Genomic DNA, 72,089 nt, shown 5'->3' with positions numbered 1-72,089 from the left:
TTTGCTGGTGCCTAGAGTCGCCCCTGCCTCCACCCATCCTGCACCCCCACCCTGTGCCCCAGCCTGGAGCCTGCACCCAGCACCCAAACTCCATTCCAGAGCCCAACCTCTCAACCATCCCACACCCCAAACCCCTGCCCCAACCCAGGGCCTGCACCCCAGACCTCCTCGCCTGACCCAAACTCCCTTGCAGAGCCTGAGGCAGGTGAGGGGCAGAGTTCGTCGGGGAGGGCTCTGTGCAGTAATATAGTGACTCCTTGGGTCTTTGAATGAGGCTTTATACTTGGGGTGGGGGTGAGGAGGCAAGCAGCAGTCGGTGGATGGAGAGGGCAAATCTCCCAGATTCAAAATCTGTGACTGTGTCTGCTGGTCCTTCTAGCTGCTTTTCTCTGGGCTGGGGGTTGTTCCCACAGGAAGGTGTTTGCTTCTTATCCCCGAGGCCATCAGTATGTCTGCTCTTCTCTAGTCAGCCCACTTGCCAAGCTTGATTGTCCTTGGTTGGGCTGCCAGCCCCTCTCCAAGGATTGCAGCTGTCTGGAGGTACTGCCCTCCACGCCTTGCTCAGTCACACCTCATTCATGCAACAGGGCAGTTGATTACCAAGTGGGGGGGGGAGATCTTATTCTACTTCTAGCAAAAAGACACTTTTCTTTTACCTTAATTACACTACCTTAGGGGCCCGCTATAACATATTACCAAGATTCAATACAAAGTCATATACAAGTTATACAAAAATGCATAATGCAGAGATTTATCTACAACCGCATTGATTGACTGCATTGATTGACTGTGCAGTAATATAGTGACCCCTGGTCTTTGAATGAGGCTTCATACTTGCCTCATTAATGCAGAGAAGCAGCAAAATCCATCAAACATATAAGTGGTTATGACTTATTTACTTGGTCTTAAAAAAGAGAACAAAAAGGCCTTGAGTCTCCTCCCTGTCATTAACCCCCTGCTCAGACAATCAGGATAGAGACTGAGGAGGGGAGGCTGAGGGGTCTCACCAGAGAGCTCAAAGGATGGCCCAGGTCACTGGCGGGGATCACTGCCCCAGCACTACTGCAGCTCCACAGTTTGGGGTGGACCTCCCACAGTGAGAGCTGCCGAGCACTCCCCCGCAACACACACACACACACACACACACACACACACACACACACACACACACCTCTCCTGGTGTTAGGAGGGGAACAGGAGAAAGGAGAAAAGAAGCAAGAGAGGAAGAGAAAGGAGGGATGGATGGAGGAAAGGTGAAACAAAAAGGACAAACCCTAATGTCCCCAGAGATTCTAAGGGACAAGATCCCAGCTTTGGAATAAAATTCTGCCTCCTTAAGATCAATTTTTCCATGAATTCAACTGTCACCAGATGGATCAGACTGAACAGTTTCAAACCTCGAGGAGGCTCTTACCTTCTAAATAGGGTCGGCTGTTTTCAAGTAAAATCACTAAAAGGGAAGGAGAAAACTCGAAAGAGGTTCCTCCTGGCGCTCAGGTACGTGAACCCCAATATTCCCCCAGTCCTCAAAGAGAGACCTGGAGAAGGAGACTTGCTGAAGCAAAGCCACAGGGTCTCTGAGGTTTCCCTGGCCCCTCGCCCCTGTCCTGCCTGGCTGATGTCAGCATCTCTCTGTGAGGTCACCACCTCCCCACCACCTTTGGCCAATAGTCTGAGGTCCTGCAAAAGGCCTTTGTGATGTCACTGCCACACCCCTCCTTGCTGGGCTAATGTCCTGCCCTGGCCAGGCACTTTGGAGGTTTGAGCTACTCCCTGTGGATCACCCCACTCAAGGAGCATTCGTTCTAGGAAGCAAGCCGGCTAGACAGGAAAACATCAGATGCTGCTGCTCCCAATGCTACACTCAGTTCTAAAGAAATTAGTCGACTTTATTGCCAGAAGAGACCATTAGAGCATCTAATCTGACACCTGCATATCACAGGCCTCCTGTATGACACACTAGCTACTTTTGGGGTAAATACATTCCAGAAAGGCCTCTAGTCTTCATGAAATGACGTCACGAGACGGAGAATCCACCACTTTCCTTGGTAGCTTGTTCCTGTGGAGAATCATCCTCGCTGTTGAATATTTGTGCATTAATTGTAATATGAATTTGTCTCTTTTCACCTTCCAGCCATTCGGTTTTTTTATGTCTTTCTCTGCTACATTAAAGAGCCCTTTAATAGCCAATCTTTTCTCTCCAGTAAGGCACTTCAACGTTTCAATGAAGTCACCTTTCAATCTTCTTTTGAGAAGCTAAACAGGTTGAGCTCTTTCAATACCTCACTAGAAGGCATTTTCTCCAGCCCTCAGAACATTTGGTGGCTCTTTGCTGCCTCAACTCCAATTTCACACCATCTTTTTCAAATGAGGACACCAAAACTGGAGGCAGTATTCCAGTATCAGTCTGACTGATACCATGTCACCTCCTGCGACGTTCTTGACATAATCTGTAACTGTATAGATCACCGTTGCCACCACTGTTCTATATTTGCAGCCAATATTGTATAAAAGTGGTCACATAAAGGGTCTATGGAGAGGTTATGATTGGCTGATTATAATTATGCTATCTCTAGATATGTATCATTTTGTAGTTGACATTATGAATATTGGCTCTATGCTGCCTGTATTTCAAACTTGTGCTATGCTTCTGGGGAACACACCAGCCAGACAAATTGGTGTCAGCTCTGCCTAGCCTGCTTGATGGCCCATTAAGGACCATCAGCTATACAATTGACCCATTGAGAGAAGGCAGATATGCCTTGTGGCTCAACAAGGTGGGCAGGGACCTGCCTATGGACAGAAATCTAAGGTTTTCGATGTCACGTGCTGGATAGAATGTCCTTGGGACAAAGAAAGCAAAGACCACATGGCAAGAGACTATAAAGACTGACGCCTCATCTCCATCTTGTCTTCAGTCCTGCTTCCTACCTCTGGAGGACTTGGCTACAAACTGAAGCTCTGTACAAAGGACTGAATGGCCCATCCCAGTTGTGGATGTACTCCAGAGACTTGATTTGAACCTGTAGTTTATTCCATCACTGCTACAAGCCTGAACCAAGAACAAATTACAGCATGGTTTTACAAAAGGTAGATCGTGCCAAACCAACCTGATCTCCTTCTTTGAGAAAGTAACATATTTTTAGACAAGGGAAATGCGGTTCTATCTAATATATCTTGATTTCAGTAAGGCGTTTGATACGGTACCGCATGGGAATTACTGGTTAAATTGGAAAAGATGGGTATCGAAATGAGAATCCAGAGGTGGATAAGGAGCTGGTTAAAGGGAGACTGCAGAGGGTCGTATTGATGGGTGAACTGTCGGGTTGGTGTGTGGTTACCAGTGGAGTTCCTCAAGGTTCGGTTTTGGGTCCGATTTTATTCAATCTATTTATTGCTGACCTCGGAACCAAAGTAGGAGTGGGCTGATAAAGTTTGCGGATGACACAAAGTTGGGAGGTATTGCCAATTCGGAAAAGGATCGGGATATCCTCCAGGGAGATTTGGATGACCTTGTAAACTGGAGTATTAGTAACAGGATGAAATTCAATAGTGAGAAGTGTAAGGTTATGCATTTAGGGATGACTAACAAGAACTTTAGTTATAAGCTGGGGACGCACCAGTTGGAAGTAACGGAGGAGGAGAAGGACCTAGGAGTCCTGGTTGATCGTAGAATGACTATGAGTAGGCAATGTGATGTGGCCGTTAAAAAAGCTAATGCGGTCTTGGGATGCATTAGGCGAGGTATTTCTAGTAGAGATAAGGAGGTGCTAGTCCCATTATATAAGGCGTTGGTGAGACCTCATTTGGAGTATTGTGTGCAGTTTTGGTCTCCCATGTTTAAGAAGGATGAATTCAAACTGGAACGGGTACAAAGAAGGGCCACTAGAATGATCCGAGGAATGGAAAGCCTGTCGTACAAAAGGAGACTTGAGGAGCTCGGTTGATTTTCCTTAACCAAAAGAAGGATAAGAGGAGATATGATTGCACTCTTTAAATATATCAGAGGGATAAATACCAGGGAAGGAGAGGAATTAATTCAACTCAGTGCTAATGTGGACACGAGGACAAACGGATATAAATTGTCAGTCAGGAAATTTAGGCTTGAAATTAGATGAAGGTTTCTAACCATGAGAGGAGTGCAATTCTGGAACAGCCTGCCGAAGGAAACAGTGGGGGCGAAGGACCTCCATGACTTTAAGATTAAGCTAGATAAGTTTATGGAGGAGATGGTATGATAGGATAACGGGCTTAGTCAATAGGTCAATTAAGTGACACGCTGGTAATTAGTACAATGGGTCAATGATAGGATATTGTTAGCCTTTTTCCAGAGGGTATGGCTGGAGAGTCTTGGCCGCATGCTCGGGGTTGAGCTGACCGCCATATTTGGGGTTGGGAAGGAATTTTCCTCCAGGGTAGATTGGCAGTGGCCCTGGAGGTTTTCACCTTCCTCCGAAGCATGGGGCAGGGTCGCTTGCTTAAGGAGTGGGTGGATCGGCTTCTGTGGCCTGCATCTTGCAGGAGGTCAGACTAGATGATCATAATGGTCCCTTCTGATCTTGAATTCTATGATTCTATGATTCTATGAACTTTGCCAAAGTACAAGTCTTGCCCAGGGCACCATTTCCTCTAACGCTGGTCCTTGGTAACATTTCTTGATGGGGAGGGGGGGAGGAGAGAAATGAGGCGTTTTCTCTCTGTTTCTTTCCTCTCCATTTTCTGCTCCTTCCTTCAATTCCAGAAACCTCCCTTGTGTTTCAGACTGTGCAGTGACACCCTCCCACCCCAGGACTATGGAGCCTTTGGAGCAGAAAGATCCTAGGAGCTAAGGATGAAGCCAGGGTGAGTAGCTGGCAGGAAGGAGTCCTAGCAACTCTCCTGGGAGTGCAGGGAGGAATGACTCTACATTCTCCCCATGGGGCTCTGGGAGCAGGGAGGGTTGTGTGATAAATTCCATCCAACATTCCCCTTTGATCCAAGCCGAGAGACATCTCAGCTATGCACGATCCCCTTGGCAGCACCAAACAAGGGATGTTTTCCACTGCCCAGGAGACCCAGCCAGGGACTGATGTGCTGGAGATATGTTGGGAAAAGGGACTGTCTGAATTGCCAAAGCAGGAAGCCAACAATCTACAGCAACATCATTAACCACAAACACACTCTAACCATGCTCCAGCCAGAAGGGAAATGGGCAGGAATTCTTGCTGTTCAGCCATGGCCACACATCCAGAGCTGCACAGCAGTGAGGGTGCTGGGCAAGCTGGTCTGAGCGAACAATTGGAAATGATCCTTCAGTGAGAACAGAACCAGAGTGTAGACAGGCCCCAGTGTTAAGTGGTTGAGGCTGAGGCTTTAGGAAGCTGGCCTACAATACCATAGGGATCTTTCTCTGGAGGTTTGATTCTTGCCAGCTAGGGGAAGCTGGTGTGTGGTGTCTTTGTGGCTGCACTTTCAGTGATGCAGGTTTCTCTATCCCATTGTTCCAGGGTCATCCTACTAGATTGCCAGCTGCTTTTCAGCTGCAGTGTGGAGACTGTTTGTGTGTGGGGAGAGACAGTGTGTGTGTGTGCTGGGGAAGAGTGAGTGGGTTGAGGTAGGTAGGAGCGGATCATAATTATCCCTACTTGAAAGAGGAGACGCTCAGGCTGAGAAAGGAAAATTGACTTGTCTTAGGTCACACAGCCAGTCAATGGCTGAATTGGGAATAGGACCCCAGAGCCCTGATTTTCATATTAACCATCAGATCTTGAATTTCATACATTGAATGACCTCAACAAAGTGCTCTCAGATGAGCTCCAGACCAACAAGTATGCACAGTAATTATTCAGCCAGTGTTTTAGGAGAACTGCAATGTTAGAGAGAATCATGAACTGCTCAGAGACAATTAATGCAGAGAAGCAGCAAAATCCATCAAACATATAAGTGGTTATGACTTATTTACTTGGTCTTAAAAGAGAACAAAAAGGCCTTGAGTCTGCTCCCTGTCATTAACGCCCTGCTCAGACAATCAGGATAGAGACTGAGGAGGGGAGGCTGAGGGGTCTCACCAGAGAGCTCAAAGGATGGCCCAGGTCACTGGCGGGGATCACTGCCCCAGCACTACTGCAGCTCCACAGTTTGGGGTGGACCTCCCACAGTGAGAGCTGCCGAGCACTCTCCATAACACACACACACACACACACACCCTCTCCTGGTGTTAGGAGGGGAACAGGAGAAAGGAGAAAAGAAGCAAGAGAGGAAGAGAAAGGAGGGATGGATGGATGGAGGAAAAGGTGAAACAAAAAGGACAAACCCTAATGTCCTCAGTGATTCTAAGGGACAAGATGCCAGGTTTGGAATAAAATTCTGCCTCCTTAAGATCATGTTTCCCATGAATTCAACTGTCACCAGATGGATCAGACTGAACAGTTTCAAACCTCGAGGAGGCTCTTACCTTCTAAACAGGGTCGGCTGTTTTCAAGTAAAATCACTAAAAGGGAAGGAGAAAACTCGAAAGAGGTTCCTCCTGGCGCTCAGGTACGTGAACCCCAATATTCCCCCAGTCCTCAAAGAGAGACCTGGAGAAGGAGACTTGCTGAAGCAAAGCCACAGGGTCTCTGAGGTTTCCCTGGCCCCTCGCCCCTGTCCTGCCTGGCTGATGTCAGCATCTCTCTGTGAGGTCACCACCTCCCCACCACCTTTGACCAATAGTCTGAGGTCCTGCCAAAGGCCTTTGTGATGTCACTGCCACACCCCTCCCTTGCTGGGCTAATGTCCTGCCCCTGGCCAGGCACTTTGGAGGTTTGAGCTACTCCCTGTGGATCACCCCACTCAAGGAGCATTCGTTCTAGGAAGCAAGCCGGCTAGACAGAAAAACATCAGACGCTGCTGCTCCCAATGCTACATTCAGTTCTAAAGAAATTAGTCGACTTTATTGCCAGAAGAGACCATTAGAGCATCTAATCTGACCCCTGCATATCACAGGCCTCCTGTATGACACACTAGCTACTTTTGGGGTAAACACATTCCAGAAAGGCATCTAGTCTTCATGAAATGACGTCACGAGACGGAGAATCCACCACTTTCCTTGGTAGCTTGTTCCTGTGGTGAATCATCCTCGCTGTTGAATATTTGTGCCTTAATTGTAATATGAATTTGTCTCTTTTCACCTTAGGACCCTGGGAGGTGGGAGTGTGCCAGACCTTGGGCTGCAGCCCAAGCCGGAACTTCTACATGACAATTAAACAACCCCACAGCCTGAGCCGTGTGGGCCCAAGTCAGTGGTGCGGGCCAGCCACCGGTGTCTAACAAGTTTGCGTGGAGAATTTGCGGCCAAACTGGGAATTGAACCCAGATTGTTTCAATTCTTGCCTCCCCCCTTAACCGCAAGCCCAGCGTGTGTGTGTACAGCGTTGTTTTGGTCTGTGTTTGCCTTGTATTGGCTTCCAAGGGAGGCTGTGGAATTTCCTTCATTGGAGGTTTTTATGACCAGGTTAGAGATCGCCAGTCTGCGAATGTCTAGGGATACTTGGTCCTGCCTCAACACAGATGGAAATTCCACAGCCTCCCTTGGAATTTGATTGGATCTGTTGTCTCTGAACCTTTGTTAATTGGTACTAATTATATTACCCTCCTTTACCTCTTTATTAATTAAATCCATATTCGCTGCTCTATTATCTTGCCCAGTATCGGACTAACACTCTTGTAATTAGCTGGGTCATCTCTTTTACACTTTTTAAATATTGGCACAGCATTAGCTTTATTCCATTCTTCTGGAATTTCCCCATTGGTCCAAGTCCTAATTAAAATCAACATTAACAGTCCTCCACCAGGTCTTTCAAAACTCTTAATACAAGTTATCTGGACCTGCTTATTTAAATATGTCTAACTGTAATAGCTGCTCTTAACATCCTCGTGAGTTATTGTTGGGATGGAAAGACTGTCGTTGTCAACGTCTTATATGATTAAATCATCTGTTTTCTCCAACTCCAGGAGTGAAATATTTATTGAACACTTTTACCTCTTCTGTATTATTTTTGATAATACTGCCATTTCCATCTAGTAATTTACCACTACCAGTGTTAGGGATTAATTTTGTACTTAATATACTTTTTTTAAACTTCCTTCTTATTTTCATTAAGTGGTCATTGATTTCTGATAGCTTCCCTTACCAATTTTCTACAATTCTGACTTTCTAACTTATATTCTTTACTGTTGACTTCCCTTTCTTCCATATATTTTATTTGGAGATTCCTATCAGGAGCCACCAGCAGGGTCAGAGACAGCCCCATCTCCTATATCAAGCCCTGGCTAGTAGCTATGTGATAAATGTGATGACTCTGCCTCTGTCTGTCAGCTGGGAGACACAAAGGTTCTCTCTTTCCACCCTCTGATGCCTCCTGGCTGCTCTAAGCAAGGTGGGGTGGGACTCTGTTAACATGTGCCTCCTGGAGCTCCCATTTACCTGGTGCTGCTATTCCGTGAATAGTGGGGTTGTGAGTGGGGCAGCAGGTACTGAGTGTTGGACTCTTGCTCTTTCAGGGGCCGGTGACCTTCGAGGAGGTGGCTGTGTATTTCACCAGGGAAGAGAGGGTTCTGCTGGACCCCACTCAGAGAGCCCTCTACAGGGATGTCATGCAGGAGAACTATGAGACAGTGGTCTTGCTGGGTAAGGAGTCCTGTCGCCTGGGTTATTAGAAGCTGTGGGGTCTCTAAAGAACCTGAGTAGTAATAACTGTATACCTTTATTCATCATACAAGTTTTGCAGGTTTTCTTGCCCCCTTTTTGCCTTATCTCCCACGCTAGTATCATTTTTGGACATGTGCCTTTTTGGTGCCGTCAGTCATTTTAAAATTGGATTTAATATATCCTTATTGGCTATATTAATCACTGTAGCTTTCATGCCTTTTCCCTCATTTTAAGAGGAAAATATGCCTCCTGTAGAATTCTAAATTGAGTAAATATGTGTATGACTCATGCATGGTTTGTGTGACAGTGAGATGAGCTCTTTTAGGAGAGCGTGTAATGTTGCCATTCAGGATCCCATGGGTGAAGGGATAAGAGAGCCATGGGAGGGGCGGAGAAGAGGGGGGAGTAGATAATTCTGGGGTGCCAGGACATGGGGAGGGTGTGTGCAGGGTTAGAGCTAAGAAGCAGCAGGGAGGTAGGAGGTAGTGAGAGATGAGGAGAAAATACAAGAAGCTCCCAAGGTGCCGGGAAGTGGTGCCGGCTGAGAGTAATGGGAAGAAGGGAGGAGTGTGGAGGAAGGGCACCCGGGAAGTGGGCTGGGTGGGTCATTGGGAGGAGGAGAGGTTTGAAAATCTAGTTGTTTGTGGGATCCCAGACCTTTAACCCTCAATCCCTACTGAAGCCTTGTTGCTTTAGAGCCTACACTCCAGTTTTATTTCTGTTCAGTTTCACTTCTTTTACATTTTCCCCCAAATATCATTATTTTAACATTTGACCTCCCTCTCCCACTCATAACCCCTCTCCCCATATAACCTCCCCATGTCTATGCTCAGTGACCCTGGCCACTGATCCTGAGTCCTTGCTGCATTCCTCCCTGTGACGATGCGGTTCTGGCGGGACCCAACTGAGAGTGTCAAATCAGGACCAATTGCTCAAACAGGGCAGTCACAGCCCTAGGCTGGGGTTTTCCACCTCTAAGGCAAACCAAACCAGCCAGACAAAGAGGACTTTGGTTTCACCCCAGTGGCTAACCACAAGTCACACAAGCAATTCCCTTAGACACTCCAGTCTCCCAGTATCACCACCAGTGCCACTCGTCCTGGGGATGAATGGTTATGAAAACCAACACCCCAATAAAAGAAAACGGTTCTCTCGATCCCAAAGGACCAAGCCCCAGACCCAGGTCAATATACACATCAGATCTTACCCACAAATCACACTGTTGCCAATCCTTTAGAATCTAAAATCTAAAGGTTTATTCATAAAGGAAAAAGGTAGAGATGAGAGCTAGAATTGGTTAAATGGAATCAATTACATTCAGTAATGGCAAAGTTCTTAGTTCAGGCTTGTAGCAGTGATGGCATAAACTGCAGGTTCAAATCAAGTCTCTGGAGTACATCCCCCGCTGGGATGGGTCATCAGTCCTTTGTGCAGAGCTTCAGTTTGTAGCAAAGTCCCTCCAGAGGTAAGAAGCAGGATTGTAGACCAGATGGAGATGAGGCATCAGCCTTAGATAGGCTTTTCAAGGTGTAAGAACCTCTTTGTCCTTACTGTGGAAAATTACAGCAAAATGGAGTCTGGAGTCACATGGGCCAGTCCTGCATACTTTGCTGAGTCACAAGGCGTGTCTGCCTTCTCTCCATGGGTCAATTGTGTAGCTGATGGTCCTTAATGGGCCATCAAGCAAGCTGGGCAGAGCTAACACCAACTTGTCTGGGATGTTTCCCAGAAGCACAGCACCAACTTGAAATACAGACAGTATAGAGCCAATATACATAACTTCAACTAAAAATGACACATGCACACAGACAGCATAGTCATAACCAGCAACCCATAACCTGGTCTTAGACACCTTATTTGACCCCCTTTACCTAAGATTTGGTGCCACTACAGGACCTTGGTTGCAAACCATGTTCTATATGGTCCCAGTTTATACCAATAACGTCACACTCCCTCCCATAGCAGGGCCGCTACCCAGACACAAATGGGCACTTTGTTGATGATGTCACTGGGTGGTTGTGTAGCCCATACAATTGTTACACCTATAAGATTACATATTCGAAGCCCTTCACACCACTCGGGCTTATCTCTATACACCCATACAGTCTGTTCCCCAGTGTTCCCTTCCCAGCTCTGATGCTGCAGAGCATTTACCCCCGTCCTCCTTCCCAGCCTTGCCTGTGTCCCTGTTCCTGTTCCCCACTTAATAAACATGATTCCAATTTCCCTTCCCCTCCTGTTTGACCCCAGTTTATATAGTCATATTCTCAGCTACACCTAGCACGATTGATTGTACAGAAGAGAGAAACAATTAGAGAACCAGACAGATAAACAACAGAAAAGTGAGGGCCATAAAGATAGAACAATACAGAAATGAGAGTTTCGCAGTCAGAGCCATTGATAAGTGATTTCTTGCCAGACAGGAAGCTGTCAAACTAAGTTTCTTTTATCCATCTTAAGATCTGTTTCTTTATCTGGTGGTGATGGGCATCATACAGACAAGATCGTCTTCCTAACAGCCTAATAGCACCTTATTTCAGTGTGACTGGTTTGGGATGAGAGGATGTGACCCTTCACTTCCCAGCTAATGGCTGCCCCTGCTGCTTAGCCAAAGTCCTTAGCCTAAGAAAAAGGCCTCAGACTATCCTAGTGAGAGAAGACCCATACACAGGCAGACTGAGATTTTAAAGTGCTCTCAGATGAGCTCCAGACCAACAAGTATGCACAGTAATTATTCAGCCAGTATTTTAGGAGAACTGCAATGTTAGAGAGAATCATGAACTGCTCAGAGACAATTAATGCAGAGAAGCAGCAAAATCCATCAAACATATAAGTGGTTATGACTTATTTACTTGGTCTTCAAAGAGAACAAAAAGGCCTTGAGTCTCCTCCCTGTCATTAACCTCCTGCTCAGCCAATCAGGATAGAGACTGAGGATGGGAGGCTGAGGGTCTCACCAGAAAGCTCAAAGGATGGCCCAGGTCACTGGCGGGGATCACTGCCCCAGCACTCCTGCAGCTCCACAGTTTTGGGTGGACCTCCCACAGTGAGAGCTGCCGAGCACTCCCCACACACACACACACACACACACACACACACACACCTCTCCTGGTGGGGTCGGGCAGGGCAGCGTCTGTGGTTTACATTCTGCATTGCCTGGTGCTGAGCCATTGCACAATCCCCAGTCACGCCGCACAGCACACCTCAAGAGGCGGTGGGGCCAAGCAGATGATCCAGCACGAGGGGAGAGGAAATGTGGCTGGGGAGGAAAGGTCTTGGGCTGCACTGGGGAGTGCAGAGCAGGGTGACCCCAGAAACCTGCAGCAAAGGGATGGACAGGTGGGCTGGGTGGATAGAGGAGGCAGTGAGCCTAAAGGGAGTGGGGTCTAATGGTCAGAGCAGGGTGGGGTTGTGTTCTATCCCTAGCTCTGGGAGCTGAGTGGGGTCTAGAGGTGAGAGCGGGGACTGGGAGCCAGGACTCCTGGGTTCCATAGTGGCAACTGTTTTTCCTGTGTCTCCCTCCCTAGAGATCCCTGCCCAGCCCCCTAGCAGAATCTGACTGGGGGAGGGGGTTGCCCTGCCACTCCAGACTCGTGATTAGAACCCCTCCTCCCACGGGCTCTGCCATCACGGAATCTCCCTCCCACGTCAGAAAGTAGGAGCCCTTCCCCACATGAGGAGGAAGCTAGTGAGTTTCTTGGGAGTCTCTGGCAGAGGTGACAGCACCCACCAGACACCTACTGAGGGCAGCAAGGAGACCCCCCTACACACCCCCTGCTACGAGGGGCTGCGGGGTGCCCAGCCAGGGTCAGGAGGTGAGATGGGGTCGCAGTGGCAGGACGGGGCAGAGCTGGGGTGGTGCCAGGTCGTTGCTGGCTACACAGGAAAAACCACACTGCTCCATTACGTATTTCCCAAGGTTATGGCTGAATACAGGGTTTGGAATGACTTCAGGAAATATTTTGTTTCCAAACAGACTCCATATACCAAATGATGGTGCTAATATGCTCCCCCTGAAGCCTCCCCCATGACTCCAGGATCCCAGCATCTTCCTAATTTGTAGGGTAGTTCTCCTCCCAGGCTCGTGCGAAGGCGGGAAGCACCACCAGCCCCATTTCCTGCATGGGAGAACTGAGGCCCAGAGAGGCTGAGTGATGTGCCCAAGGACACTCAGAAGTCTGTGGCAGAGCAAAGCATGTTTATGCCTCCCCCGTCCCGGGTCTGGCCTGCTCCTGGGTCACTGGGTGGTGCAGGGGCGGGAGCTTGGGGAAGGGGCAATGTGAGGGCAGAGGAGGGGTGTATTGGGGAGGGCAGTGCGGGAGTGGGGATTCGGGAAGGGGCAGAGTGAGGGTGGGGCATTGGAGGAAGGGACAGGTGATGTGAGGCAGGGACCTCGGGGCAGGGGCAGCGTGAGGGCAGGACCTCGAGGGCAGGGGCAGGGCTTTGGGGAACAGGCAGAGCGAGGGGGGGCTCGGGGATGAGGAGGGTTAATTCAGTTCAGTGGCAGCTTTGTCTGTGGGTGACACTGTTACTGCAGGGGGTGTTCAAAGCCGGGCTCGCCCGAGGGAGGAGGAAGGGGGGGTGGCTGGGGAGGGACAGCGGGAGTGAGGGGCGCTGACCAGTAGCCGGGTACAAGGCTCCTCAGACACGCACAGAAACCAGCTCACCCCGGGGGGGGGGGGGTTAAAGCCCCAGCAAACAAGGGGCGCTGGGACCATCCCCGCGGTGCAGACACAGGTGTAAAGTCACCGGACGGAGACAGACCCGGCACTCACCTGCCCCGCACAGACCTGCCCCCCCCCCCGCCAGGTTTGGGGGGCGGGAGCTTCGGCGGCCCCGGTCCTCGCCCCTCCCCCTGCCCGCTCAGCTGCTCTGTGCAGGGGGCGAAGCAGCGCGGCACGTTCCTACGCGGGGCAGGTCAATACACTGCACGGGGGTGGGGGGGGAGAGGTGTCAGGTTGACCCAGGGACCCGCCCTTCCCTGGGCTCGAGAGGACGGGGCGCCCGGGGCAGGCTGGGAGTTGTAGTTCCTGGCTCTTCTCAGAGCGGCAGGGACGGCCTGGTTGCTCAGACAACGCGCCCCTCCCAGTGCACACTGGGTAGTGTAGTTCTCCCTCTGGCAGGCGGCCTCTAGTGGAGGAGGGGCCCTATCCCGTCACTTCGCGCACCCCTCCCGCTCCTGATTGGCGGAGAGGCGCGGGACAGAGACTCGGCGCGAGGGGTAATGCCCGCTTCCCTCGCCCGAGCCGCGCCCGCCCCGCCCGCCCGGGCGCTGCGGCCGTTGGGATTCGAATCCCGCTCGCGGCCAGGGCGGCCCCAGCCCGAGGAGCCGCGGGGTTGCGGCTCAGTCCCGCGGGCGGCACCAGTGGGACTCCGCCCGGCGCTGCTGGGGGCTCAGCGGGGCGCGGGGCAGCCGGCGGCCGGGGCGGGGCAGGTCCGAGGCGCTGAGGCGGGGCGGTGAGTGGCGGCTCCGCACGGGCTGGGGCTCAGACCCCAGTGCCAGGCGTCAGGCCCAGCCCCTGCCGCGCCCCTGCCCGGGGCCGGGCTGGGGCGGGGGCATAGGGCAGAGGCAGCGCGGAGTGAAAGGGCTTCACCCCCGCGGGGCCTGGGGGCAGCAGCAGGTGGGGCAGGGGCTGAGCTGCCGGGGAGCAGCCCACGAGCGGCGGCCTGGGGCGCGGGGCGGCGAGTCCCGTCCCATGTGCGCAGGGACCGAGGGGCAGAGTCAAGCTGTGCGTTGTCCGGCAGTTCGGGGCTGCAGCCTCTTCGCGCCCACGGGCACTTTGTGACCCTCAGAGCAGCCCGGATCTGCCGTGGCCCCTCCCGAGGCCCTGCCCTGCTCACGCCGGCCCCTCCCTCCCCACCCTCACTCACTGTCACCAGGCGGGGGCAGGCTCTGGGCTGGGTTAACATGGGGGCAAATAAAATCAGGACATGTCCCTATGGGGAGGGTTTCAGTTGTTGCTAAAGGTGGGGGAAGCCCTCAGTCTCTGTCTGATTGTGTGTGTCTCTCTCTCTCCTCAGGAGATTGGCGTTGAGTTTCCTGGGTGAGACGCTGCTGATTCAGAAAAGGATTAGACATTTATATGGACCATATCATCCAAACTTCACTGGTATACAAAATGTAGAAGGGATATAAATCCTTATGCTTCAGGATATAAGCCTACCACCAACTGATAGGGGTCAGGAAGAAACTTCTCCTATGGGCAGGTTAATCCATAATTGTTTGATATTGTGTTTCTCAGACTTTCCTCTGAGGCAGCTGGGCCTGTGACTTGCCCTGAAAACTAGATCATTGGTGGGCCTTTATATTATGGGGCTGATCATTTTTTGTTTTATGGTAGTGTTTAGATGTGCCAACCAAAATTCAGGGTCCCATTACAAAAACATAGTAAGAGATTGTCCCGTGCCTCAAATACAATCTAAACAAATAGACAAGATAGGCAAACAGTAGGATAAAGTATTATTAACCTCCATTTATAGATGGGGAACTGAGGCAGAGATGAAGGACCAGATTTTCAAAGATATTTAGGTGCTTAAGATGCAAACAGATGCTTAAAGGTGCTTTTGAAAATTGCACCAGCAGATTAGGTGCATAACACCCACTGATTTCAATAGGAGTTAGGCGCCAAACCTAACTTAAGCACGACTGGTCTATTTCCCATTCCAATTTTCACCAAAACCAATACGGTTCTGCTCACTGATGCCTAGAATATTCCTGGAATTTTGGAATTGCTTGGATGTGGTGTTCACAAGTTCATGTTACAAGCAGAGAAATGCTATCAAGTAGAGTGAAGAACTCACATTACCCAGTAAACAAGTTTTCAAATGTTTTCCTCATACAGATCACTTCTTCAGATAAAGAATATTTCTTCTCCCAACCCGCCCTGCCTCACACCTACAGTACCCCACAGCAACAAGAGAGCTTAGTGACATGAAAAGGTAATTTTAGGACAGGATTAAGGGCATGGGTGCAAACCAAGTGGTTTAAAAGTGGTGGGTGCAGTCAGTCATTACATGATGATGTACACAGTCTGTGACATCACACTCCATTGCCAATGAAACAATAGTGACATCTCGTGCAGAGAAGTGTAAACAAGAAGCAGGCAGCATTATCTTCTGCAGATATAAACAACTTCTTTGTCTGAGTGATTGGCTGAATAAGATATTATATTACGCCCATAACATCACAGGCCATAGGTGGTCAAAACACCTGACTTTATGGTCACCGCTGTGGTGATGGCACTTCCATATCACTGGTACCTGATGGCCATAGATGGTCAGACCTTTTGGGATTTTTCCTTATATGCATATTCAGAGCCACAAGTAACAGGTGACCCATCTCAGGCGAGTAATATAGAGATTGTGTGACACACCAGCCAGCCTCTGCCTATAAAAAGGCTGGAGCTGCCAGCAGGGCCAGCTTTAGGCCAATTCAACCAATTCCCTGAATCGGGCCCCGCCCTAGAGGGCCCTGTGCCCAAGCCCCAGTACAGTGTACTGGCAAGAGCAGTGCGCTGTACCGGGGTGGCCCGGCTGTAGGGATATTAAAGAAGGTTTATATTAAACATGGTTTATAAAAGAAATGATTTATTAATTTATTGTTAATTAATACTTTATAATGTAAGGTTTATGTTAGAAGTAAATTTGTGATTCCCAACATTTAGCCTCTAACCTGCAAGCCACCAGCTGTATCTGTGTGAAGCCTGCTCAAAGAGATACTTGGTATAAAACTTGTTAAGCTCAAAGAAATACTTTGTATAAAACTTGTTAAACATTAATTATCTCTAAGTAAGCCAAAACAGTAGCTGTTATAGTGTATAAATAGAGATCCCCACCCTCTGTAAGTTTTCATCTCACTTTATCTTTGCTTGTTAAAAGACAGGAGGGTCACATAAATTGGTAACACCCTAAAGGTAAAAGACAGTGAACTAGATGTAATTAAGATAGAGAATGTATGTGAATGCATGCCTAGTTTAAACAATGAATGAATGGTTAGGAAGTTACCAGCCTGAAGAATTCAGTGTCGGCTGAAGAAGGTGTCAAGTGGGATCAAGCAGATGACCCCACTACCTCAAAGGAAGGAAAAACAAGCATCTGACAGAATGGAGCCAGCCACCTGCTGATTGATTTAGCAACAGCAAAATGAACAGTCTCATGGACTGACATAGGAATAAATTCCTATCAAACTGGACTCTAAAGACTGAGGACTTTGAGGGCTTGGCTACACTTACAAATTTGCAGCGCTGCAGCAGGGTGTGAAAACACACCCTCTCCAGCGCTGCAAATTGCGGCGCTACAAAGCGCCAGTGTGGTCAAAGCCCCAGCGCTGGGAGCGCGGCTCCCAGCGCTGTCCGTTATTCCCCACAGGGAGGTGGAGTATGGACAGCGCAGGGAGAGCTTTCTCCCAGCGCTGGTGCTTTGACTACACTTAGCGCTTCAAAGCGCTGCCGCGGCAGCACTACCACAGCAGCGCTTTGAAGTGCTAAGTGTAGCCACAGCCTGAGTCTATGGTTCTGCTGCCAGCCTCCAGGAGCATCAAATGCATCTGACACAGACTTGGCTCCATCCTCATGACCAAGATACCTGGCCAGTAACTTGGCATGAGCAATGTCTAGGCTGGTAACTATAACATCTGTACAGAACCTGAATGAATGATTGTGTGAATGAATATATATGTGTGTGTGTGTGTGTGTGTGTGTGTGTGTGTGTGTGTGTGTGTGTGTGTATAAGGAATAAGTAGTGATAGAAATAAGTAGTAAAACAACGTTGTTTACTGTTGTCTTTTGTTTTGTTATGGTATTTACAATAAATGTGGCATCTTTGCCTTATCCCTCTTAATTAGATCCTGTTGGTTTTTATTATATTGGTATAACACGGCTTCCCCGGGCGAGGTATTTAAAGGGCCTGGGGAGCTCTGGGAAGTGGTGCAGCTTTGGCGGCTATTTAAAGGGCTGGGGCGGTAGAAGCAGGGAGCCCTGGGCCCTTTAAATAGCCCCTGAGCCAGGCTGCTGCTGCTACCCTGGTGGGGAGGGAGGAAGAGGGGCAACCACCGTACAGGGTGGGCTGCACCCCTGTCCGCAGCCAGCCCTGTCCGCAGCCAGCCCCTGCCTGCACCAGCCCTGCCTGACCGGCCCGTCTCCAGCCAGCCCCGCATTCCCTGCCCTGCCTCCAGCCCGGTCTCCAGCCAGCCCCGCACTCCCTGCCCTCAGCCAGCCTGTCTCCTGCCCACCCCTGCCGCACACCCTGTCCTGCCCGCACCAGCCCTGCACCCGTTGCCCTGCCTGCAGCCAGACCCTACCTCCAGTCAGCCCCTGCCCTGCCTCCAGCCAGCCCCATGTCCACTGATGCCCTGCAGTTCCCAGGGCAGTAACCCTGCACACCTGCTTCAGTGAGGGGAGCAGGGGCAGCTGGGACCCACACATGTGGGTGACCAGGCGGCAAGTGTGAAAAATCAGGACAGGGCGTGGGGCGTAATAGGAGCCTATATAAGAAAAAGCCCCAAATATCGGGACTGTCCCTATAAAATGGGGACATCTGGTCACCTTAGCTGGAACATTTTACAGTTCTTGGTAATAGCAACACAATAGTTACAAAAATTACCATTAGCGATAACAACAAATTCATTGCAAGGGTCCACCTACAATCATTTTGTCATCATGCCACACCTTTGTATCAATACCATTGGGGTTTGCGCCTTTTAGGGTTAACCCGTGCATAGGCGGCAGGTTATATACACCTGCGGTGCCGGGCTCCAGGAATATTCAGGGGCCGGGTGCTCTGCTCCAGCAATATTTGGAGCTGGGTCTCTCCCCGGCCCTGCCTGGATCGGGCCCCGGCCCTTACCTGAGCCTCTCCAAAGCCCCAAACCCTCCGCCCCAGCCAGATTTCCAAACAGTCACTAAATTGGTATGTAACTAGCTCACAAAACTAGGGGTTGGGAAAATTCAGGGGGTGTAGGAAATCACTGACGGAACCACTGGATTCCCTGACATCTCCAGTTCGCTACCAGGCAGTTCTTGCCATTGGACATCTGAGGTAGGCTATTTTCTGCCATATTTCCTGGCACTGTGATGCCTTCTTATTTGTTAATTCATGAAAGTCAGGTTGGGAGCAGTCTAATGCCTGCAGGGTTTGGCTCACCAGGGCCGCCCGGGGGGAAGCAAATGGGGCAATTTGCCCCAGGTCCCGGGCCCTGCAGGGGCCCACGAGAGTTTTTTCAGAGCCCCTGGAGTGGGGTCCTTCACTCCAGGGCCCTGGAAAACTCTCACGGGGTCCAGTCTTCGGCAGCAATTCGGCGGCGGGGAACTTTCGCCCGGGACCCACCGCCGAAGTGCTGGGCCTTCGGCAATTCCCGTGCCGAAGACCCCAGGCCCCCTGAATCCTCTGGGTGGCCCTGTGGCTCACATGCTGCTCACCAGCAGGACTTCAGTTCTTAAGGATTTGAATGTGTCCATTTGGGGGTTTGTGCTCGAAAGACACAAGATTGGAGGTTGTGGAGCATGCAGTACAATGGAGCAGAGTTCAGATGGGGAGGAGGTGTCTGGCTAGCTGGCAGGGGAGAAAGCTTGTGGGTTTCTCTAAAGGAGATTTGAAGTTTTAGCTTTACTTCTAGAGGAGCCAATACTTAATAGAGGTGCAAAGTGAAGGGTTGTTTGCACTTGGGGTTCTAGATTGGGACAATCTCTAGTCATTGGACCCATTTCTTTTACTTGGAGGTGGTACTGAGTCTAATACATGACTTTTCTCTCTATCTTTCTTCTGCCAGCAAGCTCAAACCATCTCTGACCGTGGAGGAAAACTGTGAGCTCCTTGGTCAGTGCTTCAAAAGTTTATTTCCCCTTCCTCCCTTGGAGAAGATGAAAGAGGAAGACGGGACAGCAAAGGATGCTCTGCATATACAAGTACGTGACAACAGTTCTCCTCCGGCACCATCCACTGTATTTCTGCCCAGCAGGCACTGGGTGATGGCAGTCACACATGGCCTCTCTGGCAAGGTTATGGTTAGCTTTCCCCAGCCCACACACACAAATGATCTGTGCTGAGCCTCACTCCTTCTTTTCTGGTTTCAGTCACTCTACATGAGGTCCTTGGAAGCCCTTGGCAAGCTAGTGGTTGTTATATCCTTGGGGGCAGCCGGTTTAGGAAGCAATCACTTGAGGCCAGAGAGCAGACAGCTTACAAAACTGCCATTTTATTTACAGATACAGAGAGCTCACTCAGCCGGCTGAAACCGGCTGAGCTATCCCTATTATTCTAACTCAGTTGCCATAGTAACAAAACCATGACAACCAAAAACACAACAGTAGAGACTTTGCTGGAGGAAGAACCAGCCGAGACTGGTTCCAGGAAATGTCTGATGTGAGAGACCATTGAACCGTGGTGGAGATTGTTTCTTGTGTTACAGCAGGGAAGAGTCAGAGATTTAGGGGTCAAGCTTCAGTTGTGGAGGAATTTTCAACAATGGAGTGAATTTTAGGAGAAAGCACCCAATTCTTCCTGGGATAAGCGGGCATGTGCCCCACTGAAATCCACGGAAGCTATGCCATTTTATGCCAGGGCTGGATTGGGACCAAGTTCTTACAATGTCGTTGACACTACTTGGAGCGGCAAGAAAATCACCACTGCAGTAGCCAAATCGAAGAGAACCAGTTGAAACTAATCACTTCTTCTAAGAGAAATTCATGAATATTGAGTTAAGCCCTGTGTATGGAAACTCATTCAGAGGAAACTTCCTGTTCCTCAGACATGAACAGAATATTGTGAAGGGCTGAGGGTGGGAGTTTGATGCACGTTCAGTATAAAAATGAAGTTATAAAAGGAGCTGGGCTGGGGACTTCTCTGCTCTTATTCAAATTAATAAAAGAAATGCTCCTCTCTGTCATTTTGCCAATCAATGTGGGAGAAGTTGCCCAGGAAATAGACCACAGCAGCAGACATCAAACAGCATGCAATGTGCTAGACAGCTCCCATCAGACAGTCTACAGCAGACATCACATACACGGGCCCAGATTCATCTCTCATGTAACTCCTTTGGCTTCAATCACCAGAGGTGAATCTGGCCCCTGGGACTTGTATATCTAAGGGGCTCTTCCATTAGACATGTAATTCCTTTGCTACATGGAGGTCAGATGCTTTGGAGATGATTTTAGTGACAATTAAACCTGTTTAAGAGGAACTTTTGGGAGGATTTTCTGGTACTAACTCTGTCCATTCCCTGCTCTACCAACAGCTCCTCAGGACATGGTTCAGTTCGGGAAGGAGTGGGAGAGAGAACGGGCCTTGCAGGCCAGCACCCAGCTGCAGACTGCCTATCAAGAGGTAGTTCATAGCACAGTGAGTATAGCCTTACTCTTCCTTGAGCTGACTTCCCTGCTTACATCAGATCCGACACTCAACGCAAATGCATGAAAAACTCTTCCAGGACAGCAGCTGGGATCTCAAGGTGACTAACATCCCTCTGCTTCCGTGAGTGAGAGGTTTACACAACAATGCTGTGACCACACTGCGGGCAGACTGCAAGAAGTAGAGGAGACAACCACCAAACTGATGGCTTATTCTATCATTAGATTCACCAAGTCGACAACAAAAGAGCTTCCACCGTAGTTAACAAGATGCCAAACATGGTCCCCTTTTTGGCATTCCAGACCTTGGCTCCCATCTAAACATCTCTGTCTTGGAAGAGAGGGGAGGGATAGCTCAGTGGTTTGAGCAGTGGCCTGCTAAACCCCAGGTTGTGAGTTCAGTATTTGAGGGCCATTTAGGGAACTGGGGTAAAAATCTGTCTGGGGATTGGTCCTGCTTTGAGCCAGGGTTGGACTAGATACCTCCTGAGGTCCTTTCTAACCCTGATATTCTATGTCTAATATAGTGAGGGGTTACTGGAAACCTGATTCACCATATGTGGGGTTCACTGATCATAAAGGCCCAGATGCTTATCCCCAGGTCAATGTGAATCTCAGGTCTTCCCCAAATATCACGCTGTCAGCCAATCCTTAACTAAATCTAAGATTTATTGTTAAAAGAAAGAAGAGTTACAAATGGTTAAAAGATCAATATCCAGACAAGTGACTTTCCATGTTCATAGTTCAGGATCACAACAGTGATGGAATAAACTGCTGGTTTGTAAAAGTCTCTCTGGAATCATCCCAACAGATCAGAATCCAAAGGCAGCTTAGATGTAAAGTCTGTTAGTTTTTCCAGGCATTTTCCAGGTTCTTCCAAATGATTATTTGGAAGATCTCTGTCCTATGGCTTACACTGTCCCTGTTCAACATTTAAGCAGTCTAGAGATGATAGGATCAGGCCCGAGCCTTCTCTTTTATAGCTATTCTACCAGGCTGACAAGCCTACCTCACAGAAATTGTCACAGAAGGCCCTTCCCCCAATGCGGATGGCCTGTTGTACTTTGCTTTGAAGATAATCTTCTATTTCCTGTGCATACCCAGTAAACTAGTTACATTCATTCACATAAGGTAATTAGCCGTTCTTCCATTATAACACAGATAGTTAAGCTGAAGATAATGTAGAAATGATTGGTTTCCTGAAGTGTCTTACATCTTTGATTTTAAGGCTAACTGAACACCTTGCACACATAATTAAGGCAATTAAGCCACGAAAGGAATTAGCATCTACAAGCTAATTTAGTTACATTGTGAAACTTCTAACCCGGTATAGATAACCACAGACAAATACACTTAGCATCTATTGTTCATTTTTGAATGAGTTGATGATTGCTAGTCTAATACATCTCTTTGAAATTCACATGCACGTGAACTGTCTTGACACAGTAGAAGTGCCTCTTGTTAAATTATTATGGGTCATACACAGGTTGACTGGTCTGCCAGTGTCACAAATGCATTCTTGGTTCTTATGCTCCCAGGATGCTAAAGCTGAATTTCTATGTAATCAGCTAAGAACATAAACCATAAGAGTGGCTATCCTGGATCCCCAGAAGAATGGTTCATCTACCCAGTATCCTGTCTTCTGACAGTGGTGGGTGCCAGATGCATCAGAGGGAATGAACAGAACAAGGCAATTGTCAAGTGAACCATCCCCTGCTGGACAGTCCCAGCCCCGGCATCTGGCAGTCAGAGGTTTAGAGACATCCAGATCATAGGGTTGCATCCTGACCATGTTAGCTAGTAGCCAGAGATGGACCTATCCTCCGTGAACTCATCTCATTCTTTTTTGAACCCAGTTATACTTTTGGCCTTCACAATCTCTCCGTGGCAATGAGTACCACAGGTTGACTGCATTGTGTGAAGAAATGCTTCCTTGTTTTTGTTTTAAACCTGCTGCCTATTAATTTCATTGGGTGACCCCTTGTTCCTGTGATATGTGAAGGGCTAAATAACACTTCCTTATTGACTTTCTCTACACCAATCAAGATTTGATAGATCTCTATCATAGTCCCTCTTAGTCGTCTCTTTTCCTAGCTGAAAAGTCCCTGTCTTTTAATCTCTCCTTATATGAGAAGTTGTCCCATATGCCTAATAATTTTTGTTACTCTTCTCTGTATTTCTTCCAGTTCTAACATATCTTTTTTGAGGTGAGATGAGCAAAACTGCATGCAGTATTCAAGGTGTGGAGGTACTGTAGATTTCTATAGTGGCATAATGATATTTACTGCCCAAGGCCGGCTCTACAGTTTTTGCCGCCCCAAGCAGCCAGCTGAAATAAAATAACTACTTGGTGTGAATTCATTTCCTGAGCTCTAGTGAAGTGACATTAATGTATTCTCCAAGTTCATCTTTAAAAATCTGGCTTGCTAATGCTCAGGAAAATTTGGAGTCTGAAAAATAAATACTAGTCCAAGGTACTGATCAGAAATGGTTAGATCATTTGCATTTATTAATTTGTTGCTGCTGGATGGATTCAGGTTGCTAAGGGTTACATTTTCACATTGCATCAGCTGAGAGCAGGGCGGCTCTAGAAAGTAGGCTGCCCCAAGCAGCGCGGAGCGCTGCGCCGCCCTCCCCCGGTCCCGCGGCGGGTCCCCTCTTCCCGCGGCTCGGTTGAGCTCCTGCCGGCATGCCTGCGGCAGGTCCACCTGAGCCTGGGACGAGCGGACCTGCCGCAGTCATGCCTGCGGGAGCTCAACCGGAGCCGCGGGAAGACGGGACCCGCCGCAGTCATGCCTGCGGCAGGTCCGCTCGTCCCGGGCTCCGGTGGACCTGCCGCAGGCATGCCGGCGGGAGCTCAACCGGAGCCAAATGCCGCCCCCCCGGGAAACGGCCGCCCCAAGCGCCTGCTTGGCGCGCTGGTGTCTAGAGCCGCCCCTGGCTGAGAGAGTTGGTGCCATTTGGTATATTTTGAGAAGGTGCCCTTTATCCAAAAGGTAACAGCAGATTTCCTCGTTGTTTTTTAACTTTATGCAGAACCTGGTGACTTTTCATTTAGGCTTATGATGGAACTAATAGAGCATCAAGCTTATCTTAGCAGTGTATTTGCTTTGATGGACCTTGTAGTTTGCACTAATGCATTTTATGCCAATGTTGGCAGTTGAACACAGTGACAGCAAAGGTTAGAGTTTTTGTTATAGCACTTGATGTTAGCTCTAGGAACAGCCCAATCCTGGCACTAAAAGATTAAGAGATGATAGTACAATAACTTGTGAATTTTAAATGAGATCAAAACCAGTTGCTGTCACCATTTCTTCCCGGTGTGTTCTTGCATGGAGGTCTATCCAGTGTGGAAACCTCCCCTGGACATTCCCTTCATGTTGTTTTCATTTGTGCTGTGGTAACAGTGAATGAGAAGAAGCAGACATGGAAGAGTGGCACTGGTCAGAGGTCTAACCAAGCCGCACACCTACTTTCTCATTTATTGTTCTGGTTGGATCACTACCCATGCTGGGTTTGAACATACAGTCCATATGTTCAAAGCCTCCTACGTGGATCTGTGCATTATTGTGTGAAAAGTTTTTCTCAGTCTTTTGACTTTATCCAACCAGAATCTCATATTCAGCTCGAATTGTTTGCTGAATGTTGAGTCTCTAAAGTGCAGTTCCAGTCAGGAAAGTGACTCTGTAAAAATAGAGAATGTCAGCGTCTTTTACTGATTCTATTTCTCTTTCAGTGGCTTCTATGTCACACTTGCTCAAAACCATTTTTTTAACTTTCAGCACTGTAAGTTCATCTAGGGATCTCAGAATCAAGCCCAAGTGTGTTCTCCTTCATGTATCCTCACCAGGCAATTTTGTCAGTGAGGCATGAAGCAGACTAGAATATAGCTCACTGTCGCACAGCTGTGTTGGCTCTACAGTAAAAATGTCAGTACATGAAGCAAATGATGACTCTGAAGACCCAAGGAGAGTACCGGTGGGCCATTTTACAGAGCCATTTTTCTGAGCACAGTCCTGTTGCAAGCCTTAACTATGAACATTTGTTAGTCTTTGTAGCAATGTGCAGTGCTGCAGACATAGCAGAGTGAACACAGGGATAGTTACAATGACCAAGAAAGCTCTTAGGAAAGATTGGATTTGCAGGGCAGTGTACAGACCTTTCCTCTCTTCCCTTGTGCTCAGTTAGATTTACTAGATTAATTTGCAAATAATCCAGTTAACTTTGTTTAAAAATGTGAACTGCATCTTGAACGACAGTCAAATTACATTGCATACATTGAGAGATTCAGTCTCAAGACATCCCTAGGTTTACCACGCTGTGAGCAGCATTGCATTGAGACCTTTGAAAAGGAATTAAGAAATCAATCTCTTTCTCCACATCAGTATGATCCCGAGCTTTCGTCACGGCAGTTTGGGGTTGAGCTCTCCTGACTGACCAATGAGGAGCGAGCGGTGCCACTGGTGGTGGAGAAGCTCATAAACTACATTGAAATGCATGGATTGTACACCGAGGGCATTTACAGGAAGGCAGGCTCAACCAATAAGATAAAGGAGCTCCGACAGGGTCTTGATACAGGTAAGATGAAAAGAGAGAGTCTCAGAGGGGAGCAAAGGGACAGCCGAGAACCTCTGTGAACAGGAATTCATGTCATCTAAAGGGGCCAGAGCAAAGGAACCGTTTTCCCTTCCCCACCGTAGACTCTGGTTTTTGGTACCATGAAACTACAGACATTTCTCTAATACCAGCCTTCACCAAAAGTCTGCACTGTGTTAGAGCCCTCCTGTCTTGTGGAACTGTTTAATTCTTCCTTGTTTTATTCCTCCTCTTGTGCACAAGTGTGCAAAAAAGAAATTGGGAGAAAAAGCTTCATTAGCCAGGCTTCATATTTATCAACATCACCTAGACTTCCAAAGTGCTTTACAAACTCTCTCTAAAGACTTTCACCCCTGGAAAACTGGCTCCTTTCACGACAAGAATTTTAACATGGTCATATTAAAAAAGTAGGTGCCAAGGTTGTGCACTGTGTGATCTGAGGTTGCTACAGTATTGATACCTGTTTTTCTATGCAGTGTTGTTGTAGCTCTGCTCACTGTAGAAGAGCCTGAGACATAAGCCCTTGTATCAGAGGCCTGAGGGCTGGGCTAAAGTAGCGGTCAAAACTTTGCTGATATAAAACAAAATCCGGCTGTGAGCTAGAGGCAGGCCCTTCTCACAGAATCTGGCAAGAACAGGGCTGATATTGCAGAAACACACGTTGCTGAGTGCTAAGCACAAAACACACACACACAGACACATTCCAGAAGGGTGGTACCAGAACACCCCATACCAAGAATGGTACAAACACATTCCCCAAAGACAACAGGAACCTATTGACCCTGCCTAAAGATATGGTCAGGATGACAATATGATGGATAGAAATGTACAAGGTGGTGGGTTGTGATATCAGAGGATGTCAACTATCAGAGGAGCAATATGTAACTTGTTTGTATCTCTGTATAAAAATGTATCTTGGGGGCAGTGTCTTTATCTAGCCTAGGGAGGAACGGAAAGTCCCGCCATTTGCTGAGCTGGTCCATTGTTATGGGTATACATGTATTAGTGCAGGATACTAGTACTGTGCTTCATCAAAATAAGCCTGGCTGGGTGCCTTCATGCCTTAATGGATCTTGTGGTCATTGGGCGGTTCGCTCGAGGTGTGCCATGTCAGTTGTCTGTGCCAGGCTGGGGTGGCACACAGATGGAACACACACAGGCAGCCGAACATCTGACCACACCCATGATAGTGGAGAGACGGTGAGTGAGGTAATAGCTTCTGTAGGACTGACGTCTGTTGGCAAGAGACAAGCTTTCGAGCTACACAGAGCTCTTCCTCAGGACCTCTCTCACCCACAGAAGTTGGTCCAACAGCAGTGGTTAGGTCATCGCCAGTGCTAGGACTGACAGGAAAACACTGGCTTGTTTACTGGATCAAAACTGATCATTTGCTTTTCTTTGGTTTCTTTTCCACTCCCTCCACTCACTTGCCTCGGTGAACAGATATTGACAATGTGAATCTAGATGACTACAATATTCATGTCATTGCCAGTGTGTTCAAACGGTGGCTGAGAGATTTGCCCAATCCCCTCATGACCTTCGAACTCTACGAGGAATTTCTGCGAGCTATGGGTAAGGAAGGTCCATACAAATCCTATACAATCACACACAAAACCCAAGACAGGGAAGGTACAATTAGCTGCAGGTACCAAACCCAGTTTCTGCTTGCCCAGAACAAGCAGTCTTTTTTTACTTTAGTTTTATCATCACCATTGTCATGACAAGCAGCAAGCAAGTAGATTGTGTGCTTGTACGATTGTACAAGCGCCAATTGTATGGAGTGTTTGAATCCAAAAAGTCATTTTGGTGATCTGTCATCTTTTATGACGTAACTGGCAAGACAGTGCTGGAGCCTCTCCCATCTGCCTCCCTCTTAGAGCCTTTTCCCACTGCCGGGGTCTTTCCTGCAACAGGGAAAGACGCCATCAGGGTGATGACACTGCTAAAAATAGGCAGTGTAGGTGGGAGCCACGTAGGTGATGCTTAATTTGTGCCAAGGCTTGCCAGGGCTGAGCTCCGGCACATCTGCTCCAGCAGCTCTCTGCTGTTGAAGTCTTTCCTTGCAGCCTCCTTCTGCCAGAGCCTTTCACTGACGTGTAGGTAGGCACTGCAATGTGGACACAGCCTGCTTTTCACTGTGCCATGTAGCCACAGACAGCACTGTGACACAAACTAATCCCTTACACTGTTATAGTAGTCAAAGCCTTTGCCGTTCAGAGCCCTGGTACCACTGGGCTTGCTGTGTGAAAGTTTTAAAAAAAAAAAAGCTTGAGCCCGGCACCTCTTTTGTTACAAATTAAGCAGTGTGTGTAGGGTATATCCCCACAGCCTTCATGCATGTCTTTACTCACCTAAGCAGTGCCTCGCCATCTACATTGCTATTTCTGCCCGTGCTAGAGTGGTATGTAGCATATGATTTTGATGGTGAGCAGAGCAGAGTGTGCAGCATAGACGTGCCCCAGGAGACATAGTTATTATTCAGCTCCCAACTCTTTTGGAATCTGTTTAAAAGAAATCAGTGTCTTATGCTCATGTTTTTGCATAGGATACTGCTACCCGAGGACCTGCAAAGGGGCCTGCTTGTATAGGCAGGGAGAGGAGGGAGTTGTCATCCCTGTCTCTGTGCACTAGCCTCCTGCACAGCTCCCTGTACTGGGCCATTCACACCACCTTCACAAGTAAAGATGGCAGAAGACAGCATGGGACGTTGCCTGTAATATGTGTAACTGTGTGTGCTCTCTCCAGGCCTGCAGGAGAGGAAGGAGACCATCCGAGGCGTGTACTCTGTCATTGATCAGCTCTCTCGCACCCACCTCAGTACCCTGGAACGCCTCATCTTTCACCTTGTGAGGTAATGGCAGACCACAGCGTGGGATCGTCATACTGCAGCCACTCTTTCTCTTCTCCTTCCTCACTAGGGGCCTGATTCTGATACACTTACTCCCCATGAGTACCACCGTACTCCATGAGTAGTTCCACTGGAACAAGGTACTGTTCTCCGTGAGTAAGAGTACCTGAACACGGGCCTATGTGATCCAAGTACTTTTGTCGGGAAAAAGGAGTGAAACTTTGCAAGGGAGTGCTTTAAATTCTGAAATGGCTTTAACGCTCTGGACCCAAGGGCTCTTTTTCCAGACAATGCTCTCATTGACAGCTAATGCCAATAATGTTCTTCTTTCGTAATAGCAACAAATGTTTCAGACTTGCTGAGAAGACAACCACTGTAGGTCTCAGCTGATTACAAACACATGGTTCCATGCCATAGACAGGGTGAGCTGCAGCCGGTTCGCACCGATCGCTGAACCGGTTGTTAAATTTAGAAGCCCTTTTAGAACCGGTCGTTCCCAGTGGGACAAACTGGTTCTAAAAGGGCATTTAAATTTAACAAGTGCTCCCTGCTGCCCGGCCCGGCTCACCTCAGCTCTGCCTCCACCTCCTGCCATGAATGCTCCTTCTTGCTTCTCCTCCCACCCTGCTTCCCGTGAATCAGCTGTTAGCGCGGGAAGCCTGGGAGGGCTGAGAAGCAAGCAGGCTTCCCCGGTCCAGGAAGACGACGCTGAGGTAGGAAACCAGGAGGGGCCGTGTGCCCCCGCCGGTCTCCAGCCCCGTCCCTGACCACGGCCCCCCCTGTCCCCGGGTCCCCGCCCGGCCCCGACCCTCCACGGCCAGCAGGTCCCGGCCGCGGCACCCCCCCCCTCCGGCCCCGCGTTCCTCCCCGGCTGCCTGGCTCAGGCTCGGGCTCGAGCGCCCTGCCCGGCCCCACGTTCCTCCCGGCCGCCCGGCTCGGGCCCGCCCGCTCCAGCCGCGGCACCCTGGCCGCCCCACGTTCCTCCCCGGCCGCCCGGCTCGGGCTCGGGCACCCTGCCCGGCCCCGCGTTCCTCCCCGGCCGCCCGGCTCGGGCTCGGGCTCGGGCTCGGGCTCCCGCTGCTGCGCCCTGGCTGGCCCCGCGTCCCTCCCCGGGTCGGGGGCTGGGGAGTTCGGGGGTGGGGGGGAGTGGATAGGGTTTGGGAGGTGTTAGAGGGTAGGGAACAGGGAGGGGGGTGGACGGGGCAGGGGTCCCTGGGTCGGGGAGGCATGATTCCTCCTGGGGTGAGGAGGGAACCGGTTGTTATGATTTTGCCAGCTCATCACTAGCCATAGACCTAACCCACTGAGGAGTGCAGTAAGATTGCAGTGGATCACAGTACTGCCATGTATTGCACCCTTTAGTTTGAACATTGAGGGTCTAGGGATCATGTGTGATGCTTTTGCATGAGCTTAGACAATATCTAGTTCAGGCTATAGTCACTGTGTTACAATCTGCGAAGTTTCCTGCCATCTACATGCATTTAGACACATCTGTGCTCTGTTTCTAAGGCATAGCTTAATGATGGCTAAGTGAGTTGCTTGCTACTGTAATAAATATGCACTGTATCTATTCCTTTTTGGAAAATAGGTTAAGTAGGTCAAAACAAAAGATTTCCTAAAGAGTGTCATGGCATGTTGCGTGGTTCACTCAGTATCCATTGTCTTACCTTTTGCCCTTGTCTGGTATAATATTTACATCCTGTTGGTCTAGTTCTTTACCAGATACAACAAATTGAAGCTCTTCACTTCAAAGCTATATAATATTGTGGAAAATCTTCCCTGGCAATGACCTCCAGATCTCATGTGCATGTACAGCCCTCCTCTCCTGCCCTGCTCTGAATTTGTATTTTGTCCTCTTTCTGTTTCTCTACAGGGTATTTCCTGCCAGTGTTATGTGAATTGGAGCTACCTTTAACCCTTGCTGCTTTGTTGTTTATTGTTTAGGATTGCCCTGCAGGAAGAGACCAATCGAATGTCAGCTAATGCCCTGGCCATTGTGTTTGCTCCTGTATTCTCCGCTGTCCTGACACAACTGACCCACTGCAGAGCGTTCAGGACATCAGTAAAACAACCACGTAAGAATATAGCATTACAACTTCCAGGGTAAATCCTGTAATGAGGTCATGTCAGGACAGTCAAATGATCACTGAGTAATGCACTTTAATGTGCTGTAGAATGACAGCTACAAACACATCACTGGTTTGCAAATGAATTGCCTTAATGAAATACTGTCTATTCTATCAGTAACTAGCAGCTGCTAAAGTTAAACCTTTTAAAAACTGCAGGATTGGATAACCTGCACCCAGGAGTTTTTAAAGAACGGGACAGTGAGCTCTCTCCGCCATTGATGTTGATATTTAACAAATCCTGGAGTAATGGGGAAGTTCCAGAGGACTGTACAAAAGCTAATGTGCCAGTATCTAAAAAGGATTAACAGGATGATCTGGGTAACTACAGGCCAGTTAGCTCAATATCAGTCTCAGGCAAAATCATGGGAAAGCTGACGTGGAAGGTAATCAGTAAAGAATTGAAGGATGGCAGTGTAATTAGTGCCAGTCAACACAGTTTTTTATGGAAAATAGGTCTTGTCAAAATTGATTGGATGCCAGGTTTGGTTGGCAGAGGTAACCACGTTGACATCGTTGACTTAGATTCCAGTTGGGTCATCCTGATTAAAAATTAACACTATACAGATTCAGTGCAGCAAATATTAAATGGATTGAAAATTGGCTAATTGATATCTCCAAAGTAATTGTAAATAGGGAATCATCATCCAGTGGGTGGGAAGGGTTTGTAATGGAGCCCTCGGGGATGTTTTTGACTTCAACTGGAATTTTAAGAATAAACATGTTAGATTGTGAGAAGCTCAGATAATAGGGCACTGGGGTTAGATAAGTACCTAGGATGGATAGTGGATGCAGGAATCATTTGATGAAATTCTATGCAGGAGACCAGACTACATGAACCTGCCTGGCCTTCAAATCTCTCCTAGAAGCAATTCTTCTGCCTACAGATGTGAAAATTACTTTGAATCACTCTTCTAAAGGTTCCTTGTAAGAAGAAGTCTCTTTGTAACTTGACTTATATACGCCTTGTATCATTACTGCTCTAAAAGGATTTCTTCCAGAAAACAATACTGATGGTATTAAACAAAATATCTGCCCCAGACACCTAATCACTGTCATTGCCCTGCGACTGCCTGTCCAGCTTGGATGCAAACAAGCACAAGTGTGTGTGTCTACAAATAGATATAGCTAGATAGCGCAGCATATCCGAAATGGCCATTCTTTCAGCCTTTCATTTGAACATGCTGTGCTTTCCTAACCTTGGTGGGTATTTGCCTTTCCAGGGGAAGGACCTGTTTCCCTGATGGAGCCCTTGGGGAGCCCTCCCTTTAGTCCTCTAGTTTAGCTCCCTGCCTAGTACCATTTTGGGCATTTCAACCACACTGTTCGTTTCCAGCCCACGAAGCAAGAGAATTGGCGCAGCACTTAGGCGACATGGCCAGCTCAAACACAGCCAGAGTTTTATCCTCCCGTTTTACCACTTTCTTTTTCCTTTTGCAGCTGTGTGGAGTTGATTGTCGTAGAGCAGATGAATAAATACAGGGCTCGTCTCACGGACATCAACAGCCTGGAGTTTGCTGAGAACAAAGCAAAAGCAGGCTGTCTTTGATCCGCAGATCAGTGGTAAGATTCGGGTGGAGGGTGGGAGGGGGCTGAGCTGGTAGTATGTTCTGTTCCTGTGTCAGGAAAAAATGGAGCAGACCTTTCCTTTGTTTTAGGAGGACAAGTTTCTCCAGCCATGTCATTGATCGTAACTTCCTTTTATACATAAAATTCAAAGGAGAACCTCGTGTCCATGCAGCTATTGTGTATTTGCATAGTTTATTCAGTGTGTCTGTTGTAACTGAGAAGAATGTGCATGGTACTAAATTGAAAATCAGAGAATAATTTGGTACTGATAAGCCAGCCCTGTCCTTTCCTCTCCTTTTCACTCAGACTAATCTCCCCTAATCTTCTCCTGCCTATTACAGTCTCCCTAGCCTCTTACACCTCCCAAAGCATCATATCCAGGGCCAACAGAGAGACTGAACCTCAGTCCTGCACTTGGCTCCTTGCGTTTCCTGAGCCACACATTTATACCAAAAAAAAGCCCAAAGGAGATGGGAATGGTGTCTGTCAAGAGTTCTAAAGGAGAGTGCCACAGAAACGTGGTCTCTGGATTTCACAGGCTCATTTGTACATTTTGGGGATATATTTCGCAAATTTGGACTAATTTATCCTGTGTTAATCAACTCTTTGCTGGCTCTGTTTATGACCTCCTCACTCCTGCACTCACGTCCCCTAATCCCACAGTGGCCTGCTGTCTGGTACTGCCCACTGTGTTAAAACCCTTCACTTGTTTCCCTCCTACATAACTTCAGGGGGAATCTGGGGTGAAGCTGCCCTTAACCAAGCCCTTGCTTTGACTCTCTGTGTGCAAGTCACTTCATTAGTACTGCCTTCAGCAGCGAGGACTGAACTGAGCTGCCTATAAAGGGTCACTTTCTTTCCTCCACTGCCTTTCTGGGAGTTTGGAATACCAGCTCATTTAGCTTTCACACACCCAACTGGGTAGATGAATGAGAGGCAGAGTCTGGGAATTGAAGCGACCTGTGTCCCCTTTGCTGTAAGCTGAATAAGCAACAGGCTGTCATCTGCTGTGTTCTGCTCATAGAATGAGAAAGAATGGCTGATTTATCACAGGACAGTCAACCCAGGTCTGTGCTGCTGAAAGGAAGAGCAGGCTCTCCATTTATAAGGATCCAGTATCCTCCCACCACCTCCAACACTGCCAGAGCCCGGAGCCGGAGCCGGAGCCGGGCAGCCAAGGCCGCCACTGCGCCCGGACCCCAGCATCTGGGTAAGTATCGGTCGCGATTCCTGCCCCCGTGCCCGGAGCCGGGCTGCGGCGGTCGGGGAGGGCTGCGGGACCGGCAGGGCGCCGCGGCTGGAGCCCGAGCCCGAGCCAGGTGGCCGGGAGGGACGCGGGCCAGCCAGGGCGCCGCAGCGGAGCCCGAGCCTGAGCCGGGCGGCCGGGAGGAACGCGGGCCGCCAGGGCGCCGGAGCCCGACCCCGAGCCGGGCGGCCGGGAGGAACGCGGGCCGGGCAGGGTGCCCGAGCCCGAGCCTGCCGGGCGGCCGGGGAGGAACGCGGGGCCGGGCAGGGTGTTACCAAGGACCAGCGTTAGGGGAAACGGAGCCCTGGGCAAAACTTGTACTTTGGCAAAGTTCTTGGTTCAGGCTTGTAGCAGTGATGGAATAAATTGCAGGTTCAAATCAAGTCTCTGGAGTACATCCACAACTAGGATGGGCCATTCAGTCCTTTGTACAGAGCTTCAGTTTGTAGCCAAGTCCCTACACAAGAATGAAGCAGGACAGAAGAACAGCTGGAGAAGACGCAACAGTCTTTATAGTCTCTGCCATGTGGTCTTTGCTTTCTTTGTCCCAAGGACACTCTATCCAGCACGCGACATAGAAAAACCTTAGAGTTCTGTCCATAGGCAGGTCCCTGCACACCTTGTTGAGCCACAAGGCATATCTGCCTTCTCTCAATGGGTCAATTGTATAGCTGATGGTCCTTAATGGGCCATCAAGCAGGCTAGGCAGAGCTGACACCAATTTGTCTGGCTGGGGTGTTCCCCAGAAGCATAGCACAAGTTTGAAATACAGGCATCATAGAGCCAATATTTATAATGTCAACTACAAAAATGATACATATCTAGAGATAGCATAATTATAATCAGCCAATCATAACCTCTCCATAGACCCTTTATGTGACCACCTTTATACAATATTGGCTGCAAATATAGAACAGTGGTGGCAACGGTGATCTATACAGTTACAGATTATGTCAAGAACGTCACAGGAGGTGACATGGTATCAGTGAGACTGATACTGGAATACTGCCTCCAGTTTTGGTGTCCTCATTTGAAAAAGATGGTGTGAAATTGGAGTTGAGGCAGCAAAGAGCCACCAAATGTTCTGAGGGCTGGAGAAAATGCCTTCTAGTGAGCTATTGAAAGATCTCAACCTGTTTAGCTTCTCAAAAGAATATTGAAAGGTGACTTCATTGAAACATTGAAGTGCCTTAATGGAGAGAAAAGATTGGCTATTAAAGGGCTCTTTAATGTAGCAGAGAAAGGCATTAAAAAACCCAATGGCTGGAAGGTGGAAAGAGACAAATTCATATTACAATTAAGGCACAAATATTCAACAGTGAGGATGATTCACCACAGGAACAAGCTACCAAGGAAATTGGTGCATTCTCCATCTCGTGACGTCATTTCATGAAGACTAGATGCCTTTCTGGAATGTGTTTACCCCAGAAGTAGCTAGTGTGTCATACAGGAGGCCTGTGATATGCAGGGGTCAGATTAGATGATCTAATGGTCTCTTCTGGCCATAAAGTCAACTAATTTTGAAAAACTAAGTGTAGCATTGGGAGCAGCGTCTGATGTTTTCCTGTCTATCCGGCTTGCTTCCTAGAATGAGCGCTCCTTGAGTGGGGTGATCCACAGGGAGTAGCTCAAACCTCCAAAGTGCCTGGCCAGAGGTAGGACATTAGCACAGCAAGGGAGGGGTGTGGCAGTGACATCACAAAGGCCTTTTGCAGGACCTCAGACTATTGGCCAAAGGTGGTGGGGAGGTGGTGACCTCACAGAGAGATGCTGACATCAGCCAGGCAGGACAGGGGCGAGGGGCCAGGGAAACCTCAGAGACCCTGTGGCTTTGCTTCAGCAAGTCTCCTTCTCCAGGTCTCTCTTTGAGGACTGAGAGTATTCGGGTTCATGGACGTGAGCGCCAGGAGGAACCTCTCTTGAGTTTTCTCCTTCCTTGTAGTGATTTTACTAGAAAACAGATGTCCCTGTTTAGAGGGTTAGAGCCTCCTCGAGGTTTGAAACTGTTCGGTCTGATCATTCTCGTGACAGTTGAATTCATGGAAAGCATGATCTTAAGGAGGCAGAATTTTATTCCACACCTGGGATTTTGTCCCTTAGAATCACTGGGGACATTAGGGTTTGTCCTTTTTGTTTCAACTTTTCCTCCATCCCCTTTCTCTTCCTCTCTTGCTTTTTTGTCCTTTCTCCTGTTCCTCCCAACACCAGGAGGGGTGTGTGTGTGTGTGTCTGTGTGTGTGTGTGTGTGTGTTGCGGGGAGTGCTCGGCAGCTCTCACTGTGGGAGGTCCACCCAAAACTGTGGAGCTGCAGTAGTGCTGGGGCAGTGATCCCCGCCAGTGACCTGGGCCATCCTTTGAGGTCTCTGGTGAGACCTCAGCCTCCCCTCCTCAGTCTCTACCCTGATTGGCTGAGCAGGGGTTATTGACAGGAGGAGACTCATGTCCTTGTTGTTCTCTTTAAGACCAAGTAAATAAGCCATAACCACTTATATGTTTGATGGATTTTGCTGCTTCTCTGCATTAATTGTCTCTGAGCAGTTCATGATTCTCTCTAACATTGCAGTTCTCCTAAAATACTGGCTGAATAATTACTGTGCATACTTGTTCCTCTGGAGCTCATCTGAGAGCACTTTCTTGAGGTCATTCAATGTATGTAATTCAAAATCCGATGGTTAATTTGACAATCAGGGCTCTGGGTCCTATTCCCAATTCTGCCATTGACTGGCTGTGTGACCTAAGACAAGTCAATTCTCCTTTCTCAGCCTGAGCATCTCCTCTTTCAAGTAGGGGTAATAATGATCCGCTCCTACCTACCTCAACACACACACTCTTCCCCAACACACACACACACTGTCTCTCCCCACACACAAATAGTCTCCACACTGCAGCTGAAAAGCAGCTGGCAATCTAGTAGGATGACCCTGGAACAATGGGATAGAGAAACCTGCATCACTGAAAGTGCAGCCACAAAGACACCACACACCAGCTTCCCCTAGCTGGCAAGTATCACATCTCCACAGAAAGATCCCTGTGGTATCGTAGGCCAGCTTCCTAAGGCCTCAGCCTCAACCACTTAACACAGGGAACTTTCTACACTCTGGTTCTGTTCTAACGGAAGGATCATTTCCAATTGTTCGCTCAGACCAGCTTGCCCAGCACCCTCACTGCTGTGCATCTCTGTATGTGTGGCCATGGCTGAACAGCAAGAATTCCTGCCCATTTCCCTTCTGGCTGGAGCATGCTTAGAGTGAGTTTGTGGTTAATGATGTTGCCGTAGATTGTTGGCTTCCTGCCTTGGCAATTCAGACAGTTCCTTTTCCCAACATATCTCCAGCACATCAGTCCCTGGCTGGGTCTCCTGGGCAGTGGAAAACATAAGAACATAAGAAAGGCTGTACCGGGTCAGACCAAAGGTCCATCTAGCCCAGTATCTGTCTACCAACAGTGTTAATGCCAGGTGCCCCAGAGGGAGTGAACCTAACAGGCAATGATCAAGTGATCTTCCTCCTGCCATCCATCTCCATCCTCTGACAAACAGAGGCTAGGGACACCATTCTTACCCATCCTGGCTAATAGCCATTTATGGACTTAGCCACCATGAATTTATCCAGTTCCCTTTAAACATTGTTATAGTCCTAGCCTTCACAACCTCCTCAGGTAAGGAGTTCCACAAGTTGACTGTGCGCTGCATGAAGAAGAACTTCCTTTTATTTGTTTTAAACCTGCTGCCTATTAATTTCATTTGGTGACCTCTAGTTCTTGTATTATGGGAATAAGTAAATAACTTTTCCTTATCCACTTTCTCAATGTCACTCATGACTTTATATACCTCTGTCATATCCCCCCCTAGTCTCCTCTTTTCCAAGCTGAAGAGTCCTAGCCTCTTTAATCTTTCCTCGTATGAGACTCTCTCCAAACCCCTAATCATATTAGTTGCCCTTTTTTGAACCTTTTCTAGTGCTAGAATAACTTTTTTGAGGTGAGGAAACCACATCTGTACACAGTATTCGAGATGTGGGCGTACCATGGATTTATATAAGGGCAATACTATATTCTCCGTCTTGTTCTCTATCCCTTTTAACGATTCCTAACATTCTGTTTGCTTTTTGATCGCCTCTGCACACTGCGTGACATCTTCAGAAAACTATCCACAATGACTCCAAGATCTTTTCCTGACGCGTTGGAGCTAAATTAGCCCCCATCATATTGTATGTATATTTGGGGTTATTTTTCCTAATGTGCATTACTTTACATTTATCCACATTAAATTTCATTTGCCATTTTGTTGCCCAATCACTTCGTTTTGTGAGAGCTTTTGAAGTTCTTCACAATCTGCTTAACTATCTTGAGTAGTTTAGTATCATCTGTAAACTTTGCCACCTCACTGTTTACCCTTTCTCCAGATCATTTATGAATAAATTGAATAGGATTGGTCCTAGGACTAACCCTTGGGGAACACCACTAGTTATCCCTCTCCATTCTGAGAATTTACCATTAATTCCTACCCTTTGTTCCCTGTCTTTTAACCAGTTCTCAATCCATGAAAGGACCTTCCCTTTTATCCCATGACAACTTAATTTACGTAAGAGCCTTTGGTGAGGGACCTTGTCAAAGGCTTTCAGGAAATCCAAGTACACTATGTCCACCGGATCCCCCTTGTCCACATGTTTGTTGACCCCTTCAAAGAATTCTAATAGATTAGTAAGACACGATTTCCTTTACAGAAACCATGTTGACTACTGCTCAATAATTTATGTTTTTCTATGTGTCTGACAATTTTATTCTTAACTATTGTTTCAACTAACTTGCCCTGCATCGACGTTAGACTTACCGGTCTGTAATTGCCGGGATCACCTCTAGAGCCCTTTTTAAATATTGGCGTTACATTAGCTAACTTCCAATCATTGGGTACCGAAGCCGATTTAAAGGACAGGTTACAAACCTTAGTTAATAGTTCCGCAACTTCACATTTGAGTTCTTTCAGAACTCTTGGGTGAATGCCATCTGGTCCCGGTGACTTGTTAATGTTGAGTTTATCAATTAATTCCAAAACCTCCTCTAGTGACACTTCAATCTGTGACAGTTCCTCAGATTTGTCACCTACAAAAGCCAGCTCATGTTTGGGAATCTTCCTAACATCCTCAGCCGTGAAGACTGAAGCAAAGAATTCATTTAGTTTCTCCGCAATGACTTTATCGTCATTAAGCGCTCCTTTTGTATTTTGATCGTCAAGGGGCCCCACTGGTTGTTTAGCAGGCTTCCTGCTTCTGATGTACTTAAAAAACATTTTGTTATTACCTGTGGAGTTTTTGGCTAGCCGTTCTTCAAACTCCTCTTTGGCTTTTCTTATTACACTCTTGCACTTAAGTTGGCAGTGTTTATGCTCCTTTCTATTTGCCTCACTAGGATTTGACTTCCACTTTTTAAAGGAAGTCTTTTATCTCTCACTACTTCTTTTACATGGTTGTTAAGCCACGATGGCTCTTTTTTAGTTCTTTTACTGTGTTTCTTAATTTGGGGTATACATTGAAGTTGGGCCTCTATTATGGTGTCTTTAAAAAGGGCCCATGCAACTTGCAGGGATTTCATTTTAGTCACTCTACCTTTTAACTTTTGTTTAACTTTTGTTTAACTAATCATCTGCTTCCTCACCATGGGGAAAAGGGGCAGAAAATGCTTTTAAAAGCCTTTGAAAAGTAAAAGTAAAACAAGCCAAGCAACCTCCTCCCTTGCTTTGTGCTGGGTGCCCAGCTGTGGGCTTGTGTGTGTGTATGGGGAGGCTGGCGGGAGAGGTGTTCTGAGCACACCCGGTCAGGAAGGGGTGTAGTTGGCCAAAGGTGCTGGTTGAATCTTTAGCAGAGAATTCCTTTCTCCATTGTGTTAGCTAAGCGTTGCTGTTAAATGTCAGCCGACAAATGCAGCATTTGAAACAATCCGACTCTAAATCCCCCACCCTCTCAGTTGCTGTAGTTCTCACATCCTCTGCTCTTGTGATGTCACCACATGACACAGTGTCTTATTCCCATAGTGTCCTGTAGGTTAGACAGGAATAAGTTTATGAGGTAAAACTGAAGCATAACTCCATCCCTTCCTCCTTTTGACTTCGGAAAATAAATCCTGTCGCCTCCTCAGTCCCAACCCAGCCCCACCGGCGCTGCTGTGGCTTGGAGACAGGTGCCCTCTCATCTGGCCCTGAGCTGCTGTGGGGAGAGAGGGCTGGAGGGGCAGTTCTTTCTCCCTGGGGCAACCTGCCCCCAATCTCCTCATTCTCAGCCCCACCCCAGAGCCCTCACCCCTGCGCCCCTACCCTCTGCTCCAATGCTGAGACCTCATCGCTAGCCCCACTCCAGAGCCTGCACCGCCAGCCGGAGCCCTCACATCACTGCGCCCCAACCCCGAGCCTCTCCCCCACTCCCCCCCTTTCAGCCTCACCCCTGCCACACACCCTCCAGGTGCAGAATGAATTTTGTAAGAGCGCAATATGCAGGTGATGTGTCACACCTCACCTCCATATTTGTGCCCAAAACAAAATTCATTCCACACATGGACATAACAAATTAGAGGAAACACTGCTCCTGACTTTCAGCCTCTCTCTCACATCTTGAATTTCACACATTGAGTGATCAGAATCAAGTGCCTCAAGTGAGCTAGAGACCAACAGTGGTTCATAGTAATTATTCAGCAAGTATTTTAGAAGACCTAGGACATTAATGAAAATCATGACCTGCCAAGAGACAATTAATGGAGAGAAGCAGCAAGATTAATTCCATACATTGGATTGGTTGTGACTTATTTGCCTGATTTGAAAAGAGACCAAACTGACCTGAGTCTCCTTGGTGTCGATAGCCCCCTGCTCAGCCAATCAGCACTGAGACTCTGAGTGGCAGGAGGCTGAGGGGTCTCACCAGATGTCCCAAAGGATGGCCCAGGACAGCATCAGAGGGGATCACTCTCAGACCCAGACCCACCTCTTGGTGAGGACCTCCCGCAATGAGAGCAATACCCCTCCCCTGCCCGCACTCCAGACCCATCCCTCCTCGGTAGAGGAGGGAATCTGGAAAAGGGAAAAAGAAGCAAGAGAAGAGGAGAAAGGAGGGAGGAAAGAGGAAAAGATAAACCAAAAGGATACACCCCAATGTCCCCAGGGATTCCAATCATCAAAACCTAGGGAGGAAATCAAATTCTGCCACCTGAAGCCAGCGCTGTCTGTGCCTAGAATGCTGCCTGCGCCAGGTGGATCAGACGGAACAGGTTCCAAAGCTCTCTGAGCCTCTTACCTTCTCAAAGGGAAGTTTGTTTTCAGCACAATCAGTGGTAGGAAAGGAGAAAACTCCACAGAGGTTCCTCCTCATGCTCACAACTCTGAATCCTAATTCTCTCTCAGCCCTCGAGGAGAGACCTCGCGAAGGAGACTTGCGGCAGCAAAGCCGGGAGGTCTCAGAGACTGGCCTGGCCCTGCACCTCTGTCCTGCCCGGCTGATGTCGGGGTCTCTCTGTGAGGTCACCCCCTCCCCACCACCTTTGCCCAATAGGCCGAGTTCCTGCAAAAGGCCTTTGTGATGTCACTGCCACACCCACCCCACCCCACAAAGCTGATGTCCTGCCCCTGGCCAGAATCATTATGCCCATCGTTGCCCCTTTAACCTTCCGTTGTCTCTCTCTGACCACCGTCACTCTCCATCGGTTCACTGAGATTGCCACACTCATTGCTTCCAACACACCTGCTTTTCAGCTGCAGTGTGGAGACTGTTTGTGTGTGGGAAGAGACAGTGTGTGTGTGTGTTGGGGAAGAGTGAGTGTGTTGAGGTAGGTAGGAGCGGATCATTATTATCCCTACTTGAAAGAGGGAGACGCTCAGGCTGAGAAAGGAGAATTGACTTGTCTTAGGTCACAAAGCCAGTCAATGGCTGAATTGGGAATAGGACCCCCAGAGCCCTGATTTTCAAATTAACCGTCGGATCTTGAATTTCATACATTGAATGACCTCAATAAAGTGCTCTCAGATGAGCTCCAGACCAACAAGTATGCACAGTAATTATTCAGCCAGTATTTTAGGAGAACTGCAATGTTAGAGAGAATCATGAACTGCTCAGAGACAATTAATGCAGAGAAGCAGCAAAATCCATCAAACATATAACTGGTTATGACTTATTTACTTGGTCTTAAAAAAGAACAACAAGACCTGAGTCTCCTCCCTGTCATTAACCCCCTGCTCAGACAATCAGGGTAGAGACTGAGGATGGAAGGCTGAGGGGTCTCACCAGAGAGCTCAAAGGATGGCCCAGGTCACTGGCAGGGATCACTGCCCCAGCACTACTGCAGCTCCACAGTTTTGGGTGGACCTCCCACAGTGAGAGCTGCCGAGCACTCACCCGCAACACACACACACACACACACACACACACACACACCCTCTCCTGGTGTTAGGAGGGGAACAGGAGAAAGGAGAAAAGAAGCAAGAGAGGAAGAGAAAGGAGGGATGGATGGAGGAAAAGGTGAATCAAAAAGGACAAACCCTAATGTCCTCAGTGATTCTAAGGGACAAGATCCCAGGTTTGGAATAAAATTCTGCCTCCTTAAGATCATGTTTTCCATGAATTCAACGGTCACCAGATGGATCAGACTGAACAGTTTCAAACCTCGAGGAGGCTCTTACCTTCTAAACAGGGTCGGCTGTTTTCAAGTAAAATCACTAAAAGGGAAGGAGAAAACTCGAAAGAGGTTCCTCCTGGCGCTCAGGTACGTGAACCGCAATATTCCCCCAGTCCTCAAAGAGAGACCTGGAGAAGGAGACTTGCTGAAGCAAAGCCACAGGGTCTCTGAGGTTTCCCTGGCCCCTCGCCCCTGTCCTGCCTGGCTGATGTCAGCATCCCTCTGTGAGGTCACCACCTCCCCACCACCTTTGGCCAATAGTCTGAGGTCCTGCAAAAGGCCTTTGTGATGTCACTGCCACACCCCTCCCTTGCTGGGCTAATGTCCTGCCCCTGGCCAGGCACTTTGGAGGTTTGAGCTACTCCCTGTGGATCACCCCACTCAAGGAGCATTCGTTCTAGGAAGCAAGCCAGCTAGACAGTAAAACATCAGACGCTGCTCCCGATGCTACACTCAGTTTTATAGGAATTAGTCCACTTTATGGCTAGAAGAGACCATTAGAGCATCTAATCTGACCCCTGCATATCACAGGCCTCCTGTATGACACACTAGCTACTTTTGGGGTAAACACATTCCAGAAAGGCATCTAGTCTTCATGAAATGACGTCATGAGACAGAGAATCCACCACTTTCCTTGGTAACTTGTTCCTGTGGTGAATCATCCTCGCTGTTGAATATTTGTGCCTTAATTGTAATATGAATTTGTCTCTTTTCACCTTAGGACCCGGCGAGGTGGGAGTGTGCCAGACCTTGGGCTGCAGCCCAAGCCGGAACTTCTACATGACAATTAAACAGCCCCACAGCCTGAGTCGTGTGAGCCCAAGGCAGTGGTACGGGCCAGCCACCGGTGTGTAACAAGTTTGCGTGGAGAATTTGCGGCAAAACTGGGAACTGAACCCAGATTGTTTCAATTCTTGCCTCCCCTTAACCGCAAGCCCAGCGTGTGTGTGTACAGCATTGTTTTGGTCTGTGTTTGCCTTGTATTGGCTTCCAAGGAGGCTGTGGAATTTCCTTCATTGGGGTTTTAAGACCAGGTTAGAGATACGCCAGTCTGCAAATGTCGAGTGATACTTGGTCCTGCCTCAGCACAGCGGGCTGGAGTAGATGACTTCTCAAGATCCCTTCCAGACCTACATTGAAATAATTCTCTTTTGTGCTGAGTCATGTTCTACGCTGAGCTGTTTTGCATGGTGCCATTTGGAACTGTGATCGCACCATTTTGTGTAGCAGTTTTATGGTGAATTGTTTTGCCTCAGCTTGTTTTCCATTGTGTACTTTTGTCCTAGGATGTCATAGTTCGCATCGTGTTGAATTTTCCTGACATTATGTTGTGGTGAGTTTTATTCTGTATGTTGTGTTTTTATATGTATATATTGCATAGCATCCTAGAAATGTAGGGCTAGATAGGACCTCAAGATGTCATCAAGTCCAGCTTTCTCTGCTGAGGCAGGAACAAGTATATGTAGATTATCTATGACAGAGCTTTGTCCTATTTGTTCTTAAAAACTACCAGGGAAAGAGAATCCCAGCCCCTTGTAAGACTGTTCCAGAGCTGAACTGCCTTAGCTCTGGGGACACCCACACAGATTTTAGTGGTGAGCAGCTCTGGAGAGAGAGAGGAGACCCCAGTGAGTGGGCAGTTGGATAAAGAGACTAAAGTTGGGAGGAGAAACATTGACGTGTCCAAGGTCACCCAGGCTGTCTGTGACCGAGCTAGAAATAGGTTCTAGTGCCACCGTACTGCTGTTTCTGAAGGTCTCTGCCACACTGCTGTTTTAGGCACTGGTGCAAACCCTTAGTGTAGACAGAATTTACACTAGTGCACTCTGGCACTGGTGCACCATGTCCCAGTTTGAAGGTTTGGGGTGGGGAGGGGCTGTGACCTCCTGAGGCCTGAGGCTGACTGAACGGTGCAGCTGGTAACGGAGGGGCAGCACTGAGTGCTGGAGGTATGAGCCAGGAGCACAGCCCCACAGGACTGGACACTGACTTCTCCTGACCCAGGGGACACACCCCCAGCGAGGTGGTTTGTCCATGGATGTGCAGGCTGTCTTGGCAGAGCAGCTCATTTGCAATCCCTGCACACCTCTTCCTACAGTGTGCACTGGGATCTTTCCAAGCTGCGAGTGACAGGGCTCGGGAGTTAACAGGATCTGTTCCTGGCTCTGTCATGGACCTGTTTGGTGACCTTGGGAAGTCACAGCTCCTCTCTCTGTAACACTGTCTTCAGTGACTCGAGAGCACTAGCACCAGCCTCAGGCAGACTGGTGAGAAGCAGGGCACAAACCCCAAATTGGGTGTGAGGTCTGTATGGAGATTTCACCAACCAAGTATCCAGTGTAAACGCTTCAGGCATTGTAACAGCATTAACATGGAATCACAGACAGTCCTCTTGGGTGATCCCATATATCTCACCACGCAGGTGAGCTCACCTTTGTGACAGGTGGTCCCTTACTCCAGGGGTTCCCAACCTTTTCTTTCTGAGCCCCCACCCCTACCCCCACCCCACACACGCTATAAAACTCCACTGCCCATGTGGGCCACAATAACTGGTTTTCTGGCTATAAAATACCGGGCTGGCGGTAGGGGTAGCAAGCAGGGCAACTGCCTGCGGCCCCATGCCACAGGGCCCCGCAAAGCTACATTGCTTAGGCTTTGGCTTCAGCCCTGGTGATGGGGCTCAGGGCCCTGGACTTCAGCCCCTGCGCTGGGACTTCAGCTTTCTGCCCTGGGACTCAGTGAGTCTAATGCCGGCTTTGCTTGGCAGCCCCTGAAAGCTGCTCACGGCCCCAGGGGCCCTGGTTGAGAACCACTGCCTTACAGCACGAATCACAGCAATGTTCAAGTTACTGCCAGTCCCAAAGGACCCGTCACTTCCTTAGGTCAATTAAATCTTAGATCTTCCAACAAAGACAGCCAGTCCTGTCATAACCTGTATTAAGACTTATTTAAAAGGAAACGAGAGTTGTTAACAAAGTTAAAGCAGGTAATCCTATAGATGCAGATGAGTTGCAGTCTTAAATTTCAAAGGTAATAGAAGCTTCTGTAATAAGCAAGCTCTACATATTCTTTAGGACTAACTCAGGCTAAGCAGCTGGGGATCTCTTGCTTATGCCTAGAAGCTTTGCCCCCAGAGTCCAGGCAGCATACAATCAGTTCCTTCTCTATGGGGTTTTCATCCCCTTCCTACCATGTGGTCTGAGCAGGAAACTTAGCTACTGGGAAGTGAAGAGCACAACAACAGTCTTGTGTCTTTGTTAACATCCCATAATAGTCTCTCTGGTGTTGATGGACCTTTCCTGCCAGGCAGGGTGTAATGCATTCTGTTGCCAATCAGCACTTCACATTGGTAAAGTCTCTCTCCTGTTTGGTGATTTACAGAGCCACAGAGGCTCACAATGCAACTAGTCAGATGTTAACTCAGGCAGCAACTTACAAGTATTCAATAAAGTCTAAACACAAAACACATTCTTATGTTCACAGTCTGTATGAGGAGTATCTACTCATTTGGACTCACTGGGGAGCCACAGAAAGAAACAAGGTGTGCTGAGGCAAGAAGGCCCAATCTCAGAGCCCCAGGGTCACGCTTCCCAAAAGCTAAAACTAGGCCCAGCCCATGAAAGGGGCACTCCCAGGAGAGACTGTGTAAAGGCTGGAGCGTCAAATAACTTAGTTAATCTGAGAGAGCTGCCTTGGGGACAATGACAGGGCACTCAAGGCAGGATGAAGTATTATCTAGACCAGGAGTGGCCAACCTGAGCCTGAGAAAGAGCCAGAATTTACCAATATACATTGCTAAAGAATCATCAGCTCCCCCGGGCTGCTCCCAGTGCCTCCCACCCATGGGAAGCCACACTAATCAGCACCCCCCCTCCTCGCACTCCCGATCAGCTGCTCATGCTATGCAAGACACTCGGTGGGGGGGACGGGGGGGATGGAGCGTGGGCACTGCAGGCTCAGGGAAGGGGGTGGGAAGGGGTGGAGTGGGGGCAGGGCCTGTAGCTGAGTAGTGAGCACACCCAGCACATTGGAAAGTTGGTGCCTGTAGCACCAGCCCCGGAGTTGGTGCCTGTACAAGGAGCTGCGTATTAAATTCTAAAGAGCCACATGTTGGCCACCCCTGATCTAGACCATCCCTGAGAGGTATTTGTCCAGCCTGCTCTTAAAAATCCCCAATGATGGAGATTCCACAACCTCCCTAGGCAATTTATTCCAGTGCTTAACCACCCTGACAGGGAGTTTTTCCTAATGTCCAACCTAAACCTTCCTTGCTGCAATTTAAGCCCATTGCTTCTTGTCCTGTCCTCAGAGGTTAAGAACAATGTTTCTCCTTCCTCCTTGAAATGAACTTTTATGTACTTGAAAGCTGATCATATCTTCTCCTGACTAAACAAACACAATTTTTTCAGTCTTCCTCATAGGTGATGTTTTCTAGACCTTTAATCATTTTTATTGCTCTTCTCTGACTTTCTCCAATTTTTCCACATCTTTCCTGAAATGTGGCACCCAGAACTGGACACATTACTCCAGTTGAGGCCTAATCAGTGCAGAGTAGAGCGGAAGAATTACTTCTCATGTCTTGCTTACAATACTCCTGCTAATACATCTCAGGATTATACTTGTTTTTTCCAACAGTGTAACACTGTTGACTCATATTTAGATTGTGATCCACTGACTCTCCCAGATCCGTTTCTCCTGTGCTCCTTCCTAGGCAGTCATTTCCTGTCTTGTATGTGTGCAACAGATTGTTCCTTCCTAAGTGGAGTACTTTGGATTTGTCCTCATTGAATTTCATCCTATATTCTCCAGTTTGTCCAGATCATTTTGAATTGTAATTTAGCCTCCAAAGCACTTGCAGCCCCTTCCAGTTTGGTATCATCTACAAACGGTATAAGTGTAACAGAGAGACTCTGCTACTGGGAGGGTTTCACTATGTCTAGGAGGGTTACACCCTGGTGGGAGGGGGCTAGGCATGTACTGGAATAAGGTCATTTTGTGCTACACAGTGTGGCAGAACCTAGAATGTACATTACCAGGGAAAAATGCTGGGGGGAATTGACATGTGGAAAGGACAGAAACCCTGTCTGAATTCTCTCACATTGCCCTTCTTGCCCTGGCAGGCTACAGAATAATGTCCACCTTTCGCCCCAAATCATCCCCTCCTCCCAGCAGGAAGGAAACGGCTGCAATGGAGCTGGCTCAGGTAAGGGATTATCAGGGAGCTGGTGGTGGGTTCTGCTTGGAGGGAGAGGAGAAGTAAATGTATAGGAGGGCGGGAGCTGCTAGAGGTAGTGGGAGGCAGGAACTGTCTAGGGTGTGGAATGGGAGGGGAAAGGATGTGACAAACCTGCTGAGACTTGTGTACTCTAGGGTGTGATGGGCTGTCACCCCGGGGGTGCAGTCAGGGGGGCTTCTGGGACACACTGTCCCTCTAACCTCAAACTGGGTTGGCCCTTCTCACACTGCCAGCCTCTCCAGGCCCTGTTATTACCCAACAGGACAGCAGGTGGCACCACGCATCCAACTAAGCTACCTGAGTGCGTTACCTAAGCCACTCAAAGACAGATAGAAGACAAAAGCCAATTTCCCAGCCATAAGTGGTAGCAAACAGATCAAAGCAGATTACTTAACAAATAACCAAAAACTCAAACTAAGCTTAACATACTATCTGGATAGAATTTGAATTAGCAGTTTCTCACCCTGACTGATGCTACAAGCACAAGAGGGCTATCTAGAGATAGCATAATTATAATCAGCCAATCATAACCTCTCCATAGACCCTTTATGTGACCACCTTTATACAATATTGGCTGCAAATATAGAACAGTGGTGGCAACGGTGATCTATACAGTTACAGATTATGTCAATAACGTCACAGGAGGTGACATGGTATCAGTGAGACTGATACTGGAATACTGCCTCCAGTTTTGGTGTCCTCATTTGAAAAAGATGGTGTGAAATTGGAGTTGAGGCAGCAAAGAGCCACCAAATGTTCTGAGGGCTGGAGAAAAATGCCTTCTAGTGAGCTATTGAAAGAGCTCAACCTGTTTAGCTTCTCAAAAGAAGATTGAAAGGTCACTTCATTGAAATGTTGAAGTGCCTTACTGGAGAGGAAAGATTGGCTATGAAAGGGCTCTTTAATGTAGCAGACAAAGGCATAAAAAAACCCAATGGCGGGAAGGTGGAAAGAGACAAATTCATATTACAATTAAGGCACAAATATTCAACAGCGAGGATGATTCACCACAGGAACAAGCTACCAAGGAAAGTGGTGGATTCTCCGTCTCGTGACATCATTTCATGAAGACTAGATGCCTTTCTTGAATGTGTTTACCCCAAAAGTAGCTAGTGTGTCATACAGGAGGCCTGTGATATGCAGGGGTCAGATTAGATGCTCTAATGGTCTCTTCTGGCAATAAAGTTGACTAATTTCTTTAAAACTGAATGTAGCATTGGGAGCAGCAGCGTCTGATGTTTTCCTGTCTAGCCGGCTTGCTTCCTAGAACGAATGCTCCTTGAGTGGGGTGATCCACAGGGAGTAGCTCAAACCTTCAAAGTGCCTGGCCAGGGGCAGGACATTAGCCCAGCAAGGGAGGGGTGTGGCAGTGACATCACAAAGGCCTTTTGCAGGGGCTCAGACTATTGGCCAAAGGTGGTGGGAAGGTAGTGACCTCACAGAGAGATGCTGACATCAGCCAGGCAGGACAGGGGCGAGGGGCCAGGGAAACCTCAGAGACCCTGTGGCTTTGCTTCAGCAAGTCTCCTTCTCCAGGTCTCTCTTTGAGGACTGGGGGAATATTGCGGTTCACGTACCTGAGCGCCAGGAGGAACCTCTTTCGAGTTTTCTCCTTCCCTTTTAGTGATTTTACTTGAAAACAGCCGACCCTGTTTAGAGGGTTAGAGCCTCCTCGAGGTTTGAAACTGTTCAGTCTGATCCATCTGGTGACAGTTGAATTCATGGAAAACATGATCTTAAGGAGGCAGAATTTTATTCCAAACCTGGGATCTTGTCCCTTAGAATCACTGAGGACATTAGGGTTTGTCCTTTTTTTTCACCTTTACCTCCCTCCATCTCTCCTTTCTCGTCCTCTCTTTCTTCTTTTCTCCTTTCTCCTGTTCCCCTCCTAACCCCAGGAGAGGGTGTGTGTGTGTGTGTGTGTGTGTGTGTGTGTGTGTGTGTGTGTGTGTTGCGGGGGAGTGCTCGGCAGCTCTCACTTTGGGAGGTCCACCCCAAACTGAGGGGCTGCGGTAGTGCTGGGGCAGTGATCCCCGCCAGTGACCTAGGCCATCCTTTTAGCTCTCTGGTGAGACCTCAGCCTCCTCCTCAGTCTCTACCCTGATTGGCTGAGCAGGGGTTATTGACAGGAGCAGACTCAGGTCCTTGTTGTTCTCTTTTAAGACCAAGTAAATAAGTCATAACCACTGATATGTTTGATGGATTTTGCTGCTTCTCTGCATTAATTGTCTCTGAGCAGTTCATGATTCTCTCTAACATTGCAGTTCTCCTAAAATACTGGCTGAATAATTACTGTGCATACTTGTTGGTCTGGAGCTCATCTGAGAGCACTTTAAAATCTCAGTCTGCCTGTGTATGGGTCTTCTCTCACTAGGATAGTCTGAGGCCTTTTTCTTAGGCTAAGGACTTTGGCTAAGCAGCAGGGGCAGCCATTAGCTGGGAAGCGAAGGGTCACATCCTCTCATCCCAAACCAGTCACACTGAAATAAGGTGCTATTAGGCTGTTAGGAAGACGATCCTGTCTGTATGATGCCCATCACCACCAGATAAAGAAACAGATCTTAAGATGGATAAAAGAAACTTAGTTTGACAGCATCCTGTCTGGCAAGAAATCACTTATCAATGGCTCTGACTGCGAAACTCTCATTTCTGTATTGTTCTATCTTTATGGCCCTCACTTTTCTGTTGTTTATCTGTCTGGTTCTCTAATTGTTTCTCTCTTCTGTACAATCAATCGTGCTAGGTGTAGCTGGCAATATGACTATATAAACTGGGGTCAAACAGGAGGGGGAATGGAAATTGGGATCATGGTTATTAAGTGGGGAACAGGAACAGGGACACAGGCAAGGCTGGGAAGGAGGACGGGGGTAAATGCTCTGCAGCATCAGAGCTGGGAAGGGAACACTGGGGAACAGACTGTATGGGTGTATAGAGATAAGCCCGAGTGGTGTGAAGGGCTTCGGAATATGTAATCTTATAAGTGTAAAAATTGTACGGGCTACACAACCACCCAGTGACATCATCAACAAAGTGCCCATTTGTGTCTGGGTAGCGGCCCTGCTATGGGAGGGAGTGTGACGTTATTGGTATAAACTGGGACCATATAGAACATGGTTTGTAACCAAGGTCCTGTAGTGCCACCAAATGTTAGATAAAGGGGGTCATATAAGATGTCTATGACCAGGTTATGGGTGGCTGGTTATGATTATGCTGTCTGTGTGCATGTGTCATTTTTAGTTGAAGTTATGTATATTGGCTCTATACTGTCTGTATTTCAAGTTGGTGCTGTGCTTCTGGGAAACATCCCAGACAAGTTGGTGTTAGCTCTGCCCAGCTGGCTTGATGGCCCATTAAGGACCATCAGCTACACAATTGACCCATGGAGAGAAGGCAGACACGCCTTGTGACTCAGCAAAGTATGCAGGACTGGCCCATGTGACTCCAGACTCCATTTTGCTGTAATTTTCCACAGTAAGGACAAAGAGGTTCTTACACCTGGAAAAGCCTATCTAAGGCTGATGCCTCATCTCCATCTGGTCTACAATCCTGCTTCTTACCTCTGGAGGGACTTTGCTACAAACTGAAGCTCTGCACAAAGGACTGATGACCCATCCCAGCGGGGGATGTACTCCAGAGACTTGATTTGAACCTGCAGTTTATGCCATCACTGCTACAAGCCTGAACTAAGAACTTTGCCATTACTGTATGTAATTGATTCCATTTAACCAATTCTAGCTCTCATCTCTATCTTTTTTCCTTTATGAATAAACCTTTAGATTTTAGATTCTAAAGGACTGGCAACAGTGTGATTTGTGGGTAAGATCTGATGTGTATATTGACCTGGGTCTGGGGCTTGGTCCTTTGGGATAGAGAGAACTGTTTTCTTTTATTGGGGTGTTGGTTTTCATAACCATTCATCCCCAGGACGAGTGGCACTGGTGGTGATACTGGGAGACTGGAGTGTCTAAGGGAATTGCTTGTGTGACTTGTGGTTAGCCAGTGGGGTGAAACCAAAGTCCTCTTTGTCTGGCTGGTTTGGTTTGCCTTAGAGGTGGAAAAACCCCAGCCTAGGGCTGTGACTGCCCTGTTTGAGCAATTGGTCCTGATTTGGCACTCTCCGTTGGGTCCCGCCAGAACCGCATCATCACAGGGAGGAATGCAGCAAGGACTCAGGATCAGTGGCCAGGGTCACTGAGCATAGACATGGGGAGGTTATATGGGGAGAGGGGTTATGAGTGGGAGAGGGAGGTCAAATGTTAAAATAATGATATTTGGGGGGGGAAATGTAAAAAGAAGTGAAACTGAACAGAAATAAAACTGGAGTGTAGGCTCTAAAGCAACAAGGCTTCAGTAGGGATTGAGGGTTAAAGGTCTGGGATCCCCCACAGCTCTAGATTTTCAAACCTCTCCTCCCTCCCAATGACCCACCCAGCCCACTTCCCGGGTGCCCTTTCTCCACACTCCCCTCCCCTTCTTCCCATTACTCTCAGCCGGCACCATTTCCCGGCACCTTGGGAGCTTCTTGTATTTTCTCCTCATCTCTCACTACCTCCTACCTCCCTGCTGCTTATTAGCTCTAACCCTGCACACACCCTCCCCATGTCCTGGCACCCCAGAATTATCTACTTCCCGCTTCTCCCCTCCCACGACTCTCTTATCCCTTCACCCATGGGATCCTGAATGGCAACATTACACGCTCTCCTAAAAGAGCTCATCTCACTGTCACACAAACCATGCATGAGTCATACACATATTTACTCAATTTAGAATTTACAGGAGGCATATTTTCCTCTTAAAATGAGGAAAAGGCATGAAAGCTACAGTGATTAATATAGCCAATAAGGATATATTAAATCCAATTTTAAAATGACTGACGGCACCAAAAAGGCACATGTCCAAAAATGATACTAGCGTGTGGGAGATAAGGCAAAAAAAGGGGGGCAAGAAAACCTGCAAAACTTGTATGATGAATAAAGGTATACAGTTATTACTACTCAGGTTCTTTAGAGACCCCACAGCTTCTAATAACCCAGGCGACAGGACTCCTTACCCAGCAAGACCACTGTCTCATAGTTCTCCTGCATGACATCCCTGTAGAGGGCTCTCTGAGTGGGGTCCAGCAGAACCCACTCTTCCCTGGTGAAATACACAGCCACCTCCTCGAAGGTCACCGGCCCCTGAAAGAGCAAGAGTCCAACACTCAGTACCTGCTGCCCCACTCACAACCCCACTATTCACGGAACAGCAGCACCAGGTAAATGGGAGCTCCAGGAGGCACATGTTAACAGAGTCCCACCCCACCTTGCTTAGAGCAGCCAGGAGGCATCAGAGGATGGAAAGAGAGAACCTTTGTGTCTCCCAGCTGACAGACAGAGGCAGAGTCATCACATTTATCACATAGCTACTAACCAGGGCTTGATATAGGAGATGGGGCTGTCTCTGACCCGGCTGGTGGCTCCCTGGTAGGAATCTCCAAATAAAATATATGGAAGAACGGGGAAGTCAACAGTAAAGAATATAAGTTAGAAAGTCAGAATTGTAGAAAATTGGTAAGGGAAGCTATCAGGAATCAATGACCACTTAATGAAAATAAGAAGGAAGTTTTAAAAAAGTATATTAAGTACAAAATTTATCCCTAACAATGGTAGTGGTAAATTACTAGATAGAAATGGCAGAATTATCAAAAATAATACAGAAGAGGTAAAAGTGTTCAATAAATATTTCACTCCTGGAGTTGGAGAAAACAGATGATGTAATCATATAAGACGTTGATAACGACAGTCTTTCCATCCCAACAATAACTCACGAGGATGTTAAGAGAAGCTATTACAGTTAGACATGTTTAAATAAGCAGGTCCAGATAACTTGTATTAAGAGTTTTGAAAGACCTGGTGGAGGACTGTTAATGTTGATTTTAATTAGGACTTGACCAATGGGGAAATTCCAGAAGAATGGAATAAAGCTAATGCTGTGCCAATATTTAAAAAGTGTAAAAGAGATGACCCAGCTAATTACAAGCGTGTTAGTCCGATACTGGGCAAGATAATAGAGCAGCGAATATGGATTTAATTAATAAAGAGGTAAAGGAGGGTAATATAATTAGTACCAATTAACAAAGGTTCAGAGACAACAGATCCAATCAATCTAACTGGATATCCTTATTGGGTGAGATCAAAAGTTTGGTTGCAGCTAATAGTATTGATGAGCTGAGAGGTGAAAACATTACCTAGTCTTCTGTAAGGCATATGACTTGGTTCAGCACAATATTTTGACTAGAAAACTAGAAAGATACAAAATAAACACAGCATACATTAAACAGATTAAAAACTATGATTGTAAATGGGGAACCATGCTTGAGTAGATTTCTTTCTAGAGGGTTCCCACAAGGATTGGTTTTGGCCCTGTGCTATTTAACATTCTTATCAATGACTTGGAAGAGAATATAAAATCATCATTGATAAAGTTTGCAGTTGCCACAAAGATTGGGGTTCGTGGTAACTAATGAAGTGTCAGAAGATTCAGGCTCCAGCACTGGGAGTCCGGGAAGTTTTCCCAGCCCTGGCTGGAGGGTTATTTCCTGTTCCACAAAGAGTGGAAGTTCCATTCCCAACTCCTGTGCCTTGAAATTAGGCCCTGACACTACACCACACATTCAGCATAGTGGTATGATTATAAAATGATTAGGACATAATTATGTTGCATTTTGTGCAAGATGCGTCATGTTCAGTGTCATTGGAAAAGTTATGATTTGCTGAATATGACTGTCCTATTTGTGCGCATGTATCATGTCTGTAACTGATGTTATGGATATTGACTCTGTATCTGTATTTCAAATGTGTTTACTCTGGGTAACACTCACAAAAAGCCTTTCAGGTACAACAAAGAAGCCAGACAGTGTTCATGGCTCATCAAGAAAGACAATGGACCGTGGAAGAGCTTAGCCCTCTTGTGAATTTTTCAGCTAGCCTATGAGCCATGGCTACTATGACTCAGCAGGGCATGCTAGGGCATGTGAGCAGACCACATGACAACAAACTCCATTTTGGTACCTGTATTTTTCCACAAACTGACTGGGAAACAAGTTTGGAACAAATGGTTCCTGCAATATGGAAAAGCTACATAAGGTGGAGTGTGACATCATTTCTTGGCCTCATTCCCCACACAAGAGAACTCCTGGAAACACCTGAGGAAGAAAGACTGAACTGGGGGAACTGCTGGTCCCAGGGTAAAGGGATTTTTAGCTTGTGTATGGAAACTTGGTGGACTGCTTGTATCATCAGTCAGGTGAGAAACTGCTATTCAAATTCTATCCAGATAGTATGTTGCTTAGTTTGAGTTTTTGGTTATTTGTTAAGTAATCTGCTTTGATCTGTTTGCTACCACTTATGGCTGGGAAATTGGCTTTGTCTTCTATCTGTCTTTGAGTGGCTTAGGTAAAGCACTCAGGTAGCTTAGTTGGATGCGTGGTGCCACCTGCTGTCCTGTTGGGTAATAACAGGGCCTGGAGAGGCTGGCAGTGTGAGAAGGGCCAACCCAGTTTGAGGGTTAGAGGGACAGTGTTTCCCAGAAGCCCCCCAGACTGCACCCCCGAGTTGACAGCCCATCACACCCTAGAGTACACAAGTCTCAGCCGGGTTGTCACATCATTTCCTCCCATTCCACACCCTAGACAGTTCCTGCCTCCCACTACCTCTAGCAGCTCCCACCCTCCTATTCATTTACTTCTCCTCTCCTCCAAGCAGAACCCACCACCAGCTCCCTGATAATCCCTTACCTGAGCCAGCTCCATTGCAGCCGTTTCCTTCCTACTGGGAGGAGGGGATGATTTAGGGTGAAAGGTGGACATTATTCTGTAGCCTGCCAGGGCAAGAAGGGCAAAATGAGAGAATTCAGACAGGGTTTCTGTCCTTTCCACATGTCAATTCCCCCCAGCATTTTTCCCTGGTAATGGACATTCTAGGTTCTGCCACACTGTGTAGCACAAAATGACCTTATTCCAGTACAGGCCTAGCCCCTCCCACCAGGGTGCAACCCTCCTAGACATAGTGAAACCCTCCCAGTAGCAGAGTCTCTCTGTTACACTTATACCGTTTGTAGATGATACCAAACTGGGAGGGGCTGCAAGTGCTTTGGAGGCTAGAATTACAATTCAAAATGATCTGGACAAACTGGAGAATATAGGATGAAATTCAATGAGGACAAATCCAAAGTACTCCACTTAGGAAGGAACAATCAGTTGCACACATACAAGACAGGAAATGACTGCCTAGGAAGGAGCACAGGAGAAACGGATCTGGGAGAGTCAGTGGATCACAAGCTAAATATGAGTCAACAGTGTTACACTGTTGGAAAAAACCCAAGTATAATCCTGAGATGTATTAGCAGGAGTATTGTAAGCAAGACATGAGAAGTAATTCTTCCGCTCTACTCTGCACTGATTAGGCCTCAACTGGAGTAATGTGTCCAGTTCTGGGTGCCACATTTCAGGAAAGATGTGGAAAATTGGAGAAAGTCCAGAGAAGAGCAATAAAATGATTAAAGGTCTAGAAAACATCACCTATGAGGGAAGACTGAAAAAATTGTGTTTGTTTAGTCAGGAGAAGATATGATCAGCTTTCAAGTACATAAAAGTTCATTTCAAGGAGGAAGGAGAAACATTGTTCTTAACCTCTGAGGACAGGACAAGAAGCAATGGGCTTAAATTGCAGCAAGGAAGGTTTAGGTTGGACATTAGGAAAAACTCCTGTCAGGGTGGTTAAGCACTGGAATAAATTGCCTAGGAGGTTGTGGAATCTCCATCATTGGGGATTTTTAAGAGCAGGCTGACAAATACCTCTCAGGGATGGTCTAGATCAGGTGGCCAACATGTAGCTCTTTAGAATTTAATACGCAGCTCATTGTACAGGCACCAACTCCGGGGCTGGTGCTACAGGCACCAACTTTCCAATGTGCTGGGTGTGCTCACTACTCAGCTACAGGCCCTGCCCCCACTCCACCCCTTCCACCTTCCCTGAGCCTGCAGTGCCCACGCTCCATCCCCTGTCCCCACCGAGTGTCTTGCATAGCATGAGCAGCTGATCGGGAGTGCGAGGAGGGGGTGCTGATTAGTGTGGCTTCCCATGGGTGGGAGGCACTGGGAGCAGGGGTGGAGCTGATGATTCTTTAGCAATGTATATTGGTAAATTCTGGCTCTTTCTCAGGCTCAGGTTGGCCACTCCTAGTCTAGATAATACTTCATCCTGCCTTGAGTGCCCTGTCATTGTCCCCAAGGCAGCTCTCTCAGATTAACTAAGTTATTTGACGCTCCAGCCTTTACACAGTCTCTCCGGGGAGTGCCCTTCATGGGCTGGGCCTAGTTTTAGCTTTTGGGAAGCGTGACCCTGGGGCTCTGGGATTGGGCCTTCTTGCCTCAGCACACCTTGTTTCTTTCTGTGGCTCCCAGTGAGTCCAAATGAGTAGATACTCCTCATACAGACTGTGAACATAAGAATGTGTTTTGTGTTTAGACTTTATTGAATACTTGTAAGTTGCTGCCTGAGTTAACATCTGACTAGTTGCATTGTGAGCCTCTGTGGCTCTGTAAATCACCAAACAGGAGAGAGACTTTACCAATGTGAAGTGCTGATTGGCAACAGAATGCATTACACCCTGCCTGGCAGGAAAGGTCCATCAACACCAGAGAGACTATTATGGGATGTTAACAAAGACACAAGACTGTTGTTGTGCTCTTCACTTCCCAGTAGCTAAGTTTCCTGCTCAGACCACATGGTAGGAAGGGGATGAAAAACCCCATAGAGAAGGAACTGATTGTCTGTATGCTGCCTGGACTCTGGGGGGGGGGGGGGGGCAAAGTTTCTAGGCATAAGCAAGAGATCCCCAGCTGCTTAGCCTGAGTTAGTCCTAAAGAATATGTAGAGCTTGCTTATTACAGAAGCTTCTATTACCTTTGAAATTTAAGACTGCAACTCATCTGCATCTATAGGATTACCTGCTTTAACTTTGTTAACAACTCTCGTTTCCTTTTAAATAAGTCTTAATACAGGTTATGACAGGACTGGCTACAAGTGTCTTTGTTGGAAGATCTAAGATTTAATTGACCTAAGGAAGTGACGGGTCCTTTGGGACTGGCAGTAACTTGAACATTGCTGTGATTCGTGCTGTAAGGCAGTGGTTCTCAACCAGGGCCCCCCTGGGGGGCCGTGAGCAGCTTTCAGGGGGCTGCCAAGCAAAGCCGGCATTAGACTCACTGAGTCCCAGGGCAGAAAGCTGAAGTCCCAGCGCAGGGGGCTGAAGTCCAGGGCCCTGAGCCCCATCACCAGGGCTGAAGCCAAAGCCTAAGCAATGTAGCTTTGCGGGGCCCCTGTGGCATGGGGCCGCAGGCAGTTGCCCTGCTTGCTACCCCTAATGCCAGCCCTGGATTTTATATGCAGAAAACCAGTTATTGTGGCCCACATGGGCAGTAGAGTTTTATAGCGTGTGGGGTGGGGGTAGGGGTGGGGGCTCAGAAAGAAAAAGGTTGGGAACCCTGGAGTAAGGGACCACCTGTCACAAAGGTGAGCTCACCTGCGTGGTGAGATATATGGGATCACCCAAGAGGACTGTCTGTGATTCCATGTTAATGCTGTTACAATGCCTGAAGCGTTTACACTGGATACTTGGTTGGTGAAATCTCCATACAGACCTCACACCCAATTTGGGGTTTGTGCCCTGCTTCTCACCAGTCTGCCTGAGGCTGGTGCTAGTGCTCGAGTCACTGAAGACAGTGTTACAGAGAGAGGAGCTGTGACTTCCCAAGGTCACCAAACAGATCCATGACAGAGCCAGGAACAGATCCTGTTAACTCCCGAGCCCTGTCACTCGCAGCTTGGAAAGGTCCCCAGTGCACACTGTAGGAAGAGGTGTGCAGGGATTGCAAATGAGCTGCTCTGCCAAGACAGCCTGCACATCCATGGACAAACCACCTCGCTGGGGGTGTGTCCCCTGGGTCAGGAGAAGTCAGTGTCCAGTCCTGTGGGGCTGTGCTCCTGGCTCATACCTCCAGCACTCAGTGCTGCCCTCCGTTACCAGCTGCACCGTTCAGTCAGCCTCAGGCCTCAGGGAGGTCACAGCCCCTCTCCCCACCCCAAACCTTCAAACTGGGACATGGTGCACCAGTGCCAGAGTGCACTAGTGTAAATTCTGTCTACACTAAGGGTTTGCACCAGTGCCTAAAACAGCAGTGTGGCAGAGACCTTCAGAAACAGCAGTACGGTGGCACTAGAACCTATTTCTAGCTCGGTCACAGACAGCCTGGGTGACCTTGGACACGTCAATGTTTCTCCTCCCAACTTTAGTCTCTTTATCCAACTGCCCACTCACTGGGGTCTCTCTCTCTCCAGAGCTGCTCACCACTAAAATCTGTGTGGGTGTCCCAAGAGCTAAGGCAGTTCAGCTATGGAACAGTCTTACAAGGGGGCTGGGGAGTCTCTTTCACTGGTAGTTTTTAAGAACAAATAGGACAAAGCTCTGTCATAGATAATCTACATATACTTGTTCCTGCCTCAGCAGAGAAAGCTGGACTTGATGACATCTTGAGGTCCTATCTAGCCCTACATTTCTAGGATGCTATGCAATATATACATATAAAAACACAACATACAGAATAAAACTCACCACAACATAGTGTCAGGAAAATTCAGGGGGGAAAACACAACCTACACTCCACAGCATAAAATGACAATACAAAGGAAAAGAAAGCAACACGATGCGAACTATGACATCCTAGGACAAAAGTACACAATGGAAAACAAGCTGAGGCAAAACAATTCACCATAAAACTGCTACACAAAATGGTGCGATCACAGTTCCAAATGGCACCATGCAAAACAGCTCAGCGTAGAACATGACGCAGCACAAAAGAGAATTATTTCAATGTAGGTCTGGAAGGGATCTTGAGAAGTCATCTACTCCAGCCCGCTGTGTTGAGGCAGGACCAAGTATCCCTAGACATTTGCAGACTGGCGTATCTCTAACCTGGTCTTAAAAACCCCCAATGAAGGAAATTCCACAGCCTCCCTTGGAAGCCAATACAAGGCAAACACAGACCAAAACAATGCTGTACACACACACGCTGGGCTTGCGGTTAAGGGGGGAGGCAAGAATTGAAACAATCTGGGTTCAGTTCCCAGTTTTGCCGCAAATTCTCCACGCAAACTTGTTACACACCGGTGGCTGGCCCGTACCACTGCCTTGGGCTCACACGACTCAGGCTGTGGGGCTGTTTAATTGTCATGTAGAAGTTCCGGCTTGGGCTGCAGCCCAAGGTCTGGCACACTCCCACCTCGCCGGGTCCTAAGGTGAAAAGAGACAAATTCATATTACAATTAAGGCACAAATATTCAACAGCGAGGATGATTCACCACAGGAACAAGTTACCAAGGAAATTGGTGCATTCTCCATCTCGTGACGTCATTTCATGAAGACTAGATGCCTTTCTGGAATGTGTTTACCCCAAAAGTAGCTAGTGTGTCATACAGGAGGCCTGTGATATGCAGGGTAAGATTAGATGCTCTAATGGTCTCTTCTAGCCATAAAGTCGACTAATTCCTAAAAATCTGAGTGTAGCATTGGGAGCAGCGTCTGATGTTTTACTGTCTAGCTGGCTTTCTTCCTAGAACGAATGCTCCTTGAGTGGGGTGATCCACAGGGAGTAGCTCAAACCTCCAAAGTGCCTGGCCAGGGGCAGGACATTAGCTCAGCAAGGGAGGGGTGTGGCAGTGACATCACAAAGGCCTTTGCAGGACCTCAGACTATTGGCCAAAGGTGGTGGGGAGGTGGTGACCTCACAGAGGGATGCTGACATCAGCCAGGCAGGACAGGGGCGAGGGGCCAGGGAAACCTCAGAGACCCTGTGGCTTTGCTTCAGCAAGTCTCCTTCTCCAGGTCTCTCTTTGAGGACTGGGGGAATATTGCGGTTCACGTACCTGAGCGCCAGGAGGAACCTCTTTCGAGTTTTCTCTTTCCCTTTTAGTGATTTTACTTGAAAACAGCCGACCCTGTTTAGAGGGTTAGAGCCTCCTCAAGGTTTGAAACTGTTCAGTCTGATCCATCTGGTGACAGTTGAATTCATGGAAAACATGATCTTAAGGAGGCAGAATTTTATTCCAAACCAAAACTGTGGAGCTGCAGTAGTGCTGGGGCAGTGATCCCCACCAGTGACCTGGGCCATCCTTTGAGCTCTCTGGTGAGACCCCTCAGCCTTCCATCCTCAGTCTCTACCCTGATTGTCTGAGCAGGGGGTTAATGACAGGGAGGAGACTCAGGTCTTGTTGTTCTTTTTTAAGACCAAGTAAATAAGTCATAACCACTTATATGTTTGATGGATTTTGCTGCTTCTCTGCATTAATTGTCTCTGAGCAGTTCATGATTCTCTCTAACATTGCAGTTCTCCTAAAATACTGGCTGAATAATTACTGTGCATACTTGTTGGTCTGGAGCTCATCTGAGAGCACTTTATTGAGGTCATTCAATGTATGAAATTCAAGATCCGACGGTTAATTTGAAAATCAGGGCTCTGGGGGTCCTATTCCCAATTCAGCCATTGACTGGCTTTGTGACCTAAGACAAGTCAATTCTCCTTTCTCAGCCTGAGCGTCTCCCTCTTTCAAGTAGGTATAATAATGATCCGCTCCTACCTACCTCAACACACTCACTCTTCCCCAACACACACACACACTGTCTCTCCCCACACACAAACAGTCTCCACACTGCAGCTGAAAAGCAGCTGTGTTGGAAGCAATGAGTGTGGCAATCTCAGTGAACCGATGGAGAGTGACGGTGGTCAGAGAGAGACAACGGAAGGTTAAAGGGGCAACGATGGGCATAATGAGTCTGGCCAGGGGCAGGACATCAGCTTTGAGGGGAGGGGTGGGTGTGGCAGTGACATCACAAAGGCCTTTTGCAGGAACTCGGCCTATTGGGCAAAGGTGGTGGGGAGGGGGTGACCTCACAGAGACCCCGACATCAGCCGGGCAGGACAGAGGTGCAGGGCCAGGCCAGTCTCTGAGACCTCCCGGCTTTGCTGCCGCAAGTCTCCTTCGCGAGGTCTCTCCTCGAGGGCTGAGAGAGAATTAGGATTCAGAGTTGTGAGCATGAGGAGGAACCTCTGTGGAGTTTTCTCCTTTCCTACCACTGATTGTGCTGAAAACAAACTTCCCTTTGAGAAGGTAAGAGGCTCAGAGAGCTTTGGAACCTGTTCCGTCTGATCCACCTGGCGCAGGCAGCATTCTAGGCACAGACAGCGCTGGCTTCAGGTGGCAGAATTTGATTTCCTCCCTAGGTTTTGATGATTGGAATCCCTGGGGACATTGGGGTGTATCCTTTTGGTTTATCTTTTCCTCTTTCCTCCCTCCTTTCTCCTCTTCTCTTGCTTCTTTTTCCCTTTTCCAGATTCCCTCCTCTACCTAGGAGGGATGGGTCTGGAGTGCGGGCAGGGGAGGGTATTGCTCTCATTGCGGGAGGTCCTCACCAAGAGGTGGGTCTGGGTCTGAGAGTGATCCTCTGATGCTGTCCTGGGCCATCCTTTGGGACATCTGGTGAGACCCCTCAGCCTCCTGCCACTCAGAGTCTCAGTGCTGATTGGCTGAGCAGGGGGCTATCGACACCAAGGAGACTCAGGTCAGTTTGGTCTCTTTTCAAATCAGGCAAATAAGTCACAACCAATCCAATGTATGGAATTAATCTTGCTGCTTCTCTCCATTAATTGTCTCTTGGCAGGTCATGATTTTCATTAATGTCCTAGGTCTTCTAAAATACTTGCTGAATAATTACTATGAACCACTGTTGGTCTCTAGCTCACTTGAGGGCACTTTATTCTGATCACTCAATGTGTGAAATTCAAGATGTGAGAGAGAGGCTGAAAGTCAGGAGCAGTGTTTCCTCTAATTTGTTATGTCCATGTGTGGAATGAATTTTGTTTTGGGCACAAATATGGAGGTGAGGTGTGACACATCACCTGCATATTGCGCTCCTTACAAAATTCATTCTGCACATGGATGGTGTGTGGCAGGGGTGAGGCTGAAAGGTTTGGAGTGTGGGAGGCTCGGGGTTGGGGCGCAGTGATGTGAGGGCTCCGGCTGGCGGTGCAGGCTCTGGAGTGGGGCTAGCGATGAGGGTCTCAGCATTGGAGCAGAGGGTAGGGGCGCAGGGGGTGAGGGCTCTGGGGTGGGGCTGAGAATGAGGAGATTGGGGAGCAGGTTGCCCCAGGAGAAAGAACTGCCCCTCCAGCCCTCTCCCACAGCAGCTCAGGGCCAGATGAGAGGGCACCTGTCTCCAAGCCGCAGCAGCGCCGGTGGGGCTGGGTTGGGACTGAGGGAGGCGACAGGATTTATTTTTCCGAAGTCAAAAGGAGGACGGGATGGAGTTATGCTTCAGTTTTACCTCATAAACTTATTCCTGTCTAACCTACAGGACACTATAGGAATAAGACACTATGTCATGTGGTGACATCACAAGAGCAGAGGATGTGAGAACTACAGCAACTGAGATGGTGGGGGATTTAGAGTCGGATTGTTTCAAATGCTGCATTTGTCGGCTGACATTTAACAGCAACGCTTAGCTAACACAATGGAGAAAGGAATTCTCTGCTAAAGATTCAACATGCCCCTTTGGCCAACTCCACCCCTTCCTGACCGGGTGTGCTCAGAACACCTCTCCCGCCAGCCTCCCCATACACACACACAAGCCCACAGCTGGGCACCCAGCACAAAGCAAGGGAGGGGTTGCTTGGCTTGTTTTACTTTTTACTTTTCAAAAGGCTTTTTAAAGCATTTTCTGCCCCTGTTCCCATGGTGAGGAAGCAGATGATTAGTTAAACAAAAGTTAAACAAAAGTTAAAAGGTAGAGTGATTAAAATGAAATCCCTGCAAGTTGCATGGGCCCTTTTTAAAGACACCATAATAGAGGCCCAACTTCAATGTATACCCCAAATTAAGAAACACAGTAAAAGAACTAAAAGAGCCATCGTGGCTTAACAACCATGTAAAAGAAGTAGTGAGAGATAAAAGACTTCCTTTAAAAAGTGGAAGTCAAATCCTAGTGAGGCAAATAGAAAGGAGCATAAACACTGCCAACTTAAGTGCAAGAGTGTAATAAGAAAAGCCAAAGAGGAGTTTGAAGAACGGCTAGCCAAAAACTCCACAGGTAATAACAAAATGTTTTTTAAGTACATCAGAAGCAGGAAGCCTGCTAAACAACCCTTGACGATCAAAATACAAAAGGAGCGCTTAATGACGATAAAGTCATTGCGGAGAAACTAAATGAATTCTTTGCTTCAGTCTTCACGGCTGAGGATGTTAGGAAGATTCCCAAACATGAGCTGGCTTTTGTAGGTGACAAATCTGAGGAACTGTCACAGATTGAAGTGTCACTAGAGGAGGTTTTGGAATTAATTGATAAACTCAACATTAACAAGTCACCGGGACCAGATGGTATTCACCCAAGAGTTCTGAAAGAACTCAAATGTGAAAGCGGAACTATTAACTAAGGTTTGTAACCTGTCCTTTAAATCGGCTTCGGTACCCAATGATTGGAAGTTAGCTAATGTAACGCCAATATTTAAAAAGGGCTCTAGAGGTGATCCCGGCAATTACAGACCGGTAAGTCTAACGTCGGTACGGGGCAAGTTAGTTGAAACAATAGTTAAGAATAAAATTGTCAGACACATAGAAAAACATAAATTATTGAGCAGTAGTCAACATGGTTTCTGTAAAGGGAAATCGTGTCTTACTAATCTATTAGAATTCTTTGAAGGGGTCAACAAACATGTGGACAAGGGGATCCGTGGACATAGTGTACTTGATTTCCTGAAAGCCTTTGACGAGGTCCCTCACCAAAGGCTCTTACTTAAATTAAGTTGTCATGGGATAAAAGGGAAGGTCCTTTCATGGATTGAGAACTGGTTAAAAGACAGGGAACAAAGGGTAGGAATTAATGGTAAATTCTCAGAATGGAGAGGGGTAACTAGTGGTGTTCCCCAAGGGTTAGTCCTAGGACCAATCCTATTCAATTTATTCATAAATGATCTGGAGAAAGGTAAACAGTGAGGTGGCAAAGTTTACAGATGATACTAAACTACTCAAGATAGTTACAGATTGTGAAGAACTTCAAAAAGCTCTCACAAAACTAAGTGATTGGGCAACAAAATGGCAAATGAAATTTAATGTGGATAAATGTAAAGTAATGCACATTAGGAAAAATAACCCCAAATATACATACAATATGATGGGGGCTAATTTAGCTACAACGTCAGGAAAAGATCTTGGAGTCATTGTGGATAGTTTTCTGAAGATGTCCACGCAGTGTGCAGAGGCGATCAAAAAGCAAACAGAATGTTAGGAATCGTTAAAGGGGATAGAGAACAAGACGGAGAATATAGTATTGCCCTTATATAAATCCATGGTACGCCCACATCTCGAATACTGTGTACAGATGTGGTTTCCTCACCTCAAAAAAGATATTCTAGCACTAGAAAAGGTTCCAAAAAGGGCAACTAATATGATTAGGGGTTTGGAGAGGGTCTCATACGAGGAAAGATTAAAGAGGCTAGGACTCTTCAGCTTGGAAAAGAGGAGACTAGGGGGGGATATGACAGAGGTATATAAAGTCATGAGTGACATTGAGAAAGTGGATAAGGAAAAGTTATTTACTTATTCCCATAATACAAGAACTAGAGGTCACCAAATGAAATTAATAGGCAGCAGGTTTAAAACAAATAAAAGGAAGTTCTTCTTCATGCAGCGCACAGTCAACTTGTGGAACTCCTTACCTGAGGAGGTTGTGAAGGCTAGGACTATAACAATGTTTAAAAGGGAACTGGATAAATTCATGGTGGCTAAGTCCATAAATGGCTATTAGCCAGGATGGGTAAGAATGGTGTCCCTAGCCTCTGTTTGTCAGAGGATGGAGATGGATGGCAGGAGGAAGATCACTTGATCATTGCCTGTTAGGTTCACTCCCTCTGGGGCACCTGGCATTAACACTGTCGGTAGACAGATACTGGGCTAGATGGACCTTTGGTCTGACCCGGTACGGCCTTTCTTATGTTCTTATGTTTTCCACTGCCCAGGAGACCCAGCCAGGGACTGATGTGCTGGAGATATGTTGGGAAAAGGAACTGTCTGAATTGCCAAGGCAGGAAGCCAACAATCTACGGCAACATCATTAACCACAAACTCACTCTAAGCATGCTCCAGCCAGAAGGGAAGTGGGCAGGAATTCTTGCTGTTCAGCCATGGCCACACAACCAGAGATGCACAGCAGTGAGGGTGCTGGGCAAGCTGGTCTGAGCGAACAATTGGAAATGATCCTTCCGTTAGAACAGAACCAGAGTGTAGAAAGGCCCCTGTGTTAAGTGGTTGAGGCTGAGGCCTTAGGAAGCTGGCCTACGATACCACAGGGATCTTTCTGTGGAGGTGTGATACTTGCCAGCTAGGGAAAGCTGGTGTGTGGTGTCTTTGTGGCTGCACTTTCAGTGATGCAGGTTTCTCTATCCCATTGTTCCAGGGTCATCCTACTAGATTGCCAGCTGCTTTTCAGCTGCAGTGTGGAGACTATTTGTGTGTGGGGAGAGACAGTGTGTGTGTGCTGGGGAAGAGTGAGTGTGTTGAGGTAGGTAGGAGCGGATCATTATTATCCCTACTTGAAAGAGGGAGATGCTCAGGCTGAGAAAGGAGAACTGACTTGTCTTAGGTCACACAGCCAGTCAATGGCAGAATTGGGAATAGGACCCAGAGCCCTGATTGTCAAATTAACCATCGGATTTTGAATTACATACATTGAATGACCTCAAGAAAGTGCTCTTAGATGAGCTCCAGAGGAACAAGTATGCACAGTAATTATTCAGCCAGTATTTTAGGAGAACTGCAATGTTAGAGAGAATCATGAACTGCTCAGAGACAATTAATGCAGAGAAGCAGCAAAATCCATCAAACATATAAGTGGTTATGACTTATTTACTTGGTCTTAAAAGAGAACAACAAGGACATGAGTCTCCTCCCTGTCAATAACCCCCTGCTCAGCCAATCAGGGTAGAGACTGAGGAGGAGAGGCTGAGGGGTCTCACCAGAGACCTCAAAGGATGGCCCAGGTCACTGGCGGGGATCACTGCCCCAGCACTACTGCAGCTCCACAGTTTTGGGTGGACCTCCCACAGTGAGAGCTGCCGAGCACTCCCCCGCAACACACACACACACACACACAGACACACACACACCCCTCCTGGTGTTGGGAGGAACAGGAGAAAGGACAAAAGAAGCAAGAGAGGAAGAGAAAGGTGGGGAATGGAGGAAAAGTTGAAACAAAAGGACAAACCCTAATGTCCCCAGTGATTCTAAGGGACAAAATCCCAGGTGTGGAATAAAATTCTGCCTCCTTAAGATCATGCTTTCCATGAATTCAACTGTCACCAGAATGATCAGACCGAACAGTTTCAAACCTCGAGGAGGCTCTAACCCTCTAAACAGGGACATCTGTTTTCTAGTAAAATCACTAAAAGGGAAGGAGAAAACTCAAGAGAGGTTCCTCCTGGCGCTCACGTCCATGAACCCGAATACTCTCAGTCCTCAAAGAGAGACCTGGAGAAGGAGACTTGCTGAAGCAAAGCCACAGGGTCTCTGAGGTTTCCCTGGCCCCTCGCCCCTGTCCTGCCTGGCTGATGTCAGCATCTCTCTGTGAGGTCACCACCTCCCCACCACCTTTGGCCAATAGTCTGAGGTCCTGCAAAGGCCTTTGTGATGTCACTGCCACACCCCTCCCTTGCTGGGCTAATGTCCTGCCCCTGGCCAGGCACTTTGGAGGTTTGAGCTACTCCCTGTGGATCACCCCACTCAAGGAGCATTCGTTCTAGGAAGCAAGCCGGCTAGACAGGAAAACATCAGACGCTGCTGCTCCCAATGCTACATTCAGTTTTTCAGAAATTAGTTGACTTGATGGCCAGAAGAGACCATTAGAGCATCTAATCTGACCCCCTGCATATCACAGGCCTCCTGTATGACACACTAGCTACTTTTGGGGTAAACACATTCCAGAAAGGCATCTAGTCTTCATGAAATGACGTCACGAGACGGAGAATCCACCACTTTCCTGGTAGCTTGTTCCTGTGGTGAATCAACCTCGCTGTTGAATATTTGTGCCTTAATTGTAATATGAATTTGTCTCTTTTCACCTTCCAGCCATTGGGTTTTTTAATGCCTTTCTCTACTACATTAAAGAGCCCTTTAATAGCCAATCTTTTCTCTCCATTAAGGCATTTCAACGTTTCAATGAAGTCACCTTTCAATCTTCTTTTGAGAAGCTAAACAGGTTGAGATCTTTCAATAGCTCACTAGAAGGCATTTTTCTCCAGCCCTCAGAACATTTGGTGGCTCTTTGCTGCCTCAACTCCAATTTCACACCATCTTTTCAAATGAGGACACCAAAACTGGAGGCAGTATTCCAGTATCAGTCTCACTGATACCATGTCACCTCCTGTGACGTTATTGACATAATCTGTAACTGTATAGATCACCGTTGCCACCACTGTTCTATATTTGCAGCCAATATTGTATAAAGGTGGTCACATAAAGGGTCTATGGAGAGGTTATGATTGGCTGATTATAATTATGCTATCTCTAGATATGTATCATTTTGCAGTTGACATTATGAATATTGGCTCTATGCTGCCTGTATTTCAAACTTGTGCTATGCTTCTGGGGAACACCCCAGCCAGACAAATTGGTGTCAGCTCTGCCTAGCCTGCTTGATGGCCCATTAAGGACCATCAGCTATACAACTGACCCATTGAGAGAAGGCAGATATGCCTTGTGGCTCAGCAAGGTGTGCAGGGACCTGCCTATGGACAGAACTCTAAGGTTTTTCTATGTCACGTGCTGGATAGAGTGTCCTTGGGACAAAGAAAGCAAAGACCACATGGCAAGAGACTATAAAAGACTGATGCCTCATCTCCATCTGGTCTTCAGTCCTGCTTCATACTTCTGGAGGGACTTGTCTACAAACTGAAGCTCTGTACAAAGGACTGAATGGCCCATCCCAGTTGTGGATGTACTCCAGAGACTTGATTTGAACCTGCAGTTTATTCCATCACTGCTACAAGCCTGAACCAAGAACTTTGCCAAAGTACAAGTTTTGCCCAGGGCTCCGTTTCCCCTAACGCTGGTCCTTGGTAACATTTCCTGATTGGGGCAGGGGGGAAGGGGAGAGAGACAAGGCGTTTTCTCTCTTTTTCTTTCCTCTCCATTTTCTGCTCCTTCCTTCAATTCCAGAAACTTCTCTTGTGTTTCAGACTGTGCAGTGACACCCTCCCACCCCAGGACTATGGAGCCTTTGGAGCAGAAAGATCCTAGGAGCTAAGGATGAATCCAGGGGTGAGTAGCTGGCAGGAAGGAGTCCTAGCAACTCTTCTGGGAGTGCAGGGAAGGAATGACTCCCCTTCTCTACATTCTCCCCATGGGGCTCTGCGGAGCAGGAGGGTTGTGTGATAAATTCCATCCAACATTCCCCTTTGATCCAAGCCGAGAGACATCTCAGCTCTGCACGATCCCTTGGCAGCACCAAACAAGGGATGTTTTCCACTGCCCAGGAGACTCAGCCAGGGACTGATGTGCTGGAGATATGTTGGGAAAAGGGACTGTCTGAATTGCCAAAGCAGGAAGCCAACAATCTACAGCAAAATCATTAACCACAAACACACTCTAACCATGCTCCAGCCAGAAGGGAAATGGGCAGGAATTCTTGCTGTTCAGCCATGGCCACACATACAGAGATGCACAGCAGTGAGGGTGCTGGGCAAGCTGGTCTGAGCGAACACTTGGAAATGATCCTTCCGTTAGAACAGAACCAGAGTGTAGACAGGCCCCTGTGTTAAGTGGTTGAGGCTGAGGCCTTAGGAAGCTGGCCTACGATACCATAAGGATCTTTCTGTGGAGGTTTGATTCTTACCAGCTAGGGGAAGCTGGTGTGTGGTGTCTTTGTGGCTGCACTTTCAGTGATGAAGGTTTCTCTATCCCATTGTTCCAGGGTCATCCTACTAGATTGCCAGCTGCTTTTCAGCTGCAGTGTGGAGACTGTTTGTGTGTGGGGAGAGACAGTGTGTGTGTGCTGGGGAAGAGTGAGTGTGTTGAGGTAGGTAGGAGCGGATCATTATTATCCCTACTTGAAAGAGGAGATGCTCAGACTGAAAAAGGAGAATTGACTTGCCTTAGGTCACAAAGCCAGTCAATGGCTGAATTGGGAATAGGACCCCCAGAGACCTGATTTTTAAATTAACCATCGGATCTTGAAATTCATACATTGAATGACCTCAATAAAGTGCTCTTAGATGAGCTCCAGTCCAACAAGTGTGCACAGTAATTATTCAGCCAGTATTTTAGGAGAACTGCAATGTTAGAGAGAATCATGAACTGCTCAGAGACAATTAATGCAGAGAAGCAGCACAATCCATGAAACATATAACTGGTTACGACTTATTTACTTGGTCTTAAAAGAGAACAAAGAGGCCTTGAGTCTCCTCCCTGTCATTAACGCCCTGCTCAGCCAATCAGGGTAGAGACTGAGGATGTTAGGCTGAGGGTCTCACCAGAGAGCTCAAAGGATGGCCCAGGTCACGGTGGGGATCACTGCCCCAGCACTACTGCAGCTCCACAGTTTTGGGCGAGCGATTTCACCAGGACATTGCAACATCGTTCACAATCCACATGAGTGGAGACTGTTCATTGATTCATCAAAGACGAAGTCTTAAAGATGTTTTACTGCGTAATGGCAATGGTTTGCCATGAATTCCACTTGGTGATGCAGTCCATAGGAAGGAAACCTAGGACAACATGAAACAACAACATGAAACCTCTCGGAGGCTCTTATCTGCTCCACAGGGACGTCTGTCTTCTCATTCAATTAGCAGTGGGAAAGGGGATGCAATGTCTGCCCCAGCCAGACCACCAACCCCATCAGACACCCTCCCCCGCTGGTGCACCAGGGTCTCCCCCAGACCGACAACAGCTATGAATTAAAACCCCACAGTGTTTGTTGGGGCTACTGGAGATGCTGAAATCTCACTCTTGTCTCTCTCCTCCTGCCTCCACCTCCGAGCCAGGCACTGGGCAGTTCAGTGGGAAGGGATGAACTGATGACAGTGGAAGAAAAAATCAAAACCAAAAGTGAAGCCAAAGCGCAAGCCGGGCAGGCAAGGCAAATCGCAGGCTTCTGCCATAGACTAGTCCTCCCCGCTCTTCCAATAACCCACCCAAACCACGACACCACAGACCCCCACGTTCCTGGTGTAGCTCCACCTTCCAGTGGGGAAGTGGGGAACCAATTACTAACACACACAGCATATTCCTGCGGCGCAGTGCTGGGAGCTGGGGATCTGGCGGGCACCTCACTGTGGGATTCACGAGTGGCTCGGCAGCATCCATGCAATCAAGCCGCTCCACATGCCGTTGTGCCGAGGATAACAGCGCCTGGAGGGTTGCTGCTGGTCACTAGCAGGGCATTGTGGGAGACAGCCCAGGCTGGAGAGGGTTCGGGGCACAGCGGATCCCATCACAGCGTGTCCCCAGCACCCACAGGGAATATCGTGCCCCTAGGAGGAGCGTTTGGGCTTTGCTGTGATGTGTCACTTTCCAGCCTGTGCTCTGTCTCTTCTCCTGTGCACACCCATGTCAATCAGGCATTGCTCAGCTGGGCTCTGCAGAGACCGGACTGGCTACACCCCGTGACGGGACTGAGGGGGGGCAGTGCTGAGCGTCACAGGACCTGGTTTCAGCAGCGAGAAAATCCAGGAACAACCGAATTGTTGTTTCACCCACGAAAGCTCATGCTGCAAAAACGTCTGTTAGTCTATAAGGTGCCACAGGATTCTTTGCTGCTTTACAGGAACAACCCAGTGATCCACTAAGCGGAGTTAGGGGCCTGAACTCCTGTACGATGCACGGGCGACACAGGCACCTTACAACACAACTCACAACCACCAGCTCCCCAGGCAGGGAGCCAGCCAAGCCCGCCCAGGAGACACTGACAACGGGAGGTGTCCTAGCCCTGCCCCTCTCTCACAGATAGGTCCTGTGCTCCCAGCACTCACCTGCCATGTGGGAGAGCCAGGTTCAATTCCTCTGTCCAGCTGCAGAGAGTAGCTCAGGGACGTGAGTACCAAGCTCAGGGCAGACTGTTACACACCAGGGCACCCCCATGGGGACTGGGAGCTTCCACCCCGAGAGCGAACTCCCAGGCACACGAACAGCCTGAGCAGGAGTCACAGACAGTCCCCTTGGGCACTCGGGGCTATCCTGCCACCTAGGCAAGTCTGCCTTTGGGCTAGATCTGTGCCTCAGGAGGCCTGAGGCCACCGGCATGAGCTTGGGCTGCCAGCATCACCCCGCCCCGCCACTGTCCACAAGGGAGAAAGGATTTGAACCAGGGTCCCCATGTTTCAGGTCAGTGCACGAAGCAGTGTGCCGTGGTGGGGCTCTGTCCAGCTCTCCCTTTGAAGGGGTTCATTGGGGCTAACTAATGAGCGCGAGTGGGGCAGGGGATCAGCTCCCGGTGTGTCCTAATTCCTGCCTCTCAGCTGGGTGCCTGAACTACTGGACACTGTCATCCAAATACCATTGCTAGAAATAAACAATGAAAAGGTGCAGAACTCCAGGAGCTCAGGACAGGAGACTAACTCAGGCAATCAGAGCAGCAGATAAGACAAACCTTGAGCTACTCTGAGGCTCCAAGCAGACATGTTACCGAGATGGAACCTGGCCAGGAATTCTCTGAAACGGCGTAAACACG

Source organism: Mauremys reevesii, unplaced genomic scaffold (assembly GCF_016161935.1).
Source record: "Mauremys reevesii isolate NIE-2019 unplaced genomic scaffold, ASM1616193v1 Contig101, whole genome shotgun sequence".
NCBI classification, from domain to species: Eukaryota; Metazoa; Chordata; order Testudines; family Geoemydidae; genus Mauremys; species Mauremys reevesii.
This window is presented reverse-complemented; position numbering follows the sequence as displayed.